The following is a 72,089-nucleotide window of genomic DNA, read 5'->3' as shown; positions in this document are numbered from 1 at the left end:
CATTTGTTTTTAAACAAAATACTAATGATTTTTGCAATTATTCATTACTTAATTCGTTTAGCAACGGTTGCTTGTTTAGAATGTTTGTTCAAAACCTTGAATTCACAATCCAATTGTAATTAATCAATTTTATCTTATTTTATTTGCTGATTGAAATCTCTTCCTGTTCATTTTTAACAGAGTGGAAAACAGTCAAAAGCGCTCCGCGGTCCTAACCCTCTTCTCTCTGAAAAACCTTTTTAAGGTTAGAGGTATGAGGCAGGTGGTTTTTGATCCCTGGATAGCCAGTCATCAGCGACTCACGGAGCTCTTTTTCTCTGTTAACTCAACCGTCCTGCTAGACAGCGCCAAAATGTCGTGGAAGTTTTCCGTGAAGCAGCAGAGTTTAGTAAATATCAATGATAAGAATGAAACGAATTACGACTATTTGAGAATTAAACCAAAGTTTGGTCTTTGAGTTTTGAGTTTGATTAATTTACATTTGCAAATGGAGAAAACACAGTTTCAAAGGTACACGCAGCACAACTGAAAATGTCTTTCTAACCTAAAATCTAAACATCCAAACATCGTATAACTCTGTTAAGCCACCCCTCTCCAAATATCTTTAGCATGCTCATAGTTGAAAAGAGGACATGATTAACAGTCAAACCATTGTCTCACCTTCCCCTCTGCTCTCTGCTCCTAACATTAGCCTAAACAACAGTTTTATCTCAGGAGACAGAGTTCTCACTGTCGTAAACAGTCATCGGCCTTCTCCACTTCTATCTAAGCAAAAAGACAACAATGTGAGGAGCTTCAAGCTAGTAAAACTAAATAACTCTCTAGGCTATAGTTGACGGCTGTAACTGTTCCCCTCTGATGCTTTAAAAGTCTACAGGAAGGAACAGGATTTTGTGGAGATTTAAAACAATCTTTAAACAAATGGTTAAAATCATTATTCAGTGATGGTTAAAATAAAATTTGCCACCACAGTGTGTGACTGTGTGTGTGTGTGTGTGTGTGTGTGTGTGTGTATGTGACTGTGTGTGTGTGTGACTGTGTGTGTGTGTGTGTTGACTGTGTGTGTGTGTGTGTGTGTGTGTGTGTGTGTGTGTGTGTGTGTGTGTGTGTGTGTGTGTGTGTGTGTGTGTGTGTGTTGCCGTGAGGGACTATAAACACTGAGAGATGTATAAACACACTGTGACACACTCCGGATTGTATTGCAGTGATTCATTCCTCCACACGTCAAATACAACTAGTACTGCAGTTACCAAATGTAAACTTACTCTGTGAGTCAAAATAAGTGTGTTATATATCTATATATATATATATAGATATATATATATATATATGAACAACTGTGGAAATCCACTGGGCTTGAAGTACACCGTCTGTATCTTAAGGAGCTTATGCAGGATTTTAATAACTTAGTTAAGAAATCCAGGTTGGCCTATTTTTCTAATTTAATTTCTTCTTCTAAGAGAAACTCTAAGGTTTTATTTGATACTATAAATAATATTGTTTCTCCTCCTGCACACTGTGCCAACAATGTGCTCTCAAGATGACTGTAATAGGCTGTTGTCATTTTTATTGATAAGGTAGAGTCTATTCGAGCAAATATTCAGCCGGGGCCACCTTCATGTGGACTGCCTTTCCTTACTTAGGCCTATTATCATTGCATTTTTCCAACCTATCAGCCTCCAGGAGTTGCTAAACATGGCCAAGAAAATGAAAATGTCCTTTTGTCCACAGGATATAATACCACCCTCCTTAATTTCCAAAAGTACTTCCTGCCATTGGCCCTAGTATAGTGGCTATTGTCAACTCCTCATTGGCCACAGGCTGTGTCCCGTCCTATTTTAAACATGTCACTATCCAACCTATAATAAAGAAGCCTAATTTGGACCCAACAGTGTTACAAAACTATCGCCCCATTTCAAAGCCGCCATTTTCAAATATTCAAAATCGTCCAAAAGCTGTGGCTAATCAACTCACAGCGGTTTTAGAGAATTTGGAGATATATGACAAATTTCAGTCAGGCTATAGGAAGAGACATTCTCCTGAGACGGCCCTGGTGAGAGTCCATAATGACCTTCAGATGGCCTCAGACGTAGGTCTTGTTTGTTTGTTTATTTATTGTCCCCGTGGGGAAATTAGGTTGCAGCAGAAATCACATCAAAAGGCATTTTAACAACATTAATCCAAAAAATAAAAAAGACAAAAAAAGACTAAAAGAAGACTGTAACATGTAGATATTATTACTCATAAACCAGGGCACTTGTATGGGGGGGGAGGTTGTATGGATTAAGTATGGTTCCAGACCAGCTGGATAACGATACATAAATAAATAAAGACCTTATTACCGTAAAGGACCTTTGTTAACTATTAGATATATTAAGCAGTTTTATAGCCTGTGGAACAAAGGAGAACTTGGATCTGTTTTTTGTAAACAGAGGAGCACAGTATCGTCGTCCTGAAGGCAGCAGTTCAAAATGGAGGGGGGTGCCTCTGATTACCCACAATGCTATTTGCCTTCCTCAGTATTCTGTTTTTATATACACTTTTCATACTTGGGAATGGAATACCTGATAGTTTACTTGATGTTGTTATTATTTTCCTGATGTACTTTTTCTGTACTTCAGTGGCATTGCCAAACCAACAAATAATGCCAAAGGAGAGAACACTTTTGACAAAGGCATAGTAGAACGTTTGAAGAACGCTGCTGCTGACATTAAAGGACAACAGTTTTCTTAAAAAGAACATTATTTGTTGGGACTTAGTATTTAATCTGTCAGTCCATATGTCCCATTTAAGTTTGTGGTCGAGCACCATGCCGAGGTACTTGTACTCTGTGACATTATCTAAAGGATCCCCGTGTATAAGAGTGGATTTAGGGGACTGTGCTCTTCTAAAATCAATTGACATCTCCTTTGTTTTAGAAGTATTTAAGATCAGGTTTGACTTCTTACACCAGTCAATAAAAAAATCAAGAACTGGCCCGTGCTACTCTTCCTGGTCATATAGGAGACTAACCAAGGCAGTATCATCCGCATACTTAATAAAGTGCCTGTTAAGAAAAGTGCTGGTACGGGAGTTTGTGTACAGGATGAACAGCAGAGAAGATAAAACACATCCCTGTGGAGATCCTGTACAGGTGGTCACATCGTCGGAGAGTGACGTTCTAACTCTGACTCGTTGTACTCTACAGCTAAGAAAATCAACAATCCATGAGACCACATCATCGTCAAGTAAAAATTCTTCTGTTAAAATATTTGCTAAAATACTGGAGGACTGTAGGCAGGGGGAGTTTATTCTTCAGCTTTTTCAATCGGTGACGAATGCCACCCTTGGATCCACGTTTTCTCTTTTTCCGTGCAGTATCCCTGCTAGAGTTCTTTTTAAGATAGTTTGGTATTAACTCACCAATATTTGAAAAGTCCGTAGGTAGGTGATTACGCAACAGCAGTAGAGATTCTCTGCTGTAGTGAAACTCACAAACAATGCCGCCAGCAGCATGGTGGTTGAGTCCTTGGGTGCAAGTTGTTTAAAATCACATAAAACAAGCTGATCATGCACCACAGGGCGAGATCCATGATAACTGTTCCGAGACTAGTAAGATATAGCAATAAAAACAGTCACAAACACTCAGGTAAACATAAAAAAAAAAGAAAAAAAAAGAAATGCCAGCTGAGAACACCGCAGGGCAGCCACTGTGCAGCGCCCAATATACTCACTGTTAGCACTTCTAGACCTCAGTTCTGCCTTCGATACAGTCGACCACCATATCATGATTAAGAGATTACATGAATGCGTGGGTATATCAGGTGTGGCCTTGGACTGGTTTGCGTCCTATCTTTCGGATAGAACTTTTTATGTCTCTATTGGGGATTGTCATTCTGCATCATCGCCCCTGTCTTGTGGTGTTCCACAGGGTTCAGTGTTGGGCCCAATGTTATTCATTTTATATATGTTGCCTCTAGGTGAGGTTATTCACAATTTTAACATTTCTTATCATTTTTATGCAGATGACATACAGCTCCATTTTCTTTTTAGGCAAAATGAGACATACAAACTTACTAGGCTCCTAGATTGCATAGATGCCATGAACAACTGAATGGCTGAAAGCTTTTTGCAGTTGAACCCAGATAAGACAGAGGTTTTAATCATAGCACCTGACAGTGCTATCCCTCTGATTAAGCAGAACTTTGGGCCTTTGTCATCTGCGGTCCGGCCCAGTCTAAGGAACCTTGGGGTGACATTTGACAAATCCCTATCTTTTGAAATTCACATCAAATCATTGACCAAATCCTGTTTTTTTCATTTACGCAATATTAGCAAATTAAGGGCTGTGGTCTCTCAGTCAGAACTAGAGATGCTCATCCATGCTTTCATTTCCTCCCGTATTGACTACTGTAATTCACTCTTCTACTCACTCAATAAATCTGTCCTTCACCACCTGCAATCCATTCAAAACGCAGCTGCTAGGCTTCTTACAAGACAGGCGCACCCATATCACCCCTCTGCTATGCTCCCATCACTGGCTTCCTGTAACCTACAGGATCCAATTCAAAATTCTCACCATAACCTATAGGGCTCTACATGGTCAGGCCCCTGACTATCTTGCCAACATAATTCGCTTACATACCCCCTCCCGGTCTCTGAGGTCTGTCAATCAAAACCTGCTATCCACGCCACGCACCCGTCTGAAGACATGTGGGGATAGAGCCTTTGAAGCTATGGCGCCCACACTCTGGAAAACTCTACCAACCAGCATTAGGTTTGCTGAGAATGTGGACTGTTTTAAGGGACTAGTGAAGACTCACTTGTTTAGGCTAGCTTTTGGGTAGCCTATGTCTTTTATTTATTTGATAATTGTATTTGTTGTATTTGTATTTTATATTATTGACTGTTTTATTGCCTATGCACATTGTAAAGCACTTTGTGACCTTGTCTGTGAAAAGCGCTGTACAAATAAATTTTACTTACTTACTTACTTATATTTATATATAGATAGATATAGATATATCTATCTATATCTATCTATATATATATATATATATATATATCAAAATAACGTAATATAAAAAAAATAACGCAGATTAATCCATTCCATATTGACGTTTGACCCGGAGCCGTTCTAGCCACCATTGGACTGTAAAATGAAGGAGGGAGACGAGAATGTGCTGCCTGGATCATTGATTGGAACTTGTAGTAATCTTCTTAATCTGGTGCCCCTGATATGTCTGCTCTTCTCTCTGATGCTCTGAGACAGACAATACAGTCAACACAAACACCGCTCCACGGAACGCTAGTTAACACTATACTCGAGAGCAGCTAACGTTAGCCTACCGCTAGCTAGTAGCTGGATTACAAATGGTTAAAATGCTAACAGCTAACGCTAAACGGTGTGAAGTTTGACTGTGTTTCACTGTAGAGGATTCAACACCGAGATATAACCGTTCTCTTAATACATTCATGGATGTAACCATTACATTACATTACATTATATTACATGAGATGTCATTTAGCTGACGCTTTTATCCAAAGCGACTTACAATTAAGTGCTTTCAACTTTGAAGGTACAAACTCGAGACAACAAGTAGTAAGTGCAAGTACATTAGCTTTAAATAAGGAAAGCTACAAAGAGACATGAAAGTGCAGGTTTAAGAGTTTTTTTTATTTTTATTTTTTTATTTTTATCCGAGGTGTAGTCGGAAGAGATGTGTTTTTAGCCTTCGGCAGAAGATGTGTAGGCTGTCAGCCATCCTGATGTCGATGGGGAGCTCGTTCCACCATTTGGGAGCCAGGACAGTGAACAGTCGGGATTTTGTTGAGTGATTAGTTCTCCCTCGCTGTGAGGGGGCAGCAAGCAGTTTGGCTGATGCAGAGCGAAGTGAGCGGGTTGGGGTATATGGTTTGACCATGTCCTGGATGTAAGCTGGAGCTGATCCGTTCATGGCCCTGTATGTAAGTACTAGAGTCTTGAAGCGGATGCGGGCAGCCACTGGTAACCAGTGAAGAGAGCGGAGGAGTGGTGTAGTGTAAGAGAACTTGGGGAGGTTGAAGACAAGTCGAGCTGCTGCGTTCTGAATGAGCTGCAGGGGTCGGATGGCACATGCAGGCAGGCCAATCAGGAGGGAGTTGCAGTAGTCTAGACGTGAGATGACTAGAGCCTGAACCAGAACCTGAGCCGCCTTCTGCGTTAGAAGGGGACGTATCCTTCTCATGTTATGCAGTATGTATCTACACGATGGGGTAGTTGCAGCAATGTTAGCAGTGAAGGAGAGTTGGTCGTCAAGTGTCACACCCAGATTTTTAGCAGTCTGGGTGGGGGCTACCACAGGTTTCTAGCAGTCTGGGTGGGGACTACCACAGAGTTGTCTATTGTTATAGTCAGGTCTTGGGTAGGAGAGCCCTTCCCTGGAAGGAAAGGTTGAGTTTCAGATGGTGTGTTGACATCCAAGAAGAGATGTCAGTCAGACAGGCCGAGATACGTGCCGCTACTTGAGTTTCAGACTCAGGAAAGGAAAGAAATAGTTGGGTGTCATCTGCATAGCTGTGATAAGAAAAGCAGTGCGACTGAATGACAGAACCAAGAGAGTTGGTGTACAGAGAAAAGAGGAGGGGACCCAGGACTGATCCCTGAGGAACCCCAGTTTTGAGTGGGCAAGGATCTGAGCTAGATCCTCTCCAAGTTACCCGGTAGGTTCGGTCTGCCAGGTAAGATGTGAGCAAAGAGAGCGCAGAGCCTGAAACACCCAGATCCTGGAGTGTCGAAATGAGGATCTGGTGGTTCACTGTGTCAAAGGCAGCAGAAAGGTCCAGAAAGATGATGATGGAGGAGAGAGAGGTTGTTCTAGCGATGTGAAGCTGCTCAGTGACAGCAAGGAGGGCGGTTTCTGTTGAGTGACCAGCCTTGAAGCCAGACTGGTGGGGATCAAGAAGGTTGTTCTGGTGGAGATAGATAGAGAGTTGATTATGAATGGCACGCTCAAGAGTTTTAGATAGAAAGGGAAGAAGGGAGACGGGTCTATAGTTATTTACATCAGACTAGTCGAGTGTTGGTTTTTTGAGTAGTGGGGTCACTCTTGCCTCTTTGAGGGCATTGGGGAAACAGCCAGTTGACAAGGAGATGTTAATGAGATGAGTGAGGAAAGGAAGGAGGTCAGGAGCAATGGACTGGAGAAGGTGAGAAGGGATAGGATCCAGGGGGCAGGTGGTTGGACGGGCAGAGGTAATCAAAGTAAGAATTTGATTTGGAGATAGAGGGGTGAAAGAGCAAAGAGTACTGGATGTGATGGATGGTAAGGTGATTTTAGGAGGTGTGGTGGAAAAGGAAGAGCGTATGTCATCTATCTTTTTTACAAAGTAGTTGACAAAATGGGTTGGTAGGAGGGAGGAGGGAGGAGGTGGACTGGGGGTATCTAGCAGGTTAGAGAAGATGGAAAAAAGTTTTTTGGGGTTTGAGAAAGAGGATTCAATTTTGGTTTGATAAAAAGAGCTTTTTGCTGCAGAAATGGAGGCAGCGAAGGAGGAAAGAAGAGACTGATAGGTAAGCAGATCATCTGGGTGTTTAGATTTCCGCCATTTCCTTTCCGCTGCCCGTATAGTTGATCTTTCTGCACGTACTGAGTCGGATAAACGCGGAGCTGGGGAGGACTTATGAGCCTGTCGTGAAGTAAGAGGGCAGAGAGAGTCGAGAGAGGAGGATAGAGTAGAGAATAGAGTGTCTGTGGCAGCATTAGGAGGCATGAGTAAGAAAGAGTCAGATGGAGGGAGAGTAGATAGAGTACATGCCGCCAGAGAAGAAGGAGAGAGTGAACGAATATTACGGCGGACAGGTACGGTGTCTCTTGAGATATGGTTGTGAGCTTGGGAGAGTGGGAGAGAGTATGAGATGAAGAAATGGTCTGAGGTATGGAGTGGAGTAACACTGAGGTTGGATGTAGAGCAGTTTCTGGTGAATATGAGATCTAGGTGGTTGCCAGCTTTGTGAGTGGGTGGTGAAGGAGAGAGTGAGAGGGCAAAAGAAGAGAGAAGGTGAAGAAAGGAAGCCGACTTCTCTGTCTGGATGTTGAAGTCACCCAGAAGTACCAGCGGGGGACCAGTTTCAGGGATGTTTGTGCAAGGCATGACATCCAGCTCTCCTCCAAAAACTCCCCCAGAGGACCTGGTGGGCGGTAGATAACAATGATGACTAGTTGTAACGGGATGTGTTATGGTGACTATATGAAGTTCAAAAGAGAGTGGAGTAAACTGTGGCAGTGGGTAGAGAGAAAATCTCCACTTGGGGTTAATGAGTAGGCCTGTCCCCCCACCTCTCCCAGTGGGTCTGGGTGTGTGGGTGAAAGAGGAGGTTCTATATGGATATAACCATAGATATAGAACATATGAACATATGTTCTATATCTATGGATATAACCATAGATATAGAACATGTGTTCATATGTTCTATATGGATATAACCATAGATATAGAACATGTGTTCATATGTTCTATATGGATATAACCATAGATATAGAACATGTGTTCATATGTTCTATATCGATATAACCATAGATATAGAACATGTTTTCATATGTTCTATATCGATATAACCATAGATATAGAACATGTGTTCATATGTTCTATATGGATATAACCATAGATATAGAACATGTGTTCATATGTTCTATATGGATATAACCATAGATATAGAACATGTGTTCATATGTTCTATATCGATATAACCATAGATATAGAACATGTGTTCATATGTTCTATATGGATATAACAATCTGCAACTGCCGTTGTCGGAAAAACAACACAGATGGTACATTCAATGAAGCTGGGAAACTACAGCCTTGTGTTGCATTCAGAGTTGTTGTTAAATGTCCTTTTCCCATCTGGTGGTTGTTTTTGTCGTTCAACAGCAATTTACTAGTGAAATAAGTTATTGTTATAGTTATTACATTATTATTAAATCATTTAATTTTAACCATATGGCCTTAGTAATAAACAAGCTGTTCTTTAATGTCGCCAACTGTTGTTTAGTACCCTTCTTTTTTTTTTTTTTAACTTTCTTAAAAAGTATAGCTTCAGGCATCGTTAATTATGTGCGAATTAATTTCGATTAATTAATCACAGAGTATGTAATTAATTCAATTACATTTTTAATCGATTGACAGCCCTAATAAAAACTATATATATATATATATATATATATATATATATATATAGCTATAAAGTATCTGAGCACTTCTTGCTCGCAGGTATAAAGAGACTAAAGAGAATCACACACAGAACAATAACTGTAAGACTTCTTTTATAGAAGACAGAATGTAAAACAGAAAAACATTTTGACAAATATGAATAAATTAACACTAAACAGTAGTAATAAAATACAACCGTCAGGCAGAAAACCCTCGAACGTAACACTGATGATAGAAAGTGTTACAATACAAACAGCAGTCTATATATATATATATATATATATATATATATAATAACAATAATAATAGGACCAGAGACCCATGTTTGAGTGATATTATAACGTGTATTTACTACTTTAATGTGACCTGAAGACCTCGACTCATGTCAGCCAACCGAGACAACTCGTAATAACCCGTCACAAGTTAAGGGTGGTGGTCAAAGAGATGTCTTTCTCATCAACGTTTCAGCTTTAGTGTTTCAGAGCCGCTGCACTAAAAGCCGTCTATCAGCTGGGATGGTTAGAGCGACATCGCTGTCGGAGAACAGCACGAACACGCTGCTTCACACCGCGAGCCGGCACGCCACCTCGGCAGCAGAGGGAGAAGGAAAAGAGTCTGAGACAGAGGGAAAATATTTCAGTCAGAACCCAAAAGAGGAACCGAAATTTGCGCGTTCTAATCCGATCCGAATACTGTTGCGCGTGAGAGGAACCGGTTCCATAGTGGACCCGGTTCCGGTACCCAACCCTAGTTAGGGTTGTGATTGGTGCCTTGATTTGGAGACATTAGAAACGGGCTTAAACCAGACGGCAGAAGTTGTTTAGAGTTCTCCTGCTAACAGGAAGCTGAGTTTGATATGAAACACAAAGGGATCAGTTATATATATATATATATATATATATATATAAATAAATAAATACTTTAAGAAGATCTCCGCAGACCTCAGAGGGTACACTGGGTTAAACTGGTTTCATATTTTTAGGGTTTCATATTTTTAGGGTTACATTTCAAAATAAAAGACAGAAAATAAAACAGATCAGATCCAGAACATTCTGACACAAACATATAAAAAATTAAATATATATATATATATATATATATATATATATATATATTATATATATATATATATATATATGTATACTGTATATATATAATAAAGAAGAAGAGTAATAATAAATGAAACAGTTCCAGTAAACTTCACCCTCTACGTCAGCAGTAAACCAAATAATCTCCGTGGTAACGCTGGGGGTGTGTGAGTTTCTGTTGCTACCTGTAACCATGGTTACACCTGATAAGGTGTGTGAGTATGAACCCGCCCCCCTCATACCTGTCTACCTTTAACCCTTTCACACCAAACAGATGTTAATCTCAGGTAATGTTCACACTGGACCTCTTTAAACATTACAATACTACAGAGTATACATAATACTACAGAGTAAACTACTACTACAGAGTATACATAATACTACAGAGTACACTACTACTATTCAATTCAATTCAATTTTGTTTATAGTATCAAATCATAACAAGAGTTATCTCGAGACACTTAGATAGATAGAGTAGGTCTAGACCACACCCTAAAATTTACAAAGCCCCTACAATTACAGCAATTACAGTAATTCCCTCAAGAGCAAGCAGTGCGACAGTGGCGAGGACAAACTCCCTCTTAGGAAGAAACCTGGGACAGACCCAGGCTCTTGGTAGGAGGTGTCTGACGGGCCGGTTGGGGATATGATGAACAGTGGCGATAATAGTCCCATTAATAATGGAACAGTGACTTCAAATGGTAGTCGTAGTAGTTCATGTCATATCAGGGCGCTGCAGGGCGTTACAGGATGTAGCGTGGCCCAGCAGAGCATGGATGGACGTAGCAGGAAGTAGCAGGGTTCAGCAGGAAGCAGCAGGGTTCAGCAGGACGCAGTATGACATTGCAGGGCACCGCTGAGCTCAGCAGGGAGTGCAGCAGGACCACGGCGACAGCTGCAACCAGGATCTTGGTGCCAACGTTCTCCAAGGAAATACGCTGGGGGAAAAAACATAAGGACTCCGGGGAGTAAACTCCCCAGAAGCTAGGATTAATAACAAGCATTTCTGGGACGGGATGCGCACAAATAGTAATAGAAATGGAGAGGAGAGAGCAGCTCAGTGTCAAAGGAAGGAAGGAAGTCCCCCTGCAGTCTAGAACTATAACAGCGTAACTAAGAGAGACAGGACATAAGGAGAGGTAACCTGTTCGGGCTTTGAACTCTCCCCTGCCAGATCGGGCTGTGTTGGCCTGCCTCCCTCTACTTTGTTATGTATTATTAATCTAACAATTATGAAGAGAAGCAGGTGGGCCAGTTAGGTGGACACTGCAACTCCTCACTCCCTAACTATAAGCTTTATCAAATAGGAGAGTTTTAAGTTCATTCTTGAATGAGGTGACAGTTTCTGCCCCCCAAACCCAGATTGGGAGCTGGTTCCATAGGAGAGGAGCCTGGTAACTAAAGGCTCTGGCTTCCATTCTGCTTTAGAGACTCTAGGTACCACAAGTAACTCTGCATTCTGGGAGCGCTGGAGGCCAGGGCAATACCATCCAGAGTAGCTATGTCTTTAGATAATGTGGTTCGGAGGTGTTTTATATTATTAAATCCTCAATTTCAATACCATATGCCAGCTAAAGGTCGAGGGTGTGGTTAAAACAGTGCGTCGCCTTGTGCACACTCTGACTGAAACCGATTGAATCTAACAGTACAGAGTATACATAATACTACAGAGTATACTTTAGAACAACTTTCATCAACGTTACACTTTTAGACAAAGCGCTGTGTCAGAAATGCACCATGACACCTTTAGGCTGATGTTGAGTATCTACAGCAGAGGTTCTCAAATGGGGGTACGCTGGAGTACTGCAGGGGGTACCCACACCTGGGGGTACGCTGGAGTACTGCAGGGGGTACGGTACCCCTGGGGGTACGCTGGAGTATTGCAGGGGGTACCGTACCCCTGGGGGTATGCTGGAGTACTGCAGGGGGTACCGTACCCCTGGGGGTACGCTGGAGTACTGCAGGGGGTACGGTACCCCTGGGGGTACGCTGGAGTATTGCAGGGGGTACCGTACCCCTGGGGGTATGCTGGAGTACTGCAGGGGGTACTGTACCCCTGGGGGTACTTTGGAGTACTGCAGGGGGTATGTGAACTTTTAGCAAAATGCTCCTTTAAAAATATGTTAAAAACACAATTCAAAGGAGGTACATTATTGAAAAAAGTTTGACAACCCCTGATCTGTTCATCTTCAGTCACACCTGATCAGGACCTGCAGAGGAAACAACATGTGTATGAAAAAGTGAGAAAAATGCCAAATAAAAGATAATTTCTGGACAGTTTTTGATCCTTTTGTTCAGTGATCTGATAATTAGTCGACATCTGACTGAGGGAGTTAGTTTACCGTCTGGTTTCTTGGGTTGGTGTTTCCAGCGGGACAGCATGGCGAGAGACACGGCCAGCAGAACCAGCAACAGAGACGATACTCTACGGACACAAACATAGAGACACAGGGTTGGAACATTATGAGTACTCTGTATTATACTGTACATCATTAATGTTCTGATATAAAACAGATATATATTATACACCTCCGGTCAAAAGTTTTAGAACACCCCAAAGTTTTTAGCTTTTAAGTGAAATTTTAGCAGTTTAAGTCCAATGAAGAGCTTCAAATGGTTCAAAGGTAAGTGGTGAACTGCCTGAGGATAAAAAAAAGTATATATGTAAACATATATATATATATATATATTCCATCTGAATGATGTTGATTGTAGTTAAAGAGGATTCTTACGTCACAGTTATGGGGATCCAGACTTCAGCAGCAGACTCTGTGAACAACAGAAACAAGATGATACATCTTCACCTTTTCTATCACAACTTCTTCGTGGCGCTTCTTTAGAGGTATAAAGGCGGAGGTCATCGGCAAGTTTACAAACAAAACCAAAACCATCATCCAGGCGCCCAATTCTGCCCTCGTACCCCTGGTCATTACATACTCGGAAAATCTTAGGAATTTTTTACCTACTATCAGAGGTAATTTCCAGGGGGCGGGGGTTGGTTGTGACGTCCTGAGGAACTGCCGTATGATCTCCGCCTACAGGAGGAATAAAAATCTAAAAGATATTTTAATTCACACAAACCTAAACAAGAATACTGACCCTAGGGAAGCTCTTCGAGGCTCGGATGTTGGTTTTATGAGTCTCCCCCACATTTTTAACCCTTACAGCAGAGTTGGTTTTAACCCGGGGCCCCCTGCAGCACACAACCATCAATGTGGTTTATGCAGCCAGGGGCAGGGCCTGCTACTAGTGGGGGAGACAAGAAATGCACTTTACTAAAGAATCAAACAACACCAGTATGTTTTAAATAAGGGCGATGGCACAACTGTTTTATATGCACATTTTAAACTCCATGGTTCTGAAAATGTTCAAAGCATGGGCCTGGAGAGTAACAAGGCCTGGACCACGGCTCAGCGTCGGGCAGCGGAGAGGAAGTGGATCCATCTTTTAAAAACCATAGACCCTACGGGTCTAAATGAAAAATATTAAAATGGATCCACTTCTCTTTTTAACCCAAGTTTTACAGGGTATTTTTAGAAATACTTCCTCCCACTGCTCTGGTCTCTCTCCTCTCTCTCCCCAGGTTTTATCTGGACCTCCTCTGTAGCGCATTATACCTGACCTTTCTTTTCCTTTCCTGGCTTTTTCCATCTTTTTCTATTTTAAATGACTTTTCATTGTTTTATGGTTAATAACTATTTATTGCAAAACAATTATTTTTTTTAAATATTTAATTCCTTTATGGCATGTTTTTTTTCCATTTTTACTATTCTTTCCTTTCGGGGGTTTTAATCTACAGAGGAGGTCCTACCCAATACCTTGATTTTATTTATTTTAATAAATATTTTGAAGATGCCTTGGTCGTCCTTTTATAACTTTTATTCTGTCTTATTTACATTTTAAGAATTTGATTGGATTTTTTGTCTGTCACTAATATATTATTAATATTTATTTTATTATTATTATTATTATTATTATTTATTATTATTTTAATTTTATTATTACGAATTGAATTACTTGCCTCAAGATTTTAGCATAATTATACACATGCCATTGGTTTTATGCATTTTTTTCTAACAGTTTGGTTTTATTTATATGATGTATTTTAAATTATTTATGTTATTTATTGTGTGGCACTTTTTTATTTACTTATTTTTTAGCACTTTTAACATAGCACTTATTATTAACCCTGAATGGTATGTGTATGGATATTTTTAACCTCAAGAGCAAGTAACGCAGACAGTATTTAATTTTTTAATTTAAATAACATGGTTTTAAGATTATAATAGATAATTATAGATAATAGATTTATATTTTATATTGGGACACCAGGCTTTTTATAATTTTATTTATCACACGACTGTGTGTTTTTTTTTATATATTTAAAAAAAAAAAAAAATCTTCTGGGAGAGACACCGGAGTTGATGTGGAGTTGACCTTTTATTCAAAGTTTTAAATTCCCGCTGTCCTTCCTTTCCAGTGGTTCTTTTAACCTCCTTTTAATATCTAAAGCCCCCCCCCCCATCATTTTTATTTAACCGAACCTGTTTTTTTAAGGAGTTCTTTAAAGTGTTTTTATTCACACCAGTGGTCCCCTTGTGCCCGTGCCCCTCGCAGCACCCATTCTAGGTGTTGCGTTTTAACCCAAACCTAACCCCCTAACCCTGACCCTGGGATATCATTTGTGTCTCAGGTGTGAAAGGTTACCTGCAGGTTGGGCCGTCGTAGGTGGGCTCTTGTTTCCACACAACGAGTCGGCAAACGTGGAACAATTAACCAGAGTTTCCTTATGAGACGCTGCAGGACACAAATCAACCAGTCAGTGGGTGTGTGTGTGTGTGTGTGTGTGTGTGTGTGTATGTGTGTGTGTGTGTGTGTGTGTGTGTGTGTGTGCGTGCGTGCGTGTCTGTGTGTGTGTGCGTGTGTGTGTGTGTGTGTGTCTGTGTGTGTGTGTGTGTGTGTGAGTGTGTGTGCATGTGTGTCTGTGTCTGTGTGTATGTGCGTTTGTGTGTGTGTCTGTGTCTGTCTGTGTGTGTGTGTGAGTGTGTGTGTGTGTGTGTGTGTGTGTGTGTGTGTGTGTGTGTGTGTGTTTGTACCTGAGCAGTCTGTGCAGCGGCTACACTGAATTCCCTCATTCCCTGAACAGTTCTTTATCACAAAGTAACCTGCAAATCAAAGACAGGAAGTTCAATTCAATTCAATTCAATTTTATTTAAAGTATCAAATCATGAAGAGTTATCTCGGGACACTTTACAGATAGAGTAGGTCTAGACCACACTCTATAATTTACAAAGCCCCAACAATTCCAACAATTACAGTAATTCCCTCAAGAGCAAGCAGTGCGTCAGATTCATGTTGTTCTCCTGGAGGATTTACTGCGCTGTGGTTGGTCCATTACCTGGGTCACATGTCGGACAGCGTTTAGCAGCGCCGGGGTCAAAGGTCACCAGCAGCAGACACACAGCTCTCAGGAAACAGCCACTCTGATGGAAACACAGACAATCAGTTCTCTGTTTATCAGCTCTTTACCCATCATGCACTGCAGCCTGAACCTCTCTAACATTACAGAGCAATGACAGTTGCATTTCAAAGATTTAATGATTCAAAATCCTTTATTCATCCCACAATGGGGAAATTCACACTGTTGTAGCAGCAAGGGATAAGAGGAACAGTAAAAGACACAGATAAACACACAATAATAAATATGAATAAATAAAGTAAATATTAAATGCTAAAATGCATTTACAGTAATTACACATGTTTTAATGTATGTTTTATCCAACATGGCATCATGACTTTGCGTAAATATACACGCCACTTTCATAAAGCCAAATGGCATGTTATTGTATGCATTTTCAGCGATCCACGTGTATGCCTACGCTGTATACAGCTGATGTAAACATACCCACCACGTGGCCTCGCCACGTTGTGTGTTATCGCGAGAACGCAACGTACTATCGCGAGAACGTCACACGCCTGTTAAAAAAAAATAAAATGGTTGGGTTTAGGAAAAGAACACAGGGAAAGGCTTTAGTAACAAAACAGTGACAAAAACACGGAAAATAACGACAAAAACACGCTGAAAAATCGCCACACACAGGACACAAACGCGAGTCTCCCAAGTGAAAGTCCTGTTTTTACCCATCCGCCACCCCAACCTACCTCCTTACTCAATCCCCCGTTCCTTTATACTACTCGCTACGGTGGAAATTGACTCGCAATGTAGGTCAATGGCGGCCGATTTGCGTTGATATACATGCAAAAATGCGATTATGCATCTTGATAACACGCAAAAACGGAATACAAATTGGCGTGTCATACATACGCCAATTCATGAGATCAGTCTGGTTTTATCAGTCCTGTTGTGTGTGTTTTACACTGTCACATGATTTAGTGTATGTTTTATCAGTTTTTGTGTGTGTGTTTTGTCCATGTGGTCTACTGGGAGCAGTGCTGATTGTAGAGTCTGACAGAAGCAGGCAGGAAAGACCTGTGGTATCTCTCCATGACGCAGCAAGAAGGACCTGTGGTATCTCTCCATGATGCAGCAAGAAGGACCTGTGGTATCTCTCCATGATGCAGCAAGAAGGACCTTTGGTATCTCTCCATGATGCAGTAAGGACCTGTGGTATCTCTCCATGACACAGCAAGAAGGACATGTGGTATTTTTCCATGATGCTGTAAGGACCTGTGGTATCTCTCCATGATGCAGTAAGGACCTGTGGTATCTCTCCATGACGCAGCAAGAAGGACCTGTGGTATCTCTCCATGATGCAGCAAGAAGGATCTTTGGTATCTCTCCATGATGCAGCAAGAAGGATCTGTGGTATATCTCCATGATGCAGCAAGAAGGACCTGTGGTATCTCTCCATGATGCAGCAAGAAGGACTTGTGGTATCTCTCCATGATGCAGTAAGGACCTGTGGTATCTCTCCATGACGCAGCAAGAAGGATCTGTGGTATCTCTCCATGATGCAGCAAGAAGGACCTGTGGTATCTCTCCATGACGCAGCAAGAAGGACCTGTGGTATCTCTCCATGATGCAGCAAGAAGGACCTGTGGTATCTCTCCGTGGTGCAGCAAGAAAGACCTGTGGTATCTCTCTATGGAGAAGCAAAAGGATCTGTGGTATCTCTCCATGACGCAGCAAGAAGGATCTGTGGTATCTCTCCATGACGCAGCAAGAAGGACCTGTGGTATCTCTCCATGATGCAGCAAGAAGGATCTGTGGTATCTCTCCATGACGCAGCAAGAAGGATCTGTGGTATCTCTCCGTGGTGCAGCAAGAAGGACCTGTGGTATCTCTCCGTGATGCAGCAGGGTGCAGCACGCCATCAAGGGGGCAACTAAGAACAGAGCTGGCCTCTTGGCTTCTTAATCAGCCTGTCCTGTCTTCTTAATCAGCCTGTCCAGCCTTCTTAATCAGCCTGTCCAGTCTGTTCATGTAGGCCACTGCCCCAGCAGACCACTCCATAGAGAATGGCTGATGCCACCACAGAGTGGTGTGTGTTGAGTGTGTGTGTGTTAGTATGTGTGTGTGTGTGTGTGTGTGTGTGTGTGTGTGTGTGTGTGTGTGTGTGTGTCTGTGTGTTAGTCTTGTGTGTGTTTGTGTCTGTGTGTGTCTGTGTGTATGTATGTGTGTGTGTGTGTGTGTGTGTGTCTGTGTGTGTCTGACTTTGAAGGCAGACAAGCTACGAGCAGCATGCATGGCCATAGAAATGGAATGCAGAGGGTGTTTTTTTTTTTTTTTTTTTACATAAAGATCAGAAGAAGGAATGGAAGAGTCTGGAATGGACAGTGGATTATAGTATGGGGGCAATAAACTGAAGAGCAATTTTTGAAGGGGACACAAATAATACAGCCATAATAATTATACTCGTAGAGGACATGTGTACACAGAGGAAAGCCTTAATACTATCATTATTGTAGCATGGAGACTGTACCATTATCCTTTTCAGTGTTTCTCGTGATTCAATAAAAAGCTGACTAAATTGACCAAAATATTCTTCTTTAAAACCATGTACATTTATTTTTAAGTTGTTTACAATCAAGCCACAAAAATACCTTAAAACATAATGACTTATTTTGAAAAAGTGTCCCCATATAAAAGAAATACAATACTTTTGTACACTTGTTAAATTAGCTGATCATAATGTAAATTAGTGAGCCACTGGTAAAGCTCATCTGCTCACCCTGACAGCCACACACCTCCAAAAATATGAACTAAGCTCAACACACTTACCTGAGACTCCACCTGACTGTCCCTGGTCTCCCTGAGACTCTCCACCTGACTGTCCCTGGTCTACCTGAGACTCTACCCCTGACTGTCCCTTGTCTCCCTGAGACTCTGCACCTAACTGTCCCTGGTTTCCCTGTCCCTCAGTTCTTTCTGTCTCCTTTGCCTGTGACATAGTGACGTTAGTATTTCCATAAGCACCCATTCTTATAAAGATGTTACCAAATTGTCTTGATATGAGGACTAACTCTACTTACTTGGCATTTTGGTGTAGTCCTACTGAAAAAGGATCTTATGTCTGTTTTTCTTTTCTCTGTCATTTTATCTGGACAACAACCAAAAATCTTTAGCTAACGTTGAATGTCTAAATATGAGTTAGGTTCATAGGTTCACCACGTGGTCATATTATAATAATAAAATGATCTTGCGTCCTCCACATAAATATTAGGTTTCGTCTGGGACAGAGGATATATACATAACTGATCATCCACTTAACTTCATATGGAGCAAAACACAAATGTAGCTAGATCTTTAATATTAACCCTAATATCAGTTCACACACATAACGTTTGGCTTATCGCCGTGGTAACGTTAGTTGTAGTGTAGTGGGTGCATTTCTATCCAACAAGCTATAAGCTAGGTAACGTTACATTAAATTACACTAACATAGCAAACTTTTTTGTTATGACTAATTCATCAATTACCCAGCATTATTTCTATTTGAGAAAAGAAAAACTTCATCCGATGTTTCATGTTAATAAAATAGCCGTGAACCGCCTACTTACTACGTTGCTGTCACTACCGATCTGACTGAGTCGAGTGCAGAGTCTAACTTACAGCGGGCAGTGGACCAAACCACTGTGAGGCAACGGAGGGGGGACTCAAAATGTTTCTAAACTTAGAAATCATTTGTTGGGGTTTGTATCGTTTTACTATTAAGTTTACATCATTATGTTATTTACAATACACAGCATTGTTTTAATTATATTTCTAGGGGGGGACAACCTTTAGATGGGGGGGGTCCTGACCCCCCCGACCCCCCTGGGATTTACGCCCTTGCCCTCAGGTATGCAGCAGGTAACAGGTGGGTGCAGAGTTTCTGCACCCACCTGTTACCTGCTACACACACACACACACACACACACACATATACAGACAGACACACACACGTGTGTTAATCTGTGTGTGTGTGTTAGTCTGTGTGTGTGTTTGTGTGTGTGTGTGTGTCTGTATGTGTGTGTGTGTGTGTGTGTCTGTCTGTCTGTATATGTGTGTGTGTGTTTGTGTGTGTGTGTGTGTGTCTGTGTGTGTGTGTGTGTGTGTGGCAGGTAACAGGTGGGTGCTGCATACCTGAGGGAGCCCTACGCCTACACACACACACACACACACAGACACACACACACACACACACACACATACACACACAGACACGCACACAGACTAACCCACACACACACAGACACACACACACACAAACACACACACATACACACACAGACACACACACACAGACTAACACATACACCAACATGCTCTAACTTGTCATTATCTACCAGCTGCTGAGCTCTTTTTATATAACTTCTGATTCTCCCTTCTCTTTCTGCTCTCAACGAAGGCGGTCGCTTTTCTCCCTCTCCCTCCCAGGCCTACCCTGCTTGCTATCTTGTCTCGTGCTGTCTGCTGTTTCTTGTACTTAACCACACCCCAGCCCCCTATCCAACGCCTTCACCGCTTCTTCCCCCAGTCAGGCGGGCAGGTCTAGGGCCAGCGCCTTTGTTTGGCTGCAGGACCAGATGTCTGTTTGCCTGTCCTGGACTACCTCTACTCCATCACCCCCATCCCGATGCACCCAACATCCCACCCCCACTGCGTGTCATGTTATATTGTTATGTTGTGTTATGTGCAGCAGTGCAAATGTACTGTTATGTGGTGTGCAGCAGTGCAAATGTATTGCTTGTGTGCTTATGTGCTGAGGTGTTTTTTCCTGTTCCCACACTGTTCTTATCTTTATGAGGATAGTCTGAGAGCGGGCTTTTTATTTCCCTTTTTTTTCCCCAATGTCATGCTGTATCTGTTAGTTGGCGTAGGTGAGATTTGAGACGGCGCATATGGCATGACTTGCGTTTTTTTGTGCATGTTGCTTTAATGTTTTAATGTGATTTGCACTTATAATACCAAGACACATCCCTCGTGTGTGTAAACATACTTGGCAATAAAGCTTTTCTGATTCTGATTTCTGATTCTGATTCTGATTCTGATTTCGTTCTCATGCCTTAATGACGCAGTAAGATCTGTGATGCTAGTTAGCATGGTTCAGCTTCTAGCCACAGACTTTCTCAGTAGTTAAACAGCTAACAGTAAGAGTGTATACAACTCAGCCAATCTCCCTCTGTATAAACCAACGACCCTGGCAGGCTTTGAGTCGTTATCTCCGCCCACAACTTCTCCTGAAGACTGAGTCACTGGATGTACCGGCCCTTTCACAAGGTGTTCCAGCAGGTAAACACTTAATACTCACTATAATACACTATAATACTCAGGAATCAAAGTCTTTTCTTAGGCAGACACAACTTTCTCAAATACAAAGTAGAAGCTGAGGTCACTTTTTGCAGAACACCGATTGGTTGTTTTAGTGTTAGCTGAACTAAACAATCAGAAGCTAGCAGAACTGTTACTCATTAATCAGAACTTTAGACTGATGTAAATGTGAGGAACAGCACAGAGCATTATTATTACTGCTGATATTAATAACTAAACATGTAAACAGGTAACTGTACAATAACATTTTAATACGTTAACACGCTTGTGTGTCTGATTTAATATCCCAACAACAACTACAACTGACATTAACCCTACCTAAGACAACCCTAAATGTCTGACTAAATAAATCCACTTTAACAAGGGCTACAAGTCCAACTGTAGGTGGATGAATGAGCTGTACACCTGCCAGGTAGAGGGAGAAACTCACCTGTAGTTCAGTCCTCATGTCTCTGCTCTCCCAGGCAACTCACTGCTCTCTTCTTCTGCTGCCTATGTTGTATGACTATAGGTAGGAAGGGTTCTGATGATGGTGGAGAAAGTTCTTTCTTTTCCTATCCTTATAAACAGAGGGGCGGGGTAATAACCACGCCCATTCTTTTGAAACAGCTTACCGACTTTGAAGGCATGCTACGACCAGCTCCCAGCATGCATGGCTGGATGTGTTTGACATAAACCTGCTCTGCTTGATGTGCAGTTTCGGATGACGCAAGAACTTTCTCTGTGGCTCAAACACGGATCTTACAGGAGAATTCTTTTATTAGAACAATTCTGGTGTAAAAATAACCTTGAGACGAAACTAAATATGTTCGTCAACGACCTTTTTGTCCATGACTAAGACGAGACGATGACGAGACTGCTCCAATGTCCCAAAACGCTGACTAAGACTAAATTAACATGCATTATCGTTGACAAAAAAAGACGAGATACATTTTTTTTGCATAAAATAAAAACTAAGATAAAATCTCTCTTCATATTTGTCTACAATTGTCTCTACTTTTCCATCATGAGACAGAATATTCAGCTGTTACTAGGGTTGGGTACCGAGACCCGGTGCTAATACGGCCCTGACCGGTGCCTTAACAACCATTATCTACCGGACCGAACAGCAACGTGGATTTCGGTGCTACTTAAATGCCTCCGCTTCTCTCTGATGTTCCTAAACGGACGTTAGAGGCAACCGAAACATCGCTGCACGGGACGCTAGTTAACACTATACTTAGCAGCAGGTAACGTTAGCCTACTGTTAGCTAGTTAACATGACACCTGACAGCAGGTAACGTTAGCCTACCGTTAGCTAGTTAACACTACACCTGACAGCAGGTAACGTTAGCCTACCGTTAGCTAGTTAACACTAAACCTGACAGCAGGTAACGTTAGCCTACCGTTAGCTAGTTAACACTACACCTGACAGCAGGTAACGTTAGCCTACCGTTAGCTAGTTAAAACTACACTTGACAGCAGGTAACGTTAGCCTACCGTTAGCTAGCAGCTGGAGTAAACATGGTTAACATGCTGACAGCTAAACGGTGTAAAAGTGTGTCTGTATTTCACTGGAGAGGATTCTAACAACAGTCTGTAGCTGCCTTTGGCTGAAAAACAACACAGATGTTGCGTTCACTTGAAACTCGCCTCGCCAGCCTCATGCTGCATTCAATGTTTTTGTAAAATACCATTTTCCCATTCAGTTGTTGTTTTTGTCATTTAACAGGAATTTACTGGTGAAATAAGGAAGAGGATTGATATTTATATAACTTTATATAATTGATTTTTATATAACTATTTGACTGAGATGGTTATCAGAAATAATCTCAGAAATAATTTGTTATTAAAAAAAGACCCTGGCCTCCTTCATGGTATGTGTGTGAATGTAGTTCCTGTGTTCTTTGTCTCCTTTTTGTGTGCCTGCTGGGTGCTTGGTGTGTTTGGTTTTGGTGTCCGTCTCTCCCCCACATTCTCTGGAAGTCTCTGAGCTCCTGCCTACACACCTGTGGCTCATCACACTACTCATCAGCACTCCTGTTCCTCATCAACCGTTACTTCCTTTAGAAGCCAGGTCAACCTTCCAGTCCCCGCCGGATCCTTAACCTTACCAGTCAGTCCTTCCAGGCAAAAATGCGATGCAATATGCTATATATGATATTCATGCAATTTTATGCAATGAAATTGCTGGAACTTGGAAAGGGCAGTGGTGGCCTGGAGGTTAGAGAAGAGTGCTTGTGACCAGGAGGTCGTCGGTTCAATCCCCAGACGAACAGGATAAAATTTGGCTAGTGAAAGAGCAGTGCTTTTCCCTTCCTTGTTACCATCACTGAGGTGCCCTTGAGCAAGGCCCTTAACCCCAACCGCTCCAGTGGAGCTGCTCAGTGGCCAGCAGGTCAGACTGTGGTGGTGCTGGGCAGCTTCCAGGTAGGAATGTGGAACTGTGTGAATGTGATCAGGGCTGCCTCTCAGTGAACCTTCCCTGAATAAACAAAAGAATAAATAAATAGAAAAATAAAAATTGTGGGAACTTGCAAAGATTGCGGTTTGATGAAAAAGAGACAAAAAGTGATTTTCCCCCCCAAACACCCTGCTTTTCACGTCGCGTAATGACGTCACTTCATAACGTTCCCATGGCAACAGGGGAAAATGGCTGCTCTTGTGTGAAGTAAACGCAACATTGTTCAACTTTCATCTAAGATATATTATGTAATTTTTTACAACGAAAATGCGGGGATTATGAAATCATGCAAGCTCCGCATATTTTGCGCGGAAATCTGCAATTTATGCGGCGAAAGTGAGGCGAATTTTAAAAAATGCGCACCACCCCCCCCCTGTACTGTATGTTATTAACCCTAGTGTTAATTCTGTCACCTATTTTTAATTTAGTCTTAGTCTTAGTCTTGTGCCAAATGTCCTTGTTAGTTTTAGTCATATTTTGTCATTCACATATCTTTTTTATTAATCAAGTTTTAGTCGACTAAAAGTCTGGTCATTTTAGTCTAGTTTTAGTCAAAAGAGAACTCAAGGTATCTTGGTCAAGTTTTAGTCGAAACATTTTTTTCAGGTTTCACAACAACAGGTACCCAAAAGCAGACCAAGACGAGGGGAGTAGAATGAACAAGGTGAGTTTTTTTTTTTTGAAATAACAATTTTGAAAACATGTCTTATATTTTAGATTCTTCAAAGTAGCCACCCTTTGCTTTTTTATTAATAAGGGACACAATTCCACTATTTAACCCTGACAAGGCCCACCTGTGAAGGTAAAACCATTTCAGGTGACTACCTCATGAAGCTCATTGAGAGAACACCAAGGGTTTGCAGAGTTATCAAAAAAAGCAAAGGGTGGCTACTTCGAAGAATCTAAAATATAAGACATGTTTTCAGTTATTTCAAACTTTTTTGTTAAGTACATAATTCCATATGTGTTCATTCATAGTTTTGATGCCTTCAGTGAGAATCTACAATGTAAATAGTCATGAAAATAAAGAAACACATTGAATGAGAAGGTGTGTCCAAACTTTTGGCCTGCACTGTATGTGTAATTATCACTAGGGTTACTAACATATGTGTACCAAGTTGACCGTTCTCTATGTTTTCATGCTAATCGAGCCAAAGCTAAATACGTTTAGGAAAAAGGGAGAAATCCAGCGAGAACCCCCCCTTGACCCCGTCCCGGTGTCTCCTCTCACACAGACAGTAACTGTTGTTAAACTCACCTGGAGGCTCAGGTTGCTCAGTTCCTTCACAACAAAAGGGATTTAGACTACAGTGTTTTTACAATCACTTTGTAAAAAACCGTGACGTCATTTTTTAAAACTCCAGACACAAAACTCACAACCAATGATCAAAATGCATATTTTTTCAAAACTCCAACACTTTTTTCAATTGCTTTGATACAATACACCTAAACCTGGGATAATTTGTTCATTTAACAAAGATCACCTGTTCAATATGACACAACTTAACATCAAAGTACTAATATTTCAAAAGGCAATTCACACATTACATTTCAGGTGATTGTCTATTCATTTCATTACAATCATCTAACTATCAATATATACTACTAACTAACTACTCACAATGATAAGTAACTGTTGCATTACTGCAATACATAGTCGTATGGAAACAGACAAACAATATTCCATGTTTAGATCATGAAAGTTTCAAGATAACGAGATTCATTGTCATCAGTTAGCGTGGGGCATGAACCAATTAGACTACATTATCTATGGATGTAATATTTCATCATCATTCTTTACTGTAATGTACTACTGTTTATCAGACACTGTTTAGATAGATAGATTTTTTTATTGATCCCAAAAAAATGGGAAATAATGGTGTTGCAGCAGCAAAAATATCAGATACACAGCACACATACAGAGTATACATTAAATAATAGGAAATAATATACATAAAATAATAATTGAATACTACACGAGCAATATTTAAAATATATACAATTTGGAAATAAAATGTACAACTGACTCAACAGATATAGATAAAGATAAAGTTTATGTACAAGTTGGGGAGTAAAAATGTACAACTGTTTCCCTAGTAAAGATAGGATGTAGATAAACCTGTTGTGCAAGTTGCATTCAGTGCAGTTGTGATGTATATGAGTCTTATCTAACACTCAGTGATGAAGTGTTAAAAAGTTTAATTGCCTGTGGTAGGAATGATTTCCTGTAGTGGTCCGTGCGACATCGAAGCTGTTGGAGTCTCTTAGAGAAGGGGCTCCTCTGTTGGACCAGTGTAGGGGGGTGGAGAGGATGGTCGGGGTTATTCATGATAGATAAGATAAGATAAGATTTGTTCAGTGACCTCCTCTCCACCACAGCTTCAAATGTGTCCTGTTTGCAGCCAATAATGGAGCCAGCCTTCCTGATCAGTTTATTCAGTCTGTTTGTGTGGCTGGCTCCGATGCTGCTGCCCCAGCAGATAGCGGAGGAGAACAGAGCGCTGGCCACAACAGACTGGTAGAACATCTCCCACATCCTGCTGGTAACAACAGACTGGTACAACATCTCCACCATCCTGCTGGTAACAACAGACTGATAGAACATCTCCACCATCCTGCTGGTAACAACAGACTGGTAGAACATCTCCACCATCCTGCTGGTAACAACAGACTGGTAGAACATCTCCACCATCCTGCTGCAAACGTTGAAGGATCTCAGCTTCCTCAGGAAATAGAGTCTGCTCATCCCCTTCTTGTAAACAGCAGTGCTGTTGATTTTCCAGTTCAGCCTGTTGTCAATGTTGACACACAGGTATCTGTACTCCTCAACCATGTACACATCTCCACCCAGAATGCAAAGGAGCTGCAGAGCCGTTCCCTTCCTCCTGAAGTCAATCACCATCTCTCTGGTCTTATCCACGTTCAGCAGCAGGTGATTTTTACCAGACCACTCCACAAAGTTGTCCACCAGCGCTCTGTACTCTCCCTCCTGTCCATCCCATACACCCAACAACTGCAGAGTCATCAGAGAACTTCTGTAGGTGACATGACTCTGAGTTGTACTGGAAGTCTGTGGTGTATAATGTGAACAGAAAGGGAGACAGCACAGTCCCTTGTGGAGCCCCCGTACCACTCACCACCACATCAGACAGAACACGGTCCAGACGGACAAACTGTGGTCTGTCTGTCAGGTAGTCAGTGATCCAGGAGACTGTGGACGCACCGACACCCATCATCCGCAGCTTCTCACCCAGTAGCAGTGGCTGGATGGTGTTGAATGCACTGGAGAAATCAAAAAATGTGATTCTCACAGTGCTGCCACCGCCATCCAGGTGCAAATGAGCTCGCTGCAGAAGATAGATGACAGCATCGTTCACTCCCAGATGAGGCTGGTAGGCAAACTGTAGAAGATCTCACCTGCGGCCTCAGGTAGGCCAAGACCAGCCTCTCCAGTACCTTCATCACATGGGATGTGAGAGCCACTGGGCGGTAGTCTTTGAGGCCAGATGGAGTTGACTTCTTGGAAACCGGGACAAGGCAGGACGTCTTCCACAGCAGCAGCCCCCTCTGCAGTCTCAGGCTCAGGTTGAAGACATACTGGAGAACAGCAGACAGTTGACTGGCGCAGGTCTTCAGTACCCTGGGGCTGATGCCATCTGGGCCGGCAGCCTTGCGCTGGTGAAGCCTCTCCAGCTGTCTCCTCACCTGGCCAGGTGTGAATGAAAAGCAGGGGGGGGGGGTGCTTGAAGTGTCAGTGGGGGGAGATGAGATGTGCTGCAGTTGTGGAGGGAGTGGGGAAAGGGGGTGATGGGGGAGGTGTGGGAGCAAGAGAGGTGGGGGGGGAGGCAGAGAGGGAGTATGGGGAGTTGGTGGAATGGTAGAAGAGGCAGGGGATGGCTGTGAGCTAAACCTGTTAAAGTAACAGTTCAGCTTGTTTGCTCTCTCCCGGCTGCCTGGTGTTGGTCTTCTTCTACCCCCACACCCGGTGATCTCTTTCATCTCTGTCCACACCTCCCTCATATTGTTCTCCTGTAGACTGGCCTCCAGCTTCCTCCTGGAGGAGTTTTTACATTCCCTCAGTTTATCCTGCAGTTTGTGCTGTACTCCCCTCAGCTCCTGTCTGTCCCATGACCTGAAAGCTTTCTTCTTCTCATTCAGAAGAACTTTCAGGTCACTGGTGATTCACGGCTTGTGAGTGGGAAGGCAGCGTACAGTCCGGGAGGGCATGGTGATGTTCTCACAGAATTTAATGTATTCTGTGATGCAGTCTGTCATATTATTGATGTCCTCCCCATGTGGTTCACAGAGCACGTCCTAGTCTGTAGACTCAAAACAGTCCTGCAGAGCCTCCTCAGCCTCCTGAGTCCACCTCCTCACAGTCCTTGTTTGGACAGGCTGCCGCTGTACAAGAGGAACATACTCAGGAGACAGCAAGACAAGGTTGTGATCTGATTTGCCAAGGGGGGGAAGGGCAGTGGCACTGTACGCATCGTTGGCATTTGCATACAGGAGGTCCAGAGTTTTATTGTCATATTGTTGAAAGTCCGGGAGGGATTTATCCAGTGAAACATGATTAAAATCCCCAGTAATAACCATGAAGGCATTGGGCTGCTGCGTCTGAAGTTGTGAGACAGTGGTGTGGATGACGTCGGCAGCTGCCTCCACATCAGCAGATGGTGGGATGTAAACAACGATCACTATGGCGGACATATATTCCCTTGGAAGATAATACGGGCGAAACCCCACAGCCAGCAGTTCAATGTCCGGGCTACAGAAACGTTCCTTCACATTCACATGTCCGGGATTGCACCACTTTTCACTCACATACAGTGCAACCCCCCTTTTTCTTACTTTACGCTTTCCACAACCGTCCACCGTAAAAGCCCGGCTCAGAAAGCCGGGTACCGCCACGCCATGGTCCGGGATGTGCAAATGCAGCCATGTCTCGGTAAGACACAGTATGCTGCACTCACGGAACTCCGTCTGTGTTTTAATGAGCGCTGCCAGTTCGTCCGTCTCATTTCCCAGAGACCGTACATTCCCCATAATGATTGCTGGGACGGCAGGCTTATGTTTCCTTTTTTTTGCTTTGCGTTTAAATCCACCTCTGCAACCCCGGCGTCTCCTCTGTAGTTGCTTCGGTATTTCAGGCTTGTCCCCCGGCAGAAGAACAGGTCAACACAGCACTCTCAGCTGAGTGTGTAAACAATTGTCCCACTGCCTTGAGCGTAACACGCAGTTACAAAAGACGACCAAAGTAAGTAAATTCCAAAGTTGACAGAAGCCATTTCTACACAGATGTTCTTAGTGACTATAGAAAAAGAACAGAACTTAAAGACCAAAAAACTAACTTAAAACACACAAAATATACACACACATCAGGCGCTGCTGCAACAGGCTGCCCACGACACAGCGCCATCTTGCATGATCCCATGTCCCATGTACCACCTTTAAGACTATTTATAGTATTGACAGTACTGCACTGTATGCATGCAGGCCCTTGTAATTGCTTGTCCAATTCTGCCAATTCGTTACTGATGATTGATATATATATATATATATATATATATATATATATAAGAGAATATATACTGTATATATACATATACATATATACTCATACCACATTGTTCTCCATGCCTGAATGTTTTTTTCAAGATGTTTGGCTAATTGCGATGTAGATGAGAACCTGTGGCCAAATCCACAAGCCAGAGTTGATGAAGATGTAGAAGTACAGTAATCACTCCTTTGTTTTGCTTTTTAAAGTACAGGCAAGTTGAGGAACACTGCATTTGATGTTTTACAGTAATACTGTCTGGTTTGAGTTTGAGTTTAGTTTATTTATAAAAGGGGACAGCGCAAATTAATAAAACACATGATTTCCCATGGGTTAAAAAAGCCAGAATTAGCCAAAAGGCTATTTTTCATCTGTAGTCCCCCGCCTTCAATGTTAAAAAGGCTTTTTAAAATACAAAAAAACAATAAACAACACAAGCAAACAAGACTTAGCACAAAGCATCACAAAAAACAGAACACAACAAAACAGAGCTCAACACACAACGTAGCACAAAACAAGACACAACACAAAAGCAGAAGGACATACAACAGAGCAAAACAACAGGGTATAAAGTAAAAAAATATATATATATATACATACATATATACATATACACATACATACACACATATACATACATACATATACACATACATATACATGCATACACATACATATATACAAATACACATACACATAAATTAGAACAGACGTAACCATTAAGATCATTAAGAGCAGTATTAAACTAGGAAGAAACAAAATTTTCATGTATGTTAATAGTGTTAGTGCTGACATGTATATGTATTGACCATCCAGTGTTTTAGCTGCTCAGCAAAAGACGTATATGTGTTTAACTGTCTGATGTGGTTTGGGATTGAGTTCCAGTCTCTTGACCCTCTGATAGACCAGGCTGACTGACTAAAAGAACTTTTCCGCATCGGAATAACACAGTCTCCTCGTAAGGATCCTCTTGTGACTCAAACAGTGTCTGATCTTCTATTGATATAGGCAACAAGTGGCGGTGGAGCTAGGTTATTAATGACTTTATATACTATTCTTTTATCTTTCCTAGCTATTTATTTTTACTTTGATTCAAATAACCCTATGTTGTGATCGTACTGTATTGTTTTTCCATCAATACATTTCAGGTTTTGTTCAACGATTCCACTGTGTCTGTAGTATTCTCTCTACTACTGCAGTACTTTTACAGGGATGTATTTACATTTGATAAAGCTTATAGTTAGGGAGTGAGGAGTTGCAATGTCCACCTAACTGGCCCACCTGCTTCTCTTAATAATTGTTAGATTAATAACATATAACAAAAGTAGAGGGAGGCAGGCCAGCAAAGCCCGATCCAGCAGGGGAGAGTTCAAAGCCCGAACAGGTTACCTCTCCTTATGTCCTGTCTCTCTTACACTGTAAAAAAAAAAACTGTGAAAAAACAGTAATATTCCGGCAGCTGGGGCGCCAAAAAATTACCGTAAAATAACGGCAAAAAACAATCTCGTAAAAATACAGTAATTTTCCATAATGAAATAACAGATTGTATCTTTAATCTTACATTAAATCTTATGTAATTATTGAGCTTTTTAATGTTTAAAAAAGGACATATACACCTTTAAAAACAATTAAATTACCTATAAATACAGTCAAACGCTGCTATAATACACATAATCTGTCTTAAAATTGTGGAAAAAAAATCGTGTTTAATAAATATTTAATGTAATAAAGTGATAAATCACCCACAAAACATTTGATTTAACTTTTAAAAAATGCCAAAATACTTTTGTAAAACAGATAATAGGCTTCATATTTACAACAATCTACCCTTAATTTTAGATCATATCAAGTTTATTATAAGTTTTTACATGGAAATTTACATATAAATCGTGTACTTGATTGATTTTTAATGTGAAAAAAAAGCATACTCTTCCATAAATACAATGTATTTAAGTATAATTACAGCAATCTACCATTCTTTTTAGAATTTATTATGTATAATATGAGTCTTTATATGTAATTTTACATAAAGCTCATGTATATTTAAATAATCTTCAATGTTAAATAAGCATACTTTGCCATAAAAACAATGGATTAGCCTTTAAAAAGAAAAGCAAATAGTTATCAAACAAGTATGTGTGAGTACAATTAGAGTAATCTACCATTAATTTTAGACTATATTAAGTATAATGACTTTTTATATGCAATTTAACATATAAATCATGTATATTTAATTTATCTTTAATGTTAAAAAAAGCATTCTTTGCCATAAAAACAATGGATTTACCTTTGTTTTAAATGTCCAAATACTGTCAAAGAAATATTGATTATAGCAACAATCTGCTGATAATTTTGTCAAATATAACACCGCTATAATAATGATAAATAAACGTATATTTATAAACATTCAACCTGCAAATGTAATGGACAATTTCAAAAATATGCGAGCTATATAGAGTACTTAAATGACAAAATTATAAAAAGATTTAGCTTAACAATAACAGCTCTTAGAAACAACCAGGACACCGTTACTACTGTTCAACATTTATTTTATTCTGTTGACCAACAGTACAGAATAGAAAACAGTTGCTGCTCTAGCAACACACGCTCTGTACAAAGCTTAACGTGGCATGGCTACATACTGCTAGCAGTCCAACAATTAGCTGCTTGTGGGCGGCAAAATTTAAGAATAGTTTACAGTAGGTTCAGTTAATGTACACAGTGAAATAAAGACTTGAAACAAAAAACAAGCAATACAATTTAAAAGTCTGTCTGGTATTTCAGATACCTTTAAAAACTGGTCTGTTTTGGAAAGATAAAATAAAGTTTAAATCCAGGTGCAGTGTAATGCTTGCTTCTACTGTTATTGCAGTAACTTAACTGGAGGTACTGAAGTAGCCTATAATTTTAAAGTAGTAACTTTGTCCAGTACTGTGAACCAATTATATACTTAAGATGCTCTAAGTGATGTGACATGTTTTTTAGGCTACAACATTTTTCGTCACCTACAGCAAACATCTCTCTATCCGCTAGCTGTCTGTCCCTGGCACACACTGTAAAAAACGCAGTCTCTGTAGACAGCCCAGGCTCCACAAGCGGCAACAAAAACAAACTGCGCCAACCTGCACCACAAACCATAACAAACAGTGTTCCAGCCAATAACTGACAAGAAGGAGTTAAAATATGGTTCCAATTGGGCGTCCTCGACAAGAAATTCTTAGTCGACTAACACTTATATACGATGTTGTCGACTAATCGATTAATTTATTTAATTGACAGAGCTGTGCGCTTTGAGAGGTGGTTAAGACTAGAAAAGAACAATATAAATGTAGTTAATTAACCATCTGTAAAACTGAGTTTCTCCACAATTAATCCTGCAAAAGCACCACTTTAAATCTTGTGTTTACCATAAATGTGCTGAGAAGTGTCTTGGAAATAAGTAATTAAGCATGAATAAGCATAAAAATGACTAATCGACTAAAGAAATCTTATAGTCGACTAAGACCAAAAACGACCGATTAGTCGACTAATCGACTAAGAGGTGGCAGCCCTAGTTCCAATGTGTACCTAGTATTCATCTGGGTCACAGTGGGGAGTATCTGACAACAATTAAAGAACACTCAAGAATACAGTGGTGAGACTAACATGAACTGTGCATGAGAAAGAACTAGGGACATTGGATTGCAATGGGCTCCCTTCTGAAAAGTGTTTCCTTTTACTCCCTCCATTCATAGTCCGCCAATTTTTGTTATCAGGGAAAGAACCTTTGGACTGACCGCCAGCGCTTTCTGGTAGCATTCTTCTCCACTTTAGATCCCTTGTCTGGGTTGATCTTGAAAAGGCATCTATCAAGTGAAACACATCAAACAATTTCAGTAATAAAATGTGGACTAATGCGTAATATACCTTATATCCTGACATGAGGACAAATAAGGAATAAATTGGAAAACATACATGCGTGCCAAATTCAACATTTGGATGTATTATGTAAAACTGTACAATGTGAGAATTCACCTGTCAAATTCATACTAAAAAAAGGAGGCACCAGGGATGTGAGGTATGTATCGTCTAGGATAATATCTTAATTATTGTTTTAACAATGAGCAGACATTATCGAGTATGCTACTTCACTCACTTTTTCAAAAACTATATTTAAAATAAACTACTCCATGCAGCTGCATGTAGCTGCTGAAGAAATTCCTCACTGAAGTCAACATTTTTTGCAAAAACAGCAGCAGCAGATAAAACATGGACAGCATCAGCATATAGATGGGAACAAAAGTGCAGTCTAGTTTTTACATCCTGGCATTATACACAAAGCAGTTTAGAACACAGCCAATTGTGTTCTAAACTGCTTGACTGAATACCAATAAACTGACGGCTGTGCCCTGAACATTGTTCAGTGACAAATGCTGTAACGTAACGATATATCAAAAATATATTGAATTAGTGTCCAGCCCTACTGGAAAAAATATTACGGCATAATTCCACCACTGTGTGTACTTTCACATATCAATTCAAGACGCAAGGCAAAGACTGTGACGTATCGCACAACATGCGCTGTGCCGGCACACTGCATGTGGCTTTTCACACAGGCACTCTTCCACTTCTGTTACTATCAACTATTTCCAGCTCAGATCTGACCCGCTCTTTCCATATATTTCACACAGTACAGCGAGGGGGGGCATATTGGCACAATACTGGCCACTGTAACTTAAAAGTAATATAATATAAAGTGGCTTATTGCGGACCTGCTGCTCACTGTGCTGCTGAGGCACACAAGACCCACACACACAGTTGTTGCATCATACACATCTCAACTGAAACTAGAGGAGGGCGGCATAAGTTACACTATCGGACTATCGCCTCTTGAGATAAAAAGTAGAATAACCACACAAGATGGGCTGAGATTAGCTTGTTAGCATGCCAACTTCAGTAAATATATCTGCAATACATAGATGTCTTTGACTTTTGACATCAGAACACTTAGTCTCTCTTATTCTGTTGATAAGGTTAGTTAATTTTTTTCCCCACTAAACTTTAGACACATAGTACCTTTTAAGAAGTGTATTAATACACACTCTACGGTTGAGAAAATGTAGTGAAAAAGACAGACTGTGACAGCAAGGCAAAGTTGTGAAATCCTGTCCTGTGCAAGGCTCTTTTATTAAATTGCATTAAATTGCACTGAAGTCTCTTTTATATAGGCCTTAGTGGTCCCCTAATACTGTATCTGAAGTCTCTTTTATATAGACCTTAGTGGTCCCCTAATACTGTATCTGAAGTCTCTTTTATAGGCCTTAGTGGTCCCCTAATACTGTATCTGAAGTCTCTTTTATATAGGCCTTAGTGGTCCCCTAATACTGTATCTGAAGTCTCTTTTATATAGACCTTAGTGGTCCCCTAATACTGTATCTGAAGTCTCTTTTATATAGGCCTTAGTGGTCCCCTAATACTGTATCTGAAGTCTCTTTTATATAGACCTTAGTGGTCCACTAATACTGTATCTGAAGTCTCTTTTATATAGACCTTAGTGGTCCCCTAATACTGTATCTGAAGTCTCTTTCCCGAAATTCAGCCTTGGTGCAGAATTACAGCCACTAGAGCCAGTCCCACAATGACCAACTGCCACTTTTCTCATTTGAAAGCCATGATGTGTCTCTCTCTCTCTCTCTCTCTCATGGGTTGGCCAAATTCTCTGGGCGGGCAAAGCAGAAGGGAGGTAAGCTTGCTCCTTATGACCTCATAACAAACAGATTCCAAAACGGCTCATCTGAGCTTTCATTTTCTCAAAGGCAGAGCAGGATACCCAGGGCTCGGTTTACACCTATCACCATTTCTAGCCACTGGGGGACCATAGGCAGGCTGGGGGAACCCTACTCATTAATTAATTAAAAAACTTATAAAGTGACATTTTCATACCATGGGACCTTTAAAGGGGTAACAATTTTTCTGGTCATTCTATATCTGTTTTGATATTTAAAATGGACTTCTGCTTTCTTACCTCTGCAAGAACTCCAATGTTGCTCCTTGGGCTGCTGGGTAAGAGATGTTCAGGCAGTAGTACGTGGCAAACATCAACACAAGAGCATCAGTGAAGGCATTGATGTGACCATTCACAATAGTCTGGTCCACAGAAAGCATGAAGTACTCTGCTGCCAAAGGAGAACTTCCTGTTGTAAACATACAAAAGACAGGGGATCTGTATTTTTATGACAAAGTGTGCTAAGACCATAAAGTCCAGTAATTATTCAATAAGTTTGTAAAGTTAAATTATATTTAACTAAAACACACGAAACACATGAAAAAACATCCATCAAACAATTGGTAGGGGTGGCAATCAAAGACAAAATACAAAGAAAAGTATAGTTTTACTGACCAGCATAATTACATTTTGTAAAAATAAACAAATTTAGAATTTCATGCCTGCAAACAATAAAGCATGCATCTGTCCCAACTTTTTTTGTGTGTGCTGCAGGCATGGAATTCCAACTTTGTTTATATATTAAAAAAAAAATACAATTATGCTGGTCAGTAAAACTATTGGAAATCATTTGTCTATACTATTTTTGGAAATAGGGTTTGTTGTAGTCTTTAAAAGTATACAACCAAAAAAATCCCACCCCCTCTCTTCAGTCTTCCCTACAAAGCCAATCCCCCAAAACACATTTTCATGTGCCAATGATTTAATTCAGGCTTATTACAGTCCAGCCACAGATCCCGGATATTTTTCATTTTTGTGTCAGAGCGTCCGCTCTTATGTAAGCAATAAAGTCCAATAGTTCTGATTTTGTGACGTATGGTGGTATGAGTCATTGTTATACATATCAATGCTACCAGTGTATAATCCATGCCCTCATATGTAGAGGAAGAAGGCAAAAAAGAAGTACTACACCTTTAATAACCAATAGTAAATTATAATAATAGTATTATAACATAACTAGGTCAGAAAAAGAAAATATTCAAACTTACCACACACAACAATGCATGGCGTACTTGGAAGTTCAGCACAGTCCACTTCAAAGGCCAGGGTTGTTTGATCCAGTTTATGGAACATCTGGTCCTCTTCCTCATTGAAATATCTAACAAGTAGTTGAAGAAAGCCAGCAGCATTGACATCTGCAACATTCTTGCTTGATGTTTCCATTTCTCTGAAGATGGTCTCCATCTTCCCGGTCTTGTCACTGGTCTTGAGGTATGAAATAACCCTGGCATATTTGTTTTCTATGGCTTTGTCATCAATGTCCATGCCTGTGAGCTCTTTAAAATGAGTCTTCATGCCAGTTATTTCAAATAAATATGGCCAATCATTTGTCAAATCAGAGGTCTCAATTCCACTGATAATGTCTTTTCTCTGAGTGAAGAAGGTGGTCCTCATCATTCTCTCAATACTTTTGGTGTCACGGCATCTTTCTTTGTACATTTTCTTTAACTGTTCTTTTGCATGCTTCTGGGATTCCAGTGTTTCATCAGTTGGCAGACGCATTGGTTGCCAATTTATGCATCCATAGGTGTCTAGTCTTCTTTTCCTGGGTGGGGTATCCTCTCCTTCACTGGTGCTAATGAGTTGTCTCTTTAAGGAAAGTGGAGTGCTTCCTCTCCTCAAGTTATCCACCCTGCTGATCATCTGTTTTGTGAGTGAGTCATATCCACTGCCCACAATTTCACCTTCAATTACATCAGTGAATGCCACAGGATACACCTTTGTCATCTTTCTTGGCGATCTCGCTGAGGTGTTTCTTCCGGTGTTGGGCATATTGTTAAGATTTCACTGACAATCAGCCGTATCATTTCAAGTCTCTCACTCTTTGTTGGTCGCTTCCCTTCTTCTAATTTTCTGATGAGCTCAGATGGCAACTTCTTCCAAGGAATTTCAAAATTGAAATGCCAGCTATTGTCAGACGGTCGACGAGGTGTGCAACCCATACTTGAACTAGATGTTGACCTTGGTGAATTTGAACTTGCTGAGCTGTAGCCACCTGAAAGGTTACAGATGAAAATATGATGATACAACATGCACTGTAAAGCCAAACAATTCATACAAATTTTTGGTGGCTTAGTTGGTTTTTTAACCAATCACAGTAAATTACACAAAATTGTGTTCCATTTAGTTATGTAGTGGAGCAACACTGACATGGTGCCTTTTTATTTTAGAGTACAGCGGGCCTGCAGAGGAAGACTTGCCAAATAGTGAAACTCCAGACAATCAGACACTTTAAAATATGTTAAGAATAATGATCAGTGCAAAGACCAAAAAAGTCACATTCTGTGCAATAGGCATGGACTCACCAGAAGGGAACACCTCATCAGGCTGTGTAGGACTGTCACAGGACTGTTGGTTGCTGGGAAGACTGTCCAATGCATCTCTTTGGCCTTAAAGGACACACAATAATGGAGTTATGTCTTGTTTAATTTTTTTGCTACAGTTACACCATAAACCCTTATTTGGAGATAATAAGAACACCAGAACAGCGCATATGTATGATATATATATATAATTTTCTCAATATTAAAAGTTGTATTATGTACAAACACATACTTGTGGTTTTCAAATGGGAAATAAGTTTCCTTGCTTCCACTGGCTTTAGGACATGAAGAAGGCACTCTCTTGAATGTAGTTTAAGTCTTCAAGGTCGTGAACTCCTAATTCTTGAAGAGCCTCGAGCAAAGGGTCAAGTTCCCTTAGTTTTGGGAGTGTTGAGGTAATGAAAGAAGAAAGACCACTCCCGTCCATCCATAACTATACAGGAGAGAAGAGACACATTGGTTAGTTTTCTTTACTCTATCTCAACAACGCTGTGTTTCAGTGAAATGACTCTTGTCCCAAAAGCTTGTACTCAGGCAATGGATAATAATCCAGTTTGAGCTCTCCTTTCATACACTTCATGGTCTGCCTTGCTTCTTTCACTTCATAAAGTCCAAACTCTGTTAAATAGGACACATTATGAGGTGTAACAATAAAGTACACATGCTTCTCCTCCTTCACCAGTATAAGCTGAATTTGTCCGAATTCGGTTGACTCACCATGGCTCAGACAAAGAAAGAACCCCTTTCTGTATTGAGTGCCGTTCCACTGTACCTCTGTACTTGCCACAACATTGGGTTCCTTGACCAAAGTTTCTCCTACAGCAGTGCGCACTGCATTGCTGTACAGTTCAGCATGGAAAGGAGTGGAGTTCTTCACCACCAATGAAGGTGCAAAAAAAGAGCCTGAATGTAGGTATGCTTGTAGTAGCTGGTGGTTCCTGGCAAGTGTTTGACATACGTTTTTAAAATTTTGTGTTCTTCGCACACATCTTTTGAAGTATGAATGCTTGCTTTCGAACCTCATTGTCCACAACCGCATGAGTGGGCCAAGTTTCAGTATCAATGCAGGGTAGTGAGTGAGGTAATGGTGCTTTGGTTTCAGTTTGTGCCCAGGAAACATTTCTTTCCTTGCCTCTAGATAGTCACGTATCTGAACATTGAGCAGAGCAATCTGTGGTACTGATATTTTAGGGGCGGAAATTAATTCCACTACCTCTTTCAGTTGGACAGTCAGCTGCCATACTGGATTCTCTGTATCTGTGATCTTATCACCGATTATAAGAGGGAGAAGCCTCAGCAAACACCAGTTTTCCCGCCCCGGCCACCTAGTTTTACACCCTTTTCAGAAACTTCTGAGGGTGTAGAATTACCATCAGATCCCTGATAGCCAAACTGCCTGATCCTACGATTAAGTTGGGAATATGTGAAGAATTTCTTCACCTTGACAAAATAGTTGATGTAAATGGCAAGGTCGTATGCCACAACACCCTCAAACAAATCATGGCCAATACAGGTGTGGGAGGCCTGGCTGGCAGACATGGAAAAATGCCAGAGAATTAAAGACAGAGTCAAATTTCAAACCTCTGACTTCACTTACATCATCATTGTGCAGCTCTTGCACAGTGGCATTGTAGTCTGTACTGTCGCGGATGGGTGCATTGTGTTCCAAGTGATCTAGCTTATCTCTGGTAATGTGACAATACCGGCAGAAATGGCGTGATGTACTGAAGTTTTCTGTGAAGCCACCGATATTATGTGAACCCAAGTTATCACCAGCAATGCAAAAGAGTGTTGCTTTCACAGTGTTTCCATGTATATTCAGACCATTTGTCTCCAGATCTCTGAGATCTGATAACAATGGAGAAAACACTTTCTCATGCCCAAAATGCTTGAAATCAGCCTCTCGACACAAGAGCAAAAGCTGCAAGTTGTCAACAGTGGATCGATGAAAAGGATCAAAGTTTGCAAGAGTGAAGTAGACCCCAAGCATCTTGTGTTTTTTCTTTGCAGAGCCAATGGGATTAACCACCTCGAAAGCATCTTGATACAGTATCACCTTTAAAGTGAGACCTGACTCTGAAAACAGAGGATTGGATTTGAATACAGATCCATCACACACATCGTTTAAAATAAGAGGAGCACTCTCATTCCCAGTTGTAGAACATTCTTCCCACACAGCAGGATCTTTTAACAGAGCTGTTAATGTATCTTTTATGGGAATGTACTGAGCATTTCGCTCCTTTCTGTTTTCATCAAACCCCAAAAAAACTGTCTGTGGATGCACATAGGCAAAATTCTCCTCAAAATACTGTTTTCTCTTGTACTCTGTAGAAAGTGCAGAGCTACAGGATGAATGCATATCTATGTCATCTAGGGTCTGCAAAACATCTTCAATTTCTGTCTCCGTTAGTTTAGTTTTTGTGTGAAGAGATACTTTAAGTTGATTCTTTGTGTGCTGCTGGCAAACACCACTGAGACTATTAATTTCTTCTACAATCAACTGTATTGTAGAGGAGGGGATAAGGTGCTTTGCCTGCAACTTCATGTAAAACATGCACAGATTTCTCATGTATAAACTCTTCATTTGTGCAGGATCCAGTGTAACCTCATCAGGCCCACCATCAACTGCCCCTTCATCTGACTGGCTTTCAGCAACAGAAAACTGAGGCTCACTAGGAGCTGAAGGAAGACAGTATGCACCAGAGACATGAAGAGCTGTGGAGTGTTTGTGCTTTCTAGATAGGTGGGACGTTAAAGACGATTTCACTGAAAAAGTCTTATCACAGTTGTTGAATGGGCATTGCACCTCCTCTCTTTTGAAACATGAGATTTCAGGTGGCACAAAAGATCTTTCAAATCAATTAACTCTTTCTTACAGTGAGTAAGTTCACATTTAAATGGTCCCTGCAAAGTCTCACACTGTGACACAGAAGATGCCTGCCGATGATGACGGTAAACATGGCATTTAAATGCATTATAATTTCTAAAGTGAGACTTGCAACCTGCTATGCAACATGCATACTGGTAATGAGCCTCATTTCTGTGTAGCCCTTGATGTTGTACATAACCTTTTAGGGTTTTCACAGAAACACCACACCTGTGACAAGTGTAATCTTTGAACATGGCGAAACACTCACCTCTTCAGACTACTTTGAGGTCAGCAAATCTGTTGAGAGAAAGAATAAAAACGTATTTGAATGCATAGGCAATCTTAATTAAGAAATCTGCCAAAATAAAAATGCATTGGAAACTATTGTGTGCAAGTAACGTTAGCTAAATAGGTAAAACAGTTAATACCCTTGTGTTGACTTCGGGTCACATTGACCCGTTTTCAATTTTAGTTTTATATCAGAAAATACGGTAGAAATAAGTGCTGAAATGTGTAGAAAAAAAATTTAACAATTTAAAACGTTGGAGAAGGCAAAAACAAACGTCAAAACGTCCAAAAAAACTAACGTTACATTATACTAACTAGTGAGCCAACACTTCACTCATAACGTTGGCTACCTAACGTTACTGTAAAGTTGCTTAATTTACTTGACACTGTTAACCATGTTAACGTCGAGGTTCAGGTCACAAGTTACAGAATTAGCTAGCACGCGTTTGCCGCGCCAAAGTCAAAGTTGGTAAATGATTAACAAGCTAACATTTAGGCTAACAAAGTTACCAAGCTTGAGTTAGTAACGCTAACGTTAGTTATAGAGTTTATATTTTGGGTTTAACGCACTTTGCAGTTCTTGTTTACGTGCAGATTGTCAATCTTGCATCCTGAATTCTCGCGCGTACATAAAAGTCGCTCTCCTGTCTCAAACACTATGACAAGTAAAGCAGCCGCGCTCCTCTCTGGTCACCGGTCTCTACCGGTCTCTACGTGTATCCACGCGCTTTCTATCGTAACCCCTCCCACTCAAACGTTGTTCTTTAAAATGATTGGAAGTTTCACGTTTAGAGTCACATGTCCCAAAATCTCCTGCTCCTGACTTCGCTGAAATGAGAGTTGTCTTTGAAGTTGACCTGAAGTTGACCCGCTGTCTGCACCTGGCAGATCCGTTAACGACTCTGATTGTTTACAGAATGGTTCCTGATTTAACCCTTTCAAGTTTTTCGTGCTGTTTCATATATTTCCAAGATATTGCAATCCAAGAAGTTGTTTATAATTCTTCACATGGAAAAGCCTCTCCATGTGGTTGGATTTGAAAAAAACAGTCTGCTTCTTACTTTTATTAAGATTTTTTTGTTCCTGCAAAATATCCCACTTTCACTGTCCAGATTGGAATTTATGAAGGCAGACACATATGAAATTATAAATTCTGTATGACAGAACATTATAAAATGTTTTAATGTTTTAATTTAATTATTTTGAAAGTAGCTAGTACCAATGGTTTCTCGTGTGTTTAGACCACAGATTTTTGGTGTGACTCAGACCAGATGTTATAACAATAAGTCACATAAAATGTATCTTTTCTAGTTTGAATTTGGGCTGCGTGATCAAAATGAGATACAGCTAGGCTTTTTGAGATATGACATCAGTCTTGACAGTCAAATCAGAATTCATGCGACTTTGATGTCACTCTAGATCAGGGGTCTCAAACTCAGGGGCTGAAGTGATCCCCTGAGCAAATGCTCGAAGGGGCCAAAAAGCGGCAACCTCCATTTACTGTACTTTTTTACTTAAGTGCAATGACCGCTTTAATTTACTATTTCTTTCAAATAAACACATGAAAAGGTTCAAAATAGGTTGGTAATGGTATTTGATAAGTACATTTTGAGAATAGTGCCCTTTCTTGGAGTGCTTTAATGCTGCTGGCCAGAATCCAGAAGACCAGAAGAATCACGTAGCATTCATTTCTTTGCATCCTCTTTCAGGCTGTGGCCAGTTTACACTACAGTCTAATATGCGGCACATTTAAAAATAGGACAGTCAATCAAAACATGTGATATGGGCAATAAACAAAGCCTGTGAATGTGGTAACAGTGCTTGAGTGATGCATCCATGCCCACATACAGGGTTAAAAATTAGCACCGTTTACCAGCCAAATGCTGGTGAAATATGCAAGTGGCTGGTAGATTTGCTTCACTCACCAGCCAAAAACACAATGGTAATCTATTGAGTGGCTGATAATATTTGAATATTCACTAGCCATTTGGCTGGTGGACGAAAAAGTTAATTTTGAAGCCTGCCCACATAATGCCCAAACAACATACTAGCAGGGCTGCCATCATGTCAAGTCATATTGTCCCATCACAACTACCTTTCAAGAGTTGATTATGTTTTAATGAAAGTAATCATGCTATGTAGGAAAGCAGGAGATACATATGTATGGAAATACATAGACAGATAGATAGATAGATGTATGAAAATCAAGACCTGTATATTTGTTTCTGTCAGGCAAAAGTATCTCCATTTAATCAGAGCTACCAGAGCTTTGTGATAAGCATAAGTCAAGTCAGAGTTCTAAGGAAATGCCAGATGCAAAACACACTTCAAAATTGCACAGAAATTATACATAAATATATTTTACATTTTACTTATTTAGCTGATGCTTTTATCCAAAGCGACTTACAATTGTTATATATGTCCGAGGTCACATCTCTGGAGAAACTAGGTAAACCATTTTGTTCAGGGCACAATGGTGGATGTATCGCAGTGGGATTTGAACCCAGGTTTCTCACACCAAAGACATGTGTCTTTATTGAGTTTGTGCACAGTTAGTTGAAGTATACTAAAACACAGTAGCCAGAAATATTGTATTATAACCTGGTGAAATACTGGTAAAAAATAATCAATATTTACTGCAGTGCTTTTATACTTTTTGTCAGTTTACACACACAATATATCTAATAGGTTATAATGATTTGCTTGAAAAGAGAAAAGCAACATAGTGTGTGAAGTGCTTTATTGGATGGCATCAATATTTAATCAATCAATCTTTATTTGCATATCACTTTACATACAAAATAATGACAATAATCCTTGGATATATATACAATTACATGAGCAACTTAAATTTTCATAAGCACAGGCTATAAGTCATCTATTTTAACAGAGACAGTGGCTTTAGGGTTCAGGTTGCGGCAGACAGGCGGTTATTTGAAATGGAATGAAGCCCACCCACGGCATTCTCATGACAGTGGTCGAACACGCCCCACACTCCCGTCCAGTTGGTGAAGGGTGCGCATGTGTGTATGATTGCGCGGGCAGCGCGGTGCGTTTGTAGCATAGTATACAGTCTATGGTTTGTAGTTAAGTAGGTAGTCGGTTATGTGGTCTTCTTGGGCGGCTTTCTGTCACGTTAACGTTACATTTGACTGTTTGAAATGAACAATGCCATAAACAAAATAGATTCAGAGCTGTGCAACGGAGAGTATTTTTCACAACGAGGACATTTTTTGCGACGTGAAGGAGGAGTGGGGCGCCATTGAAGGATTGGAGCAGCACTGAACACATTTCATGTAAGTGTTTTAATAAAGAAAATGCTTTCTATTCACTAACCAATATATTCAGTTATTTAAAGATCGGTAGCAAAAGATTTACAGAACGTATTAGGCCACTTAGTGATAACAAAAGTTGCAAAACGAACTCCTTCCAAGTTAAGCTAACATTAACGTTAGCTAGCTTATTAAAAGTGACATACTCTTGTAACGTTAAGGTCTGTAAGTTCTGCAAAGCATCGATTGCTTGGTTTATTTTTCATGTTAAAATTCATATAATCCATCTTGAAAAACATTAAATTTCACTGTGGACATGTCGAAAGCTCTGCTGCTTTTATGACGGTGGGTGCACTTCAAAAGCATATGTAAGTTAACTTGCCGATTCCACAGGCATACAGTTAAACCAGTGCCACAAACACATGGAAAGAAATGCTTAAGCTGCATTTTAGCTATCTTATTTTTATTTAAATATGTTGTATATATCTTAATAACTAATCTAACATGCATTAATATGTCTCGTTATTGAGGTTTAACTATACTTTTTGTTCTGTGCTTATATGCAGAATCAAGAAGACCCAGCCAGCCACCTCTCCACCTGAGGGAGAAACTGCCCAGCCCTGTCTTCCCCCAGTCAAATTACCATTCCATGTGGCAGCAGCAAGTTCCAGGTGCCATGGGAAAAAATGAGGCCCTCTCTTAAAAGAGCCATTGATGCTGGTAAAAGGCCTTCTAGAACTTCATCTTTAACAGCTGTTGTAAATGTTACTTATTTGTTGTGAACAGAGTAGGCTACAATATTTAATCCTCCACAATTCAATTTTTCATCTTGTTGCCACATATATAATATAGTAGTAATCTTGGGTTTATCAGATAAAGTTAGTATGAAAGGCTGACTAACATCCAAAAATGTTGCAGCTGCTGTTTCAGAATTTTATGAAATTTGTATTTAACTTTCATACAGTCAAATAAGCTGGACGATTATGGCCAAAATGATAATCATGATTATTTTGATCAATATTGAGATCCCGATTAATTTTACGCATTATTTGTTGATTTTAACCAAAAGCGCGCACATAGGCTAATTATAACTGATTTTACATCCATATTGTGCTACATTCCTCCTTTGTTGAAGGATACTATGAAGGAGTATGCCATTTCAGCTGTTGTGGGACCGCTTTCTTCATTCCACAACGCATTCATAAATGATGCACGAAAACAGATACGCTATAGGCAACAGAAACATTGCTGCACGTCACGCTAGTAAACACTAATAACACGTTACACAGCAGGTAACGTTAGCCTACCGTTAGCTACAGTTAGGGCTGGGCGATATGGCCTAAAAATAAAATCCCTGATTTTTTCAAAAAAAATCTGATTTAAGATTTAAATTGATTTTTTCTCCCTCTACTTAAAATCAATCTGCAGATGACAAAGACATTTTTCAAAACAAGTTTTTTTTGGTTTTGACTCATAGACACACGCACACACATGGGGTATGTATACCATTATGATTATTCATGCCAATTTTGTGGAAATATAAATAGAGTGTTTTCCCTACCAGTTTTTGGTGGGGGGGGTGCTATATATTCAACAACAACAAAACGGATGCGTGAGATAAAAGCTGTTTTCACACATACAGGTAATTCACTTCCTCGTTCTCCCAAAAGTTCAACTCATTTTAACATTATTGCGCAACCGGCGGCCCTATTTTCACCTGTTGCTGAGAAAACTACGTTAACATCCCATGATGGTCTCTTGAATGTAGCATACCTGTAGCAAGCTCCTTCATAGCGATAAAAACAAACGTCGGGCTGAAGCTCGTGCACACAGCGGCGATTGCAAGTTGTTTAAGCCGCTACAGACCTCCGTCACAGCTCGGTTGTATCAGCGGCATTTAGTAGATGTGTTGAGCCGCAACAATTCAATTCAATTTTATTTATAGTATCAAATCATAACACAGGTTATCTCGAGACACTTTACAGATAGAGTAGGTCTAGACCACACTCTGTAATTTACAAAGCCCCAACAATTACAATAATTCCCTCAAGAGCAAGCAGTGCGATAGTGGCGAGGAAAAACTCCCTCTTGGGAAGAAACCTGGGACAGACCCAGGCTCTTGGTAGGCGGTGTCTGAAGGGCCGGTTGGGGATGTGATGGACAGTGGCACATAATAGTCATATTAATAATGGAACAGTGACTTCAACACGGCCTCTGGTGCCCCGCATGGTGCTCCTTCAGGTCAGCTGTAGCTGGTGGTTCAGTTATCCGAGAACAGGTGACTCTCAGTCGGGGACAGAGCAGCGCGAGCAGCCGGTCATTTCGGCGGAGATTACGGATAAGTAAGTAATGAAACGACTGGTTAAGAAAATAATTAATGTTAGTCCCTGTCGCTACCATGTTGTTTGTGTATCTCTATGGCAAACGCGCGGGGGGAGGGATGAGCCTGTTCGGAGCTACGGGAGCCCAGAGGGGAGCGGCGGCGGATGTTAAGGAGAAAATCGATTTTTCATTTAAACAAATCCACGTTAACTACTCGTTGAGATAATCGATAAAATTGATTTATATCCCAGCCCTAGCTACAGTAAACACTAATAACACTTTATACAGCAGGTAACGTTAGCCTACTGTTAGCTACAGTAGTAACTGGATTAAACACAGCTAAAATGCTGACAGCTAAACGGTGTAGTGTGACTGTATTTCACGGGAGAGGATTCCAACAGCCGGACGTACAACAGTCTGGCGCTAAAGCTATGAGCTAAAAGACACAAACTAGCACTATGGTCACTGCTGTTGTCTGAAAAACAACACCGACGGGACAAAAATGTTGTGTTTACTAATAAACAGACTTATGACCAAATGCTACCTGTTGTGGAATTTTCCTCACGTTACTATGTCCTCTGTGACTGTCTACATCTAGAAACTAAGCGGCGCGGTGCAGGGAACAACTCTGATTGGCTCATGGAGGCACATTTTCAGACAATGGTTTACAGTGCTTTGGGGAAAAAAACTTTGATACAGAGCATTCTATGAACGGATTGAATCATTTTAAATATTGCTCGATCAGGTGAATTTGATTATGGGAAGCCAAAATCGTGATTGTGATTAAAATTCGATTAATTGTGCAGCCCTACCATCAAGAAATGTGAAATTGCTGTCAAATATAAAACTCTCAATTTGGCAATATTAAAAGCTTTGACTTTAAACGACAACATAGACTGATTATCTGTGTTTCCCATAAATTACCAAGACTATGGTGGCCCTAATTTGTTCCATCATAGTTTCAAAATTAACCAAAAATATTTTTACGCTTAGCTCTTTTAGTAGTTCCGTTTAACATTCAGATTGGGGGTCAGTGAAGCAGTGCATAAGACACATAACTTTGGTGTGAGAGACCTGTGTTCTATTCTCACTGCAACAAATCCATTGTGTCTTTGAGCAAGTTACTTAGTTGATGCGTGTAACCTCTGACATACACTTACTGGACACTTTATCAGGTACACTTTGCTAGTACCGGTCAAAACCCCTATTGTCTTCAAAACTGCCTTAATTTTTTGTGGCAAACAAGGTGTTGGAAACATTCCTCAGAGATTTTGGTCCATATTGACATGATAGCATCACACAGTTGCTGCAGATTTGTCAGCTGCACATCCATGATGCGAAGGCAGTTTGAAGCCTGAACCGTTGATACAAAGCAGGATGGATCCATGCTTTCATGTTGTTTACGCCAAATTCTGACCCACCATCTGAATGTCGCAGCTGAAATCCAGACTCATCAGACCAGGCAACGTTTTTTCAATCCAGTTTTTGTGAGTTTGTGCGACTTGTAGCCTCAGTTTCCTCTTCTTAGCTGAGAGGAGTGGCACCCGGTGTGCACTTCTGCTGCTGTAGCCCATCTGATTTAAGGTTGGATGTGTTGTGCGTTCAGAGATGGTATTCTGCATTCCTTAGTTGTAACGAGTGGTTATTTGAGTTAATGTTGCCTTTCTACCATCTCGAACCAGTCTGCCCCATTCTCCTCTGACATCAACATGATATTTTGTACAATATGTGAACACACACTGAATATGTATTCTCTTTTCAGGATGTTGGAGACATACCAGGAAGGTGCAGTGGCTCTGGTGGCAGTGGTCCATGAGAAGCAATTGCCTGCAGGAATCACCTTTTTCAAACTCACCACATGTCATTCATACTCAACCATCAGGTTTTAATGTGTCAGAGACCTTGGATAGATATACTGATGATTTTGTTTGCCGCTAATTATGCTTTCCAATTCAGCTACCTTAAAGGGGTGATAGAATGATTATATAGGGTATTTCACACGGTTCCTTATGGTCTCCTAATGGGGTATGTAACATTAGTTGGGCTGAAAATGGCCTGGTTGATATTTTATTGGCCCTTATGCATTCCTGTGTTTTGGCCCTATTTGTAACAAGAGCTTTTCTTCCAAATATGGTATGCTCATGAATATTTAGATGAGCTGCGCGCTGATTGATTGAGCGACTCGCCATACACACACATTAGAGACGCGCGCTGATTGGTTGAGCGAATCCCCAATACACATACATTAGAGAAGCGACAGAATCTCATATTCCAGACACTGCAATGTTTCCTTACCACATTCACTTCTGAGACTTTTTTATGCAAGGAATCAACTATATAAAGCTCAAATATGGGCCGTTTTACAAAAATTGATGGCTAATTGCAAATTTGGTAAGACGTGTCGGACATTAGGAGCTCCACAACATTCGACAGAAAGTGGGCACCTGCTGGGCTCCATACCCAGGATACTGCACTACCGGGGCTCCGCGGCCGGCTGCCGGCATAACTATAGTATATTTACAGTTTGAATTTCGTCACGCCACTTATATAACATCATTCCCCAATGTCTTATAAAGCTAACCGTTGTGTCCGATTTGATTTTAAGGCATTTTTATAATATATTATGTATATTTACAGTTTGAATTTTGTCACGGCATGAATATTACAGGTTCCCCAAGGTCTTACAAAGCTTAGCTAACACTTGTCCGATTTTGGATTTCAATTGAATGTATTTTTGTGAATGTCAGAGTTAGGAGGAGGCTAGCTAGCTCTCATTGATGGACTCCAGCTCACCACGGGCTCTATCAATGAGACTTGCGGACAAGAGGCGTTTATTTCCCCGATTGTTTGTTTAAATAACTCAACACACATACCCATTATAAGATTAACTGGAACCTGCGGTAAGAGATTGCGGGCGTAACAAGGTCGCTGACCGCGCTCTCAGTCACTCATCGGCCGGCCGGTAGCAGGAAGAGGGGAGGGAGAACAGCGAGCTGCAAGCCCTGGAGCTCTGTCAGGCCAGCGGCGTGTAGTAGTCCAGTCACCCAGAAAAGGGTGAGTTTGTGCAGGTATTGAGCACCGGGCCGTCGGCCGAGATCCATCTAGCTTACAGCAGGCCGGGGTCTGTGACGGAGGACAGGCAGGGCGGCGATGTAGCAACCCAGGCAGCACCGGCCGCTGAACTTCGACACACAGTCGGACAAAATTTGCAATTAGCCATCCATTTTCGTAAAGCGGCCCATATTTGACCTCTACATAGTAGAATTTTGTAGAAGTGAATTTTGTAATGGAATAGCAGAGATCTGCGTGACCTAGATTCAGAAGACTACCTGATCTCAGGTCAGTTGTGTAGCCATGTAAATGTTGGGGCGTGACTCTTAATACACCCATGGGCGTGACAAAGGTACAGGTCCTGAGATGCTTACGTAAGCAACTAGCTTTGTTGAGATTCGCCCGTTTTCAGCGGCAGTTTCAAAATATGAGATTTTCATAGTAAAGGGGTGTCAATGAGATTTTGAGCTTCTATGTATGTCCTATTTACCCACCGAACTGTCGTTATTCAACTATGCATTCTATCACCCCTTTAAGAAGCTTAGTGGTTTCTTAACTTCATCCAGAGGTTTTGTAGTATGAAGTCAGAAGAGTAAAACTGCCGTAAACTGGCATACAAATGGATTTATTAAGACTGCTCTAAATTTTACATATTGTACAGTGTGCTATGGCCATTCAGTGTATGGTGTTTAAGATATGTTAAAATGTTTTGCTTGGGTTTTGTTTGTATCACATTCCTGTCTTTTTCCCTGCATGGATTTTCATCCATTTTGTATACCAAGTAACTCCAGTGCACACAGATACACAAACTTGGGTCTAGAAAGTCATAAAATTGAATCAAGAAAGTGAGGAAGTCTTTGAATTGTACATGCATGTTCACTGTATGGATTACCACCATTTTGTATTAGCCTTTCATATCTCTTACAGTCCTATCAAAGCAAAATGGCAACATTCATTGCTTTATGTCGACCCAGTTGGGTTTTAAATAATATATCTGAAAATGCTATCAGTAATTTAAATTAAATGTTTTATGAAGGATTTTAGTTGGACTTTTTTGTTGGGGGCTGGACAATTCTGTAAGCTGAAAAGTTTGACTTAACAAAAGGGCCTGTATGATGCTGCATTTCAAGCCCTATATTGTAGTTCTGTGATCCCTGAATGGTAGCTTCTGCTAGCTAGTTAGCTCTGTTTGATGTGCATCTATCCATCCTACTGCTGATTCTGACCAAGACTGGAAGCTTAATGCTCCGGGGGGGGTGTTAGAGATGTAAACATTAACATTAGTACAGACGCTTTGGACAGCTGGTTCAGAGACAGCTTATAACCGCAGCTGCTGCAAGCTATCGTTAGCGACTGCTAGGATTTACAACAAGTAAAGCTATCTGTCCATCAGGAAACTTCATAAATCACAGAGTTGAGGCAGAGCTGCCAGGGGACTTCAGAGGGAAAACCAGAAAATGTATACCTTTTCCTTCATAACTGTACAAGCTGTTCCTATGCATCGTGGGTGTGACCTGTGTTCTCAGCCAGCAGCAAATACCAGATATAGGAAACCAGCTCAGTGTGTCTTCACACGGAACCCAGAGTAAAGAAAACTGTTGAAAACAATTCTGAACAGTGGGAAATCTGAGGTTTTGGCTCACAGGGATTTTTCTTTTAAATATGTTGAGCTCATTATTTGTCCCTTTGGCCATGTTTAGCATGAACATCTGACATTGTAACATCATAGAAAAGCTTAAAAAAAGCCTCCCTTTTAACAAATAGTATAAATCAAAAGGGGTTTCTGGTCTCTATTCTAACATAAATTAATAATATATAATACCATACTGTAATATAAAATGTAAATGTGGCAATTTAAGTAAATTAACAAGCAAATCCATATAAAATTACTGAAGAAATATCTTTTTCTGTCAATTGTCACTAATTGCACCTACTTTTAGAAATGTTTTTACCGTATCAAACCTTAATACTTAAAACAGTTTTATCTTTTAAATAAATAAAATATTTGTGAATATATGATACATTCTGATAGTGTTTTTACAGACTTATGTGAAAAAAAAGAAATCACATTTTCTTCTTTGTGTGTAATTGCAGTGATTGTGGCTGTTTTAAATGATAACTGTATTTTGGCAGTTTAATAATGCTTATAGACAGTTTAACAATGCGTATAGACATTTATACACTGATTAAAAAAGCAATTATTCAAGTTTTTTTTTTCAAAATGTCCATAATTTTATGAGATATTTGTCAATTTACAAGTATTCTACGTAAAATTACAGAAAAAATACTTTTTGTTGCTGTTAATTTCCACTAATTGTATCTACTTTTAGCATTGTTTTACAGTATTAAACTTAAATTTAACAGTTTTACCTTTTAAATAAAAAAATAATATTTGTGAAAATACGATACATTTTGAATGTATTTTAATAGTCATTTTATGTAAAAAAACGTACATTTTCTTTAAAATAATGGAAATGCTATGTTTATTCACAGCTACAATTCTTTTCTGTTATTTTACATTAGACATTTAAATTTACAATTTATTTTTGTAATTTATTGGTATTTTCATGTATTTAAAAATACAGAATAAATCTGTAAAATTAACAAGAAAAATAAAAAAAAATTACAGATTTTTTTTACAGTGTAGCCAATAACAAAGGTAGTTTACATGTAAGAAAATTGTGTCCGTGTCAAAATATCTTCTTATATATCTTCTTCTAATATATTATCTAGTTTCAGAACAATGTGAAATTAATCAAAAAATGTAAATACTCCAAATTCATCTTTCATTTATGTCCGATTATATTCGATTACAAAGTGTGTGTGCTTGAAATGTTGAGCAGTTGAAACCATGACCAAGGCTTTTACCCAGGTCCCTGAAAACATGGTCAAAACAAGGAATGAAATACAATACTGAGAGGAGAGGGTGTAATCCATGTGTAGATAACAGAGCAGCTACATCTGCAGTTTCAAAAATAATGGCTCTGAGAAAAAGAAATTGTAGTTTTTCAGCTGCAGTTTAATCACATTTTTCACATGATAGGGTAAGTGTTAGGAGGATGGAGAGAGGAAAATGTCTCAAGGACAAAGGCATGATGCATGCTTTGCAGTGTGATGACTGCAGATAGAACCTATCTCCTAGATATCTTTTATTGCTTTTATATTTGCTCCTGTCCTTGGGTTCTTCATAAATTGGAATTTGTTTCCTTGAAGTGCATTTCTTCTGCACATAGAAAAATCAGCACATTCAAATGGCAGGAATTATGCTTACCTCTAAAGGCTGTTCAGGTAGACCAAGGCTGCCAATGGATTGCTATGAAATTATTCTGTATAATATTTGTTATTTAGGTAGGTATTTAGAATAATTTTCATTCATCTTATTTATGTTAAATTATCTTATTAGAAATTACAAAATCTCTCTAAAAAGGTATCACAAACTCTCTCTCTCTCTCTAAAAGGTATCACATACACTTTTATATTTTTCTGTTCATTAAAGGTGCTCTAAGTGATGTGACGTGTTTTTTAGGCTACAACATTTTTTGTCACATACAGCAAACATCTCACTATCCGCTAGCTGCCTGTCCCCTGAACACACTGTAAAAAACCGTGGTCTCTGAAGACAGCTCAGGCTCCACAAACGAAAAACAAAACCAAACTGTGCCAACCTGCCCCACGAACCATAACAAACAGCCAACAACTGGTTGAGCCATCATTGCAGCAGCGTTAGCACGTAGGCTTCTTCCACAATGTGTATTCATGACTCAACCAACTCCTTCTTGTTATTGGCTGGAACACAGTTTGTTATGGTTCGTTGTGCAGGTTGGCGCGGTTTGTTTTTGTTTTTCGTTTGTAGAGCCTGGGCTGTCTTCAGAGACCGCGTTTTTTTTACAGTGTGTTCAGGGGACAGGCAGCTAGTGGATAGTGAGGAGATGTTTGCTGTATGTGACAAAAATGTAGCCTAAAAAACGCATCACATCACTTAGAGCACCTTTAACAGGGTTTATTTAAATGTTCAGGAAGAGTCCAGTGCACAGGCATTGCACTTATTCACAAACTTGAACAAACTGAATGAATAACCAAGCTGAAGGTGCTCTGGCTCACGCCAGCTGCCTTACCAGGTTATATGGGAGTGAGCCAATGGCAAGGAAACCATGAGGTGCTGTCACTTTCATCGTGACAAGGAGCATGCAGGGACATAATGGTTTGCCCCCACTGTCATATGCAAGCACCAAGCAGACCTCACTGAGGACCGCTCAGGAGGTGTGCAGCTTTGTTGTTTACTCCTTCTGAGACAGCTTGATGAATGGATATCTGAGTGAGTGGATACATTCTTTTTCCCCTATAGATTTGTTGCCTTAGCCGCAATAAATGGCCAGTTTAATAGCATGTTCCCTGCAAATTTTCAATAAATAATCGATTTCAAATATGTCAGGAGGCAATGCATGGAAACATGCCTCTCCCCATACTCAAGGCTGCCAACGGTATTTGTTACCCAAAGTAAGTTACAAACTGTCTCATGTGCTTTCAATCAACACTGGTGAATTATTGTATATGTAATGTAACTTATGGAAAACCAATCACTAAGTCTTGCATGACAAAAGTCATGTATGGAGATGTTAAAATGTGTTGCATTTCTTTGTTGTACTGATGCTTTGCTATGATACAACAATATGGTATTCGTTGAACCCTTTTGATTTAATGGAACATATTGGATTGCTTTTTCACAACAATGCATGGCGTACTTGGAAGTTCAGCACAGTCCACTTCAAAGGCCAGGGTTGTTTGATCCAGTTTATGGAACATCTGGTCCTCTTCCTCATTGAAATATCTAACAAGTAGTTGAAGAAAGCCAGCAGCATTGACATCTGCAACATTCTTGCTTGATGTTTCCATTTCTCTGAAGATGGTCTCCATCTTGCCCGTATTGTACTGGTCTTGAGGTATGAAATAACCCTGGCATATTTGTTTTCTATGGCTTTGTCATCAATGTCCATGCCTGTGAGCTCTTTAAAATGAGTCTTCATGCCAGTTATTTCAAATAAATATGGCCAATCATTTGTCAAATCAGAGGTCTCAATTCCACTGATAATGTCTTTTCTCTGAGTGAAGAAGGTGGTCCTCATCATTCTCTCAATACTTTTGGTGTCACGGCATCTTTCTTTGTACATTTTCTTTAACTGTTCTTTTGCATGCTTCTGGGATTCCAGTGTTTCATCAGTTGGCAGACGCATTGGTTGCCAATTTATGCATCCATAGGTGTCTAGTCTTCTTTTCCTGGGTGGGGTATCCTCTCCTTCACTGGTGCTAATGAGTTGTCTCTTTAAGGAAAGTGGAGTGCTTCCTCTCCTCAAGTTATCCACCCTGCTGATCATCTGTTTTGTGAGTGAGTCATATCCACTGCCCACAATTTCACCTTCAATTACATCAGTGAATGCCACAGGATACACCTTTGTCATCTTTCTTGCGATCTCGCTGAGGTGTTTCTTCCCGGGTGTTGGGCATATTGTTAAGATTTCACTGACAATCAGCCGTATCATTTCAAGTCTCTCACTCTTTGTTGGTCGCTTCCCTTCTTCTAATTTTCTGATGAGCTCAGATGGCAACTTCTTCCAAGGAATTTCAAAATTGAAATGCCAGCTATTGTCAGACGGTCGACGAGGTGTGCAACCCATACTTGAACTAGATGTTGACCTTGGTGAATTTGAACTTGCTGAGCTGTAGCCACCTGAAAGGTTACAGATGAAAATATGATGATACAACATGCACTGTAAAGCCAAACAATTCATACAAATTTTTGGTGGCTTAGTTGGTTTTTTAACCAATCACAGTAAATTACACAAAATTGTGTTCCATTTAGTTATGTAGTGGAGCAACACTGACATGGTGCCTTTTTATTTTTAGAATAGTTAATGGCCATATGCAGAGAAGATGCATACTTGCCAAATAGTGAAACTCCAGACAATCAGACACTTTAAAATATGTTAAGAATAATGATCAGTGCAAAGACCAAAAAAAGTCACATTCTGTGCAATAGGCATGGACTCACCAGAAGGGAACACCTCATCAGGCTGTGTAGGACTGTCACAGGACTGTTGGTTGCTGGGAAGACTGTCCAATGCATCTCTTTGGCCTTAAAGGACACACAATAATGGAGTTATGTCTTGTTTAATTTTTTTGCTACAGTTACACCATAAACCCTTATTTGGAGATAATAAGAACACCAGAACAGCGCATATATGTATGTATATATATATAATTTTCTCAATATTAAAAGTTGTATTATGTACAAACACATACTTGTGGTTTTCAAATGGGAAATAAGTTTCCTTGCTTCCACTGGCTTTAGGACATGAAGAAGGTCACTCTCTTGAATGTAGTTTAAGTCTTCAAGGTCGTGAACTCCTAATTCTTGAAGAGCCTCGAGCAAAGGGTCAAGTTCCCTTAGTTTTGGGAGTGTTGAGGTAATGAAAGAAGAAAGACCACTCCGTCCATCCATAACTATACAGGAGAGAAGAGACACATTGATAGTTTTCTTTACTCTATCTCAACAACGCTGTGTTTCAGTGAAATGACTCTTGTCCCAAAAAGCTTGTACTCAGGCAATGGATAATAATCCAGTTTGAGCTCTCCTTTCATACACTTCATGGTCTGCCTTGCTTCTTTCACTTCATAAAGTCCAAACTCTGTTAAATAGGACACATTATGAGGTGTAACAATAAAGTACACATGCTTCTCCTCCTTCACCAGTATAAGCTGAATTTGTCCGAATTCGGTTGACTCACCATGGCTCAGACAAAGAAAGAACCCCTTTCTGTATTGAGTGCCGTTCCACTGTACCTCTGTACTTGCCACAACATTGGGTTCCTTGACCAAAGTTTCTCCTACAGCAGTGCGCACTGCATTGCTGTACAGTTCAGCATGGAAAGGAGTGGAGTTCTTCACCACCAATGAAGGTGCAAAAAAAGAGCCTGAATGTAGGTATGCTTGTAGTAGCTGGTGGTTCCTGGCAAGTGTTTGACATACGTTTTTAAAATTTTGTGTTCTTCGCACACATCTTTTGAAGTATGAATGCTTGCTTTCGAACCTCATTGTCCACAACCGCATGAGTGGGCCAAGTTTCAGTATCAATGCAGGGTAGTGAGTGAGGTAATGGTGCTTTGGTTTCAGTTTGTGCCCAGGAAACATTTCTTTCCTTGCCTCTAGATAGTCACGTATCTGAACATTGAGCAGAGCAATCTGTGGTACTGATATTTTAGGGGCGGAAATTAATTCCACTACCTCTTTCAGTTGGACAGTCAGCTGCCATACTGGATTCTCTGTATCTGTGATCTTATCACCGATTATAAGAGGGAGAAGCCTCAGCAAACACCAGTTTTCTGCCGCCTGGCCACCTAGTTTTACACCCTTTTCAGAAACTTCTGAGGGTGTAGAATTACCATCAGATCCCTGATAGCCAAACTGCCTGATCCTACGATTAAGTTGGGAATATGTGAAGAATTTCTTCACCTTGACAAAATAGTTGATGTAAATGGCAAGGTCGTATGCCACAACACCCTCAAACAAATCATGGCCAATACAGGGTGGGAGGCCTGGCTGGCAGACATGGAAAAATGCCAGAGAATTAAAGACAGAGTCAAATTTCAAACCTCTGACTTCACTTACATCATCATTGTGCAGCTCTTGCACAGTGGCATTGTAGTCTTGTACTGTGCGGATGGGTGCATTGTGTTCCAAGTGATCTAGCTTATCTCTGGTAATGTGACAATACCGGCAGAAATGGCGTGATGTACTGAAGTTTTCTGTGAAGCCACCGATATTATGTGAACCCAAGTTATCACCAGCAATGCAAAAGAGTGTTGCTTTCACAGTGTTTCCATGTATATTCAGACCATTTGTCTCCAGATCTCTGAGATCTGATAACAATGGAGAAAACACTTTCTCATGCCCAAAATGCTTGAAATCAGCCTCTCGACACAAGAGCAAAAGCTGCAAGTTGTCAACAGTGGATCGATGAAAAGGATCAAAGTTTGCAAGAGTGAAGTAGACCCCAAGCATCTTGTGTTTTTTCTTTGCAGAGCCAATGGGATTAACCACCTCGAAAGCATCTTGATACAGTATCACCTTTAAAGTGAGACCTGACTCTGAAAACAGAGGATTGGATTTGAATACAGATCCATCACACACATCGTTTAAAATAAGAGGAGCACTCTCATTCCCAGTTGTAGAACATTCTTCCCACACAGCAGGATCTTTTAACAGAGCTGTTAATGTATCTTTTATGGGAATGTACTGAGCATTTCGCTCCTTTCTGTTTTCATCAAACCCCAAAAAAACTGTCTGTGGATGCACATAGGCAAAATTCTCCTCAAAATACTGTTTTCTCTTGTACTCTGTAGAAAGTGCAGAGCTACAGGATGAATGCATATCTATGTCATCTAGGGTCTGCAAAACATCTTCAATTTCTGTCTCCGTTAGTTTAGTTTTTGTGTGAAGAGATACTTTAAGTTGATTCTTTGTGTGCTGCTGGCAAACACCACTGAGACTATTAATTTCTTCTACAATCAACTGTATTGTAGAGGAGGGGATAAGGTGCTTTGCCTGCAACTTCATGTAAAACATGCACAGATTTCTCATGTATAAACTCTTCATTTGTGCAGGATCCAGTGTAACCTCATCAGGCCCACCATCAACTGCCCCTTCATCTGACTGGCTTTCAGCAACAGAAAACTGAGGCTCACTAGGAGCTGAAGGAAGACAGTATGCACCAGAGACATGAAGAGCTGTGGAGTGTTTGTGCTTTCTAGATAGGTGGGACGTTAAAGACGATTTCACTGAAAAAGTCTTATCACAGTTGTTGAATGGGCATTGCACCTCCTCTCTTTTTGAAACATGAGATTTCAGGTGGCACAAAAGATCTTTCAAATCAATTAACTCTTTCTTACAGTGAGTAAGTTCACATTTAAATGGTCCCTGCAAAGTCTCACACTGTGACACAGAAGATGCCTGCCGATGATGACGGTAAACATGGCATTTAAATGCATTATAATTTCTAAAGTGAGACTTGCAACCTGCTATGCAACATGCATACTGGTAATGAGCCTCATTTCTGTGTAGCCCTTGATGTTGTACATAACCTTTTAGGGTTTTCACAGAAACACCACACCTGTGACAAGTGTAATCTTTGAACATGGCGAAACACTCACCTCTTCAGACTACTTTGAGGTCAGCAAATCTGTTGAGAGAAAGAATAAAAACGTATTTGAATGCATAGGCAATCTTAATTAAGAAATCTGCCAAAATAAAAATGCATTGGAAACTATTGTGTGCAAGTAACGTTAGCTAAATAGGTAAAACAGTTAATACCCTTGTGTTGACTTCGGGTCACATTGACCCGTTTTCAATTTTAGTTTTATATCAGAAAATACGTAGAAATAAGTGCTGAAATGTGTAGAAGAAAAATTTAACAATTTAAAACGTTGGAGAAGGCAAAAACAAACGTCAAAACGTCGAAAAAAAACTAACGTTACATTATACTAACTAGTGAGCCAACACTTCACTCATAACGTTGGCTACCTAACGTTACTGTAAAGTTGCTTAATTTACTTGACACTGTTAACCATGTTAACGTCGAGGTTCAGGTCACAAGTTACAGAATTAGCTAGCACGTTTGCCAAGCGTCAAAGTCAAAGTTGGTAAATGATTAACAAGCTAACATTTAGGCTAACAAAGTTACCAAGCTTGAGTTAGTAACGCTAACGTTAGTTATAGAGTTTATATTTTGGGTTTACGTACCTTGCAGTTCTTGTTTACGTGCAGATTGTCAATCTTGCATCCTGAATTTCGCGTTGCACATAAAAGTCGCTCTCCTGTCTCAAACACTATGACAAGTAAAGCAGCCGCGCTCCTCTCTGGGTCACCGGTCTCTACCGGTCTCTACGTTGTATCCACCGCGCTTTCTATCGTAACCCCTCCCACTCAAACGTTGTTCTTTAAAATGATTGGAAGTTTCACGTTTAGAGTCACATGTCCCAAAATCTCCTGCTCCTGACTTCGCTGAAATGAGAGTTGTCTTTGAAGTTGACCTGAAGTTGACCCGCTGTCTGCACCTGGCAGATCCGTTAACGACTCTGATTGTTTACAGAATGGTTCCTGATTTAACCCTTTCAAGTTTTTCGTGCTGTTTCATATATTTCCAAGATATTGCAATCCAAGAAGTTGTTTACAATTCTTCACATGGAAAAGCCTCTCCATGTGGTTGGATTTGAAAAAAAACAGTCTGCTTCTTACTTTTTATTAAGATTTTTTTTGTTCCTGCAAAATATCCCACTTTCACTGTCCAGATTGGAATTTATGAAGGCAGACACATATGAAATTATAAATTCTGTATGACAGAACATTATAAAATGTTTTAATGTTTTAATTTAATTATTTTGAAAGTAGCTAGTACCAATGGTTTCTCGTGTGTTTAGACCACAGATTTTTGTGTGACTCAGACCAGATGTTATAACAATAAGTCACATAAAATGTATCTTTTCTAGTTTGAATTTGGGCTGCGTGATCAAAATGAGATACAGCTAGGCTTTTTTGAGATATGACATCAGTCTTGACAGTCAAATCAGAATTCATGCGACTTTGATGTCACTCTAGATCAGGGGTCTCAAACTCAGGGGGCTGAAGTGATCCCTGAGCAAATGCGCCGAAAGGGGCCAAAGCAAGCGGCAACCTCCAGTTACTGTACTTTTTTACTTAAGTGCAATGACCGCTTTAATTTACTATTTCTTTCAAATAAACACATGAAAAGGTTCAAAATAGGTTGGTAATGGTATTTGATAAGTACATTTTGAGAATAGTGCCCTTTCTTGGAGTGCTTTAATGCTGCTGGCCAGAATCCAGAAGACCAGAAGAATCACGTAGCATTCATTTCTTTGCATCCTCTTTCAGGCTGTGGCCAGTTTACACTACAGTCTAATATGCGGCACATTTAAAAATAGGACAGTCAATCAAAACATGTGATATGGGCAATAAACAAAGCCTGTGAATGTGGTAACAGTGCTTGAGTGATGCATCCATGCCCACATACAGGGTTAAAAATTAGCACCGTTTACCAGCCAAATGCTGGTGAAATATGCAAGTGGCTGGTAGATTTGCTTCACTCACCAGCCAAAAACACAATGGTAATCTATTGAGTGGCTGATAATATTTGAATATTCACTAGCCATTTGGCTGGTGGACGAAAAAGTTAATTTTGAAGCCTGCCCACATAATGCCCAAACAACATACTAGCAGGGCTGCCATCATGTCAAGTCATATTGTCCCATCACAACTACCTTTCAAGAGTTGATTATGTTTTTAATGAAAGTAATCATGCTATGTAGGAAAGCAGGAGATACATATGTATGGAAATACATAGACAGATAGATAGATAGATGTATGAAAATCAAGACCTGTATATTTGTTTCTGTCAGGCAAAAGTATCTCCATTTAATCAGAGCTACCAGAGCTTTGTGATAAGCATAAGTCAAGTCAGAGTTCTAAGGAAATGCCAGATGCAAAACACACTTCAAAATTGCACAGAAATTATACATAAATATATTTTACATTTTACTTATTTAGCTGATGCTTTTATCCAAAGCGACTTACAATTGTTATATATGTCCGAGGTCACATCTCTGGAGAAACTAGGTAAACCATTTTGTTCAGGGCACAATGGTGGATGTATCGCGGTGGGATTTGAACCCAGGTTTCTCACACCAAAGACATGTGTCTTTATTGAGTTTGTGCACAGTTAGTTGAAGTATACAAAACACAGTAGCCAGAAATATTGTATTATAACCTGGTGAAATACTGGTAAAAAATAATCAATATTTACTGCAGTGCTTTTATACTTTTGTCAGTTTACACACACAATATATCTAATAGGTTATAATGATTTGCTTGAAAAGAGAAAAGCAACATAGTGTGTGAAGTGCTTTATTGGATGGCATCAATATTTAATCAATCAATCTTTATTTGCATATCACTTTACATACAAAATAATGACAATAATCCTTGGATATATATACAATTACATGAGCAACTTAAATTTTCATAAGCACAGGCTATAAGTCATCTATTTTAACAGAGACAGTGGCTTTAGGGTTCAGGGTTGCGGCAGACAGGCGGTTATTTGAAATGGAATGAAGCCCACCCACGGCATTCTCATGACAGTGGTCGAACACGCCCACACTCCCGTCCAGTTGGTGAAGGGTGCGCATGTGTGTATGATTGCGCGGGCAGCGCGGTGCGTTTGTAGCATAGTATACAGTCTATGGTTTGTAGTTAAGTAGGTAGTCGGTTATGTGGTCTTCTTGGGCGGCTTTCTGTCACGTTAACGTTACATTTGACTGTTTGAAATGAACAATGCCATAAACAAAATAGATTCAGAGCTGTGCAACGGAGAGTATTTTTCACAACGAGGACATTTTGTGCGGGGCGTGAAGGAGGTGGGGCGCCATTGAAGGATTGGAGCAGCACTGAACACATTTCATGTAAGTGTTTTAATAAAGAAAATGCTTTCTATTCACTAACCAATATATTCAGTTATTTAAAGATCGGTAGCAAAAGATTTACAGAACGCTATTAGGCCACTTAGTGATAACAAAAGTTGCAAAACGAACTCCTTCCAAGTTAAGCACATTAACGTTAGCTAGCTTATTAAAAGTGACATACTCTTGTAACGTTAAGGTCTGTAAGTTCTGCAAAGCATCGATTGCTTGTTTTATTTTTCATGTTAAAATTCATATAATCCATCTTGAAAAACATTAAATTTCACTGTGGACGTACGAAAGCTCTGCTGCTTTTATGACGGTGGGTGCACTTCAAAAGCATATGTAAGTTAACTTGCCGATTCCACAGGCATACAGTTAAACCAGTGCCACAAACACATGGAAAGAAATGCTTAAGCTGCATTTTAGCTATCTTATTTTTATTTAAATATGTTGTATATATCTTAATAACTAATCTAACATGCATTAATATGTCTCGTTATTGAGGTTTAACTATACTTTTTGTTCTGTGCTTATATGCAGAATCAAGAAGACCCAGCCAGCCACCTCTCCACCTGAGGGAGAAACTGCCCGCCCTGTCTTCCCCAGTCAAATTACCATTCCATGTGGCAGCAGCAAGTTCCAGGTGCCATGGGGAAAAAATGAGGCCCTCTCTTAAAAAGGCGCATTGATGCTGGTAAAAGGCCTTCTAGAACTTCATCTTTAACAGCTGTTGTAAATGTTACTTATTTGTTGTGAACAGAGTAGGCTACAATATTTAATCCTCCACAATTCAATTTTTCATCTTGTTGCCACATATATAATATAGTAGTAATCTTGGGTTTATCAGATAAAGTTAGTATGAAAGGCTGACTAACATCCAAAAATGTTGCAGCTGCTGTTTCAGAATTTTATGAAATTTGTATTTAACTTTCATACAGTCAAGTAAGGCTGGACGATTATGGCCAAAATGATAATCATGATTATTTTGATCAATATTGAGATCCCGATTAATTTTCACGATTATTTGTTGATTTTAACCAAAACGTCACATAGGCTAATTATAACTGATTTTACATCCATATTGTGCTACATTCCTCCTTTGTTGAAGGATACTATGAAGGAGTATGCCATTTCAGCTGTTGTGGGACCGCTTTCCACACATGCGCATTTGTCGTGAAAAGATACAGGCAACGTAATTTTCTGTTCATGTTAACGGCACACGTTAAAATGCACCGGTGCCCAGTATCTACCGGACGAAATAGCAACGCGGATTACGGTGCCACTTAAATGTCTGCGTTGTGCTCTGATGCTCCAAAACAGACGTTAGAGGCAACAGAAACATTGCTGCACGTCACGCTAGTAAACACTAATAACACGTTACACAGCAGGTAACGTTAGCCTACCGTTAGCTACAGTTAGGGCTGGGCGATATGGCCTAAAAATAAAATCCCTGATTTTTTCAAAAAAAAATCTGATTTAAGATTTAAATTGATTTTTTTCTCCCTCTACTTAAAATCAATCTGCAGATGACAAAGACATTTTTCAAAACAAGTTTTTTTTGGTTTTGACTCATAGACACACGCACACACATGGGGTATGTATACCATTATGATTATTCATGCCAATTTTGTGGAAATATAAATAGAGTGTTTTCCCTACCAGTTTTTTTTGGGGGGGGGGTGCTATATATTCAACAACAACAAAACGGATGCGTGAGATAAAGCTGTTTTCACACATACAGGTAATTCACTTCTCGTTCCTCGCTAAAAGTTCAACTCATTTTAACATTATTGCGCAACCGTGCCCCTATTTTCACCTGTTGCTGAGTAACGTACGTTAACATCCCATGATGGTCTCTTGAATGTAGCATACCTGTAGCAAGCTCCTTCGTAGCGATAAAAACAAACGTCGAGGCGAAGCTCCGTGCTACACAGCGGCGATTGCAAGTTGTTTAAGCCGCTACAGACCTCCGTCACAGCTCGGTTGTATCAGCGGCATTTAGTAGATGTGTTGAGCCGCAACAATTCAATTCAATTTTATTTATAGTATCAAATCATAACACAGGTTATCTCGAGACACTTTACAGATAGAGTAGGTCTAGACCACACTCTGTAATTTACAAAGCCCCAACAATTACAATAATTCCCTCAAGAGCAAGCAGTGCGATAGTGGCGAGGAAAAACTCCCTCTTGGGAAGAAACCTGGGACAGACCCAGGCTCTTGGTAGGCGGTGTCTGAAGGGCCGGTTGGGGATGTGATGGACAGTGGCACATAATAGTCATATTAATAATGGAACAGTGACTTCAACACGGCCTCTGGTCGCCCGGGTGCGGGGGGGCTCCTTCAGGTCAGCTGTAGCTGGTGGTTCAGTTATCCGAGAACAGGTGACTCTCAGTCGGGGACAGAGCAGCGCGAGCAGCCGGTCATTTCGGCGGAGATTACGGATAAGTAAGTAATGAAACGACTGGTTAAGAAAATAATTAATGTTAGTCCCTGTCGCTACCATGTTGTTTGTGTATCTCTATGGCAAACGCGCGGGGGGAGGGATGAGCCTGTTCGGAGCTACGGGAGCCCAGAGGGGAGCGGCGGCGGATGTTAAGGAGAAAATCGATTTTTCATTTAAACAAATCCACGTTAACTACTCGTTGAGATAATCGATAAAATTGATTTATATCCCAGCCCTAGCTACAGTAAACACTAATAACACTTTATACAGCAGGTAACGTTAGCCTACTGTTAGCTACAGTAGTAACTGGATTAAACACAGCTAAAATGCTGACAGCTAAACGGTGTAGTGTGACTGTATTTCACGGGAGAGGATTCCAACAGCCGGACGTACAACAGTCTGGCGCTAAAGCTATGAGCTAAAAGACACAAACTAGCACTATGGTCACTGCTGTTGTCTGAAAAACAACACCGACGGGACAAAAATGTTGTGTTTACTAATAAACAGACTTATGACCAAATGCTACCTGTTGTGGAATTTTCCTCACGTTACTATGTCCTCTGTGACTGTCTACATCTAGAAACTAAGCGGCGCGGTGCAGGGAACAACTCTGATTGGCTCATGGAGGCACATTTTCAGACAATGGTTTACAGTGCTTTGGGGAAAAAAACTTTGATACAGAGCATTCTATGAACGGATTGAATCATTTTAAATATTGCTCGATCAGGTGAATTTGATTATGGGAAGCCAAAATCGTGATTGTGATTAAAATTCGATTAATTGTGCAGCCCTACCATCAAGAAATGTGAAATTGCTGTCAAATATAAAACTCTCAATTTGGCAATATTAAAAGCTTTGACTTTAAACGACAACATAGACTGATTATCTGTGTTTCCCATAAATTACCAAGACTATGGTGGCCCTAATTTGTTCCATCATAGTTTCAAAATTAACCAAAAATATTTTTACGCTTAGCTCTTTTAGTAGTTCCGTTTAACATTCAGATTGGGGGTCAGTGAAGCAGTGCATAAGACACATAACTTTGGTGTGAGAGACCTGTGTTCTATTCTCACTGCAACAAATCCATTGTGTCTTTGAGCAAGTTACTTAGTTGATGCGTGTAACCTCTGACATACACTTACTGGACACTTTATCAGGTACACTTTGCTAGTACCGGTCAAAACCCCTATTGTCTTCAAAACTGCCTTAATTTTTTGTGGCAAACAAGGTGTTGGAAACATTCCTCAGAGATTTTGGTCCATATTGACATGATAGCATCACACAGTTGCTGCAGATTTGTCAGCTGCACATCCATGATGCGAAGGCAGTTTGAAGCCTGAACCGTTGATACAAAGCAGGATGGATCCATGCTTTCATGTTGTTTACGCCAAATTCTGACCCACCATCTGAATGTCGCAGCTGAAATCCAGACTCATCAGACCAGGCAACGTTTTTTCAATCCAGTTTTTGTGAGTTTGTGCGAACTTGTAGCCTCAGTTTCCTCTCTTTCTAGCTGAGAGGAGTGGCACCGCGTGTGCACTTCTGCTGCTGTAGCCCATCTGATTTAAGGTTGGTGTGTTGTGGTGCGTTCAGAGATGGTATTCTGCATTCCTTAGTTGTAACGAGTGGTTATTTGAGTTAATGTTGCCTTTCTACCATCTCGAACCAGTCTGCCCCATTCTCCTCTGACATCAACATGATATTTTGTACAATATGTGAACACACACTGAATATGTATTCTCTTTTCAGGATGTTGGAGACATACCAGGAAGGTGCAGTGGCTCTGGTGGCAGTGGTCCATGAGAAGCAATTGCCTGCAGGAATCACCTTTTTCAAACTCACCACATGTCATTCATACTCAACCATCAGGTTTTAATGTGTCAGAGACCTTGGATAGATATACTGATGATTTTGTTTGCCGCTAATTATGCTTTCCAATTCAGCTACCTTAAAGGGGTGATAGAATGATTATATAGGGTATTTCACACGGTTCCTTATGGTCTCCTAATGGGGTATGTAACATTAGTTGGGCTGAAAATGGCCTGGTTGATATTTTATTGGCCCTTATGCATTCCTGTGTTTTGGCCCTATTTGTAACAAGAGCTTTTCTTCCAAATATGGTATGCTCATGAATATTTAGATGAGCTGCGCGCTGATTGATTGAGCGACTCGCCATACACACACATTAGAGACGCGCGCTGATTGGTTGAGCGAATCCCCAATACACATACATTAGAGAAGCGACAGAATCTCATATTCCAGACACTGCAATGTTTCCTTACCACATTCACTTCTGAGACTTTTTTATGCAAGGAATCAACTATATAAAGCTCAAATATGGGCCGTTTTACAAAAATTGATGGCTAATTGCAAATTTGGTAAGACGTGTCGGACATTAGGAGCTCCACACAGTCTGACGAGAAAGTGGCAGCCTGCTGGGCTCCATACCCAGGATACTGCACTACCGGGGCTCCGCGGCCGGCTGCCGGCATAACTATAGTATATTTACAGTTTGAATTTCGTCACGCCACTTATATAACATCATTCCCCAATGTCTTATAAAGCTAACCGTTGTGTCCGATTTGATTTTAAGGCATTTTTATAATATATTATGTATATTTACAGTTTGAATTTTGTCACGGCATGAATATTACAGGTTCCCCAAGGTCTTACAAAGCTTAGCTAACACTTGTCCGATTTTGGATTTCAATTGAATGTATTTTTGTGAATGTCAGAGTTAGGAGGAGGCTAGCTAGCTCTCATTGATGGACTCCAGCTCACCACGGGCTCTATCAATGAGACTTGCGGACAAGAGGCGTTTATTTCCCCGATTGTTTGTTTAAATAACTCAACACACATACCCATTATAAGATTAACTGGAACCTCGCGTAAGAGAGATTGCGGGCGTAACAAGGTCGCTGACCGCTCTCAGTCACTCATCGGCCGGCCGGTAGCAGGAAGAGGGGAGGGAGAACAGCGAGCTGCAAGCCCTGGAGCTCTGTCAGGCCAGCGCGTGTAGTAGTCCAGTCACCCAGAAAGGGTTGAGTTTGTGCAGGTATTGAGCACCGGGCGTGCCGGCCGAGATCCATCTAGCTTACAGCAGGCCGGGGTCTGTGACGGAGGAGGCAGGCGGGCGATGTAGCAACCCAGGCGCACCGGCCCGCTGAACTCGACACACAGTCGGACAAAATTTGCAATTAGCCATCCATTTTTAGTAGCGGCCCATATTTGACCTCTACATAGTAGAATTTTGTAGAAGTGAATTTTGTAATGGAATAGCAGAGATCTGGGTGACCTAGATTCAGAAGACTACCTGATCTCAGGTCAGTTGTGTAGCCATGTAAATGTGGGCGTGACTCTTAATACACCCATGGGCGGTGACAAAGGTACAGGTCCTGAGATGCTTACGTAACCAACTAGCTTTGTTGAGATTCCGCCCGTTTTCAGCGGCAGTTTCAAAATATGAGATTTTCATAGTAAAGGGGTGTCAATGAGATTTTGAGCTTCTATGTATGTCCTATTTACCCAACCGAACTGTCGTTATTCAACTATGCATTCTATCACCCCTTTAAGAAGCTTAGTGGTTTCTTAACTTCATCCAGAGGTTTTGTAGTATGAAGTCAGAAGAGTAAAACTGCCGTAAACTGGCATACAAATGGATTTATTAAGACTGCTCTAAATTTTACATATTGTACAGTGTGCTATGGCCATTCAGTGTATGGTGTTTAAGATATGTTAAAATGTTTTGCTTGGGTTTTTTTGTATCACATTCCTGTCTTTTTTCCCTGCATGGATTTTCATCCATTTTGTATACCAAGTAACTCCAGTGCACACAGATACACAAACTTGGGTCTAGAAAGTCATAAAATTGAATCAAGAAAGGTAGGAAGTCTTTGAATTGTACATGCATGTTCACTGTATGGATTACCACCATTTTGTATTAGCCTTTCATATCTCTTACAGTCCTATCAAAGCAAAATGGCAACATTCATTGCTTTATGTCGACCCAGTTGGGTTTTAAATAATATATCTGAAAATGCTATCAGTAATTTAAATTAAATGTTTTATGAAGGATTTTAGTTGGACTTTTTTGTTGGGGGCTGGACAATTCTGTAAGCTGAAAAGTTTGACTTAACAAAAGGGCCTGTATGATGCTGCATTTCAAGCCCTATATTGTAGTTCTGTGATCCCTGAATGGTAGCTTCTGCTAGCTAGTTAGCTCTGTTTGATGTGCATCTATCCATCCTACTGCTGATTCTGACCAAGACTGGAAGCTTAATGCTCCGGGGGGGGTGTTAGAGATGTAAACATTAACATTAGTACAGACGCTTTGGACAGCTGGTTCAGAGACAGCTTATAACCGCAGCTGCTGCAAGCTATCGTTAGCGACTGCTAGGATTTACAACAAGTAAAGCTATCTGTCCATCAGGAAACTTCATAAATCACAGAGTTGAGGCAGAGCTGCCAGGGGACTTCAGAGGGAAAACCAGAAAATGTATACCTTTTCCTTCATAACTGTACAAGCTGTTCCTATGCATCGTGGGTGTGACCTGTGTTCTCAGCCAGCAGCAAATACCAGATATAGGAAACCAGCTCAGTGTGTCTTCACACGGAACCCAGAGTAAAGAAAACTGTTGAAAACAATTCTGAACAGTGGGAAATCTGAGGTTTTGGCTCACAGGGATTTCTTTTAAATATGTTGAGCTCATTATTTGTCCCTTTGGCCATGTTTAGCATGAACATCTGACATTGTAACATCATAGAAAAGCTTAAAAGGTCTCCTTTTAACAAATAGTATAAATCAAAAGGGGTTTCTGGTCTCTATTCTAACATAAATTAATAATATATAATACCATACTGTAATATAAAATGTAAATGTGGCAATTTAAGTAAATTAACAAGCAAATCCATATAAAATTACTGAAGAAATATCTTTTTCTGTCAATTGTCACTAATTGCACCTACTTTTAGAAATGTTTTTACCGTATCAAACCTTAATACTTAAAACAGTTTTATCTTTTAAATAAATAAAATATTTGTGAATATATGATACATTCTGATAGTGTTTTTACAGACTTATGTGAAAAAAAAGAAATCACATTTTCTTCTTTGTGTGTAATTGCAGTGATTGTGGCTGTTTTAAATGATAACTGTATTTTGGCAGTTTAATAATGCTTATAGACAGTTTAACAATGCGTATAGACATTTATACACTGATTAAAAAAGCAATTATTCAAGTTTTTTTTTTCAAAATGTCCATAATTTTATGAAAAATTTTAATTTATAATCAATTTCTACGTAATTACAGAAAAAATACAAAAAATCTTTTGTTGCTGTTAATTTCCACTAATTGTATCTACTTTTAGCATTGTTTTACAGTATTAAACTTAAATTTAACAGTTTTACCTTTTAAATAAAAAAATAATATTTGTGAAAATACGATACATTTTGAATGTATTTTAATAGTCATTTTATGTAAAAAAACGTACATTTTCTTTAAAATAATGGAAATGCTATGTTTATTCACAGCTACAATTCTTTTCTGTTATTTTACATTAGACATTTAAATTTACAATTTATTTTTGTAATTTATTGGTATTTTCATGTATTTAAAAAATACAGAAAAAATCTGTAAAATTAACAAGAAAAAGTATATAAAATTACAGATTTTTTTTACAGTGTAGTTACGCTGTTATAGTTTTACGCTGTTATAGTTTTAGACTGCCGGGAGACTTCCTTCCTTTGACACTGAGCTGCTCTCTCCTCTCCATTTCTATTAACATTTGTGTGCATCCCGTCCCAGAAATCCTTGTTACTAATCCTATTTTCTGGGGAGTTTCCTCCCCGGAGTCCTTATGTTTTTTTTGTCGCTGTGGTCCTGCTGCACTCCCTGCTGAGCTCAGCGGTGCCCTGCAATGTCATGCTGCTTCCTGCTGAACCCTGCTACTTCCTGCTACGTCCATCCATGCTCTGCTGGGCCACGCTACATCCTGTAATGCCCTGCAGCGCCCTGATATGACATGAACTACTAAGACTACCATTTGAAGTCACTGTTCCATTATTAATGTGATTATTATCGCCACTGTTCATCACATCCCCAACCGGCCCGTCAGACACCTCCTACCAAGAGCCTGGGTCTGTCCCAGGTTTCTTCCCAAGAGGGAGTTTTTCCTCGCCACTGTCGCACTGCTTGCTCTTGAGGGAATTACTGTAATTGTTGGAATTGTTGGGTCTTTGTAAATTATAGAGTGTGGTCTAGACCTACTCTATCTGTAAAGTGTCTCTAGATAACTCGTTATGATTTGATACTATAAATAAAATTGAATTGAATTGAAATTGAATCTAGTACCATAATGAAACATGTATCACCTATTTTGTACTACAATATTTAACGATTGTACGAATGATGACCCAGTGAAACTATGGGTAGTTTGTGTGTGGCTGATCTAAAGTAACGTTTCAATGGGATTTCACCATATATTAGTTTTTTGAAACAATGATTATGCAAGTGCAAGACTTCTTTAAAGATATGAATGAATGATGTAATGTTGTGAACATTGGACAGCCTGTGTTACAAGTGATGATCGTTTTGAGTTTTGTGTCCAGAGTTTTGAAAAATGACATCAAGGTTCTGAAATTAGTAGCAAAGTGATTGTAAAAAACTGTAATGTGATTGTTAGTTTAAACCTGTAGAGTGTCTAGATTAACTTGGGCTGCACTGGTTTCACTGTGTTTCAGTACTCTCCATTACTAATAAATAATAACTGGTCATATGTTACAGAGGAGACCAGATCTGTTAGTAGAGATTCTGTTGCATTGGGTGTGTGTGTGTGTGTGTGTGTGTGTGTGTGTGTGTGTGTGTGTGTGTGTGTGTGTGTGGGTGTGTGTGTGTGTGCTGTGTGTGTGTGTGTGTGTGTGTGTGTGTGTGTGTGTGTGTGTGTGTGTGTGTGTGTGTGTGTGTGTTGCCGTGAGGGACTATAAACACTGAGAGATGTATAAACACACTATGACACCCTCCGGATTGTATTGCAGTGATTCATTCCTCCACACGTCAAATACAAGTAGTACTACAGTTACCAAATGTAAACTTACTCTGTGTGTCAAAATAAGTGTGTTATATATCTATCTATATATATATATATATATATATGTCTGTATCTATATATATATATATATATACATATCTATATCTATCTATATATATATATTTATATATAGATATATCTATCTATATATATATATATATATGTACATATCTATATATCTATGTATATATATATCAGAATCAGAATCAGAAAGGGTTTTATTGCCAAGTACGTTTTTTGACACATACAAGAAATTTGTTTTGGTGTTGTTGGTGCACATCACACATTCTCTAAATGTAATATTAAACAATATAAGTATAGGTATAAACAATATAAGTATATGTACACAGTATGTATTAAATTAAAAATAAAGATAGAAATAAAATAAAATAAAATAAATAAATAAAGAGCAAAGAGCATTACAGCAGAGAGAGGCAGTGGCATGAAGAGCCAGGTGGAGAGTCAGGGTGGTTTCCGGGCCTTGTTAATAAGGCTACTGGCGGGAGGGGGAAAAGCTGTTCATGTGACGTGAGGTTTTGGTCCTGATGGACCTCAGCCTCCTGCCAGAGAGGGGAGGGGGCTCAAAGAGTTTGTGTGTCCGGGGTGGGAGGGGTCAGCCACAATCTTTCCAGCACGCTTCAGAGTCCTGGTGGCGTAAAGGTCCTGGAGCGGTGGGAGATTGCAGCCAATCACCTTCTCAGCTGACCGAATGACACGCTGCAGTCTGCCCTTGTCCTTGGCAGTGGCAGCAGCGTACCAGATGGTGATGGAGGATGTGAGGATGGACTCAATGATGGCTGTGTAGAAGTGCACCAATTTCTTCAGCTGCCGCAGGAAGTACATCTATACATATATCTATATATATACTGTATATACATATATATATATGT

General features: G+C 40.1%; 1 long non-coding RNA gene across 1 annotated transcript; it reads left to right on the top strand.

The window, feature by feature from the left end:
* Positions 1-43,595: 43,595 nt before the first annotated feature.
* Positions 43,596-48,067, top strand: LOC120572221. Its single transcript, XR_005641402.1, has 3 exons — positions 43,596-43,792; positions 44,335-44,488; positions 47,853-48,067. It is a non-coding gene; the product is annotated as an uncharacterized LOC120572221 (long non-coding RNA).
* The last annotated feature ends 24,022 nt before the right edge of the window (positions 48,068-72,089 follow it).

The sequence above is a fragment of the Perca fluviatilis genome, chromosome 14, assembly GCF_010015445.1.
Source record: "Perca fluviatilis chromosome 14, GENO_Pfluv_1.0, whole genome shotgun sequence".
Lineage (NCBI taxonomy): Eukaryota > Metazoa > Chordata > Actinopteri > Perciformes > Percidae > Perca > Perca fluviatilis.
This window is presented reverse-complemented; position numbering and strand designations above follow the sequence as displayed.